Source organism: Ischnura elegans, chromosome 4 (genome assembly GCF_921293095.1).
Source record: "Ischnura elegans chromosome 4, ioIscEleg1.1, whole genome shotgun sequence".
Classification (NCBI taxonomy): Eukaryota; Metazoa; Arthropoda; class Insecta; order Odonata; family Coenagrionidae; genus Ischnura; species Ischnura elegans.
In genome coordinates this window covers 56,218,479-56,271,504 of record NC_060249.1, presented here as the reverse complement: position 1 = coordinate 56,271,504, position 53,026 = coordinate 56,218,479, and the positions used below count along the sequence as shown (strand labels likewise).

Sequence of the window (53,026 nt, the reverse complement as noted above, 5' to 3'; positions counted from 1 at the left end):
TCCTGGCTTCCCACCAAGCAGATCTAGGTTCAAATACTGGCCATGGCGGAGATTTTACATAGACTGCCTGATCCCTGCTTGAGTGCATTGTGGAGGGAACTTCAAGTCAGATGGGGCATTAACTCAAGGTCCCCATGATGCCTTTAATTTCGAGCAGGCTAATGCCATTGCCAGGCCTCTCCACCCTTTACTCCTGACCCTTCCTTCCTGGTGCAAATAATCTCAGTTGTTGATTGCCTCCTCCAAATAGCATACCATGAGCAGTAAACAAACTAGCTTTTTATCCAGCCGATGGAAATGACACGCAAATGCTCACTCACTCTCCTACTTATGGTTCTTCCTTTGTTAAGTGAGTTTTATCTCTTCCTGTTTTCTTTTTCATTGCGATTTGAGTGAGCATTTGTGTCGGATTTCCATTCTGAGGATGAAAAGCTTAGTAGTTTGAGGTTCAACCTTCTTGTAAATGGAGAGAAAATGGTTGAGATAATAAAACCAGGAATAAACTGAGTATCTCACTCACAAGTGACAACAAATGTATTGTACTCGCTCATTATTTTGTCAATGTCAAGAAGCTATGTTAAAATGTAGAAGATCAAAAAATCTTGGGTATCTTTATACATATTAGCCATTTCAGAACTGCTCGCTACAGTTCAATGCCCATTATCAGATTATGAATTAGTTTCCTCTTGGAATGTAGCCTGAGAAATAATATACTTCACAGACAAGGCACTTATGCTGTAAATGCATGAGGCAGAGTGGTGGTGGAGAATGGGTCATGTCATAGGCGGATTTAGGGGCATGCCCCCCCCCCCTGATGCTTTAAGATTATTAATATGTTTATCTTTACATTAATTACGTATTATGAAGCCTTAATCCTTTACTATCATAATAATAACTTTCATATTACGATAAAGAGAATATTTAATACTGCAGTGATTGTAGTGCGTTGTTTTTAATCTCAAATATGAAAAGATAGTTTGCCTGTCAGAACCTTGTGCCCCCCTTCCCCCGAAAAAAAGTCAGCAAAGTGCAGTTAGTCTACTGATCCAAGTAAAAGTCTGTTAAACTAGTTCAGCATTACAATGGGATGTTTGAAGCGTATAAGGTTATAGTAGGAGATAGTAAAAAACCCTACTGAAACCACTAGACATTTTTAGCACGTGAGGGGAATACTGAAAATTACATTTCCAAATTTCGAGACGGCTTCAAAACCTTTCACTCTCCTGGCCCGGGATTTGATTAGAGCACATCTAATTAATTATGACTCATTGCCTCTTCCTCTAACACATTTTTTACTCTCCCGTAATGATAAGTTCGCAGCTTCACTGGCTGTTGCGGGCTGTTGGCTACGATTGAACAGTAACTTAACTTCGGCTTTATAGGTCTAATCCGAGACGTCTAATAACGTTGCATATCGTCATATTAAATATCACAGAGGTTCGGCTAGGGAATAACGCCCTCCCAATTGGTCTTCGATACAGGGGATCTTCAATAAAGGACGGAGTATTTACTACCTTGAACAGCATAGTGACGGAATAATGAAATGTTGCACAAAATTGAAGAATTTAACCGAAATGTAACTACTTAGAACGCGGAATGACATGATGCGCGTCATCAACACTAAGGCGCCGAAATCGTAGCAAGAGAACTTCGAAACTTCACAAAAAAACTGTAAATGATAGTTAGCTTAGATATCATGTTCTTCGCTTTACAGTGAGAATGGGTTTATTTAACAATTACGCGAATGAAATTCAAACCAACCTATACTAAAGGTACAACCTATACATGGCTACATTGAAGGACAAAATGGACAGCGTGATTAGTGTGATTTTGAAAGTATTGAGGAAATTCGTTTTGAAATTAACAAAATAATAATTAAAGAGCTCTAAATGTTGCCAATGTCTACAAAAATTTCTCTACACAAGGATTTACATCGTCAAAAGTAAATAAAACCGATATCTACCACATTGCGCATCACATGCATCATTTCTTCATCAAGCAATTTCTGACGTCAGAGTGGTTCCTTGAATATCGAAAGCTTCGTGTTCCGACATTTTATGTATCCAGTTATCTCTGCAAACACTATTGTGTATCAGAGTAATGGGTACTCCTAAACTGGATAATCAAGTTATACCTGGGTTAAAAGCAGGCGCAAAACCATATGGTAAAGTAGTTTTAACGCTGAAGAATTGCCTATTGCCAGAAGAGAAGTTGTCACCAACGCCGTCTCAACTGGACGGTTTGGATCAAGGAACCGAAACAGATTTAAGAATATTGGGCTGCGAGCTCATACAAACAGCAGGAATTCTCCTCAAGTTACCTCAGGTATGTTACGTTTTTCATTTTTTGCGTTCTTGTTATTGAATTTTGGGTAATATGTTGTGGCACGCGTATTACATGATAATTGTTACTATCGTTACTATTGCACATTGCTTGCATTCAAGGTTGCAATGGCTACTGGCCAAGTACTTTTTCAACGATTTTATTATTCTAAGTCTTTTGTAAGACACCCAATGGAACCAACGGCAATGGGATGTGTATGTTTAGCATCTAAAATCGAAGAAGCACCAAGAAGAATTAGGGATGTGATAAACGTGTTTTATCATATAAAGCAAGTGAAGAATGGAAAGTAAGTATTATTGTGATATATTTTTAAACGGCCCTGTTTTTGCAGCCTAATATTGAGAGTATTTTCAAGTTCATTGCAGAAATTTGTTTGTAACTTGCATCGTGTAGTAGTTCAGGCATTCCATGGAACATAGTGACTTAAGTGTTGAGGTTGGATTTTTGGCTGATTGCCCTAATTATTTCAATTTTGAATTTTACCTGGTGAATTAAACTTTCTAAAACTTTGTTCATATATACGGTATGGTAGAGTTTGATTAAATCACCCAAGTAAAAAGACAAAATGAAATGGGTCTTTTTTACATTTTGAATTATTTATTATATGTTTTGCTGTTTTATTATTCGTATTTCAGCATTTTGTACTGTCATAGTATAAGTATTTATTGCCGCAATTATCTCCATTTTGATTTAATTTCTTGAAGGATTGTATAAGTTACTTGATATTGCCATTTATTATATGTAATGTAAGTTGTGTCTGATTTTACTCCCAATGTAATTGAAGTAATCATGAGGAGTAGAGTCCTATTCACGGGGTTATTAGTGTCTATCAATTTGATGTTAATTTGCTAACTTAAGTATGTTTGTGAGTGAGTGTGAGCGTGAGCATTTCTTGTCTACGTGGGTTAGCAACCAAGCCTTTGCCGCTCTTGCACAGAGGTGACACGGTGCTCAGATGTGTTTTCAATTGCTCTCCACAGATCTCGTCCGGTCGGTGGTGAATGAGTCAAAAAACTCCTCCTTCCACAATTTCTCCCTCTGTGGTGAAGCCAGCCCTCTCTGCTTCTCACATGAGTGAGCCGGCGAGCTCAATCCAAAAGGTTAAACATGTATACACTCATGTGGGCCCCTGCGGTATGCCCGCAAGACACCAGTCGGATGGCATACAAGTTGCCCAATTTAAGAGAAAAATGAAAGAAATTGAGAGAGAAAACAGTTTAAGTTTTCAAGCGACATGCTCATTTTCCCCTGCCTTTGATGAATGCACAATATTTGTGTAATGCCATTGTCTTAATGAGCTAGAATTCTGCTTTACAGGTTTTTACTAGATGCTTGTATTGGAATTGGGAGTACTCTCATCATGATCTGATGATGGTGTAAAGGTAAAGTTATGACTATTTGATCTCCAGGGCTGGAATGCCTACTGAATTGGATGGAAGATTGGTTTGCACTTATTCATTAAGGGTTTGGTACTGATCATCATGCAGTAGGTGATCTTGTTGAAATTATGTATAAGAAGAAGTTTAGTTATTACATTCATTTGCATTGATCAAATGCTTAATTCATTAATGTATCTATTCAGTTGCATTTTTTCATTGATTACTGAGTTAACGCTGAAATCTTGCATAGAGTGTAAAGGAGGTACTCATGAGTGATCAGTGGGATGGATACTTGAAATAGCATTTATTACAATTCAAAATCAATGATTTTGATTATATTTATGATTCACGTGGATTTATGTTAATGGTTTTATTTCTCATGGATTTTATTAGTTTGAAGGTTGTATCACAGTTGGCAATGAAGAAGAAAGTTTTCAATTAACCTATGCACTCTGGTTCAGTTGTTTCCAATCCTGTGCAATATTGACTGACTTGAGTTCTTCATGGAACTACTTAGGTTGTTTGTTAAAAATTGTAAGTCTACTGAAGACTACATTCATAAGTTCCACGTGTGCATATCATTTGTGTCAAAATTTATCAGGTGAAGAATTAACTAACAAGTCAGTTCCTATGTTTCATAGAATGCCTTAACTTAATTCCAAGTATGTCACAAACTTTTTTTTGCAAATGTTTCTTTCAAATTGTTTTTCATCAATCCTCTTTATGTGAAGAATTACCCACGTGTAACTATGAATTTTCCTTGAAAAGAATTTGGAGTAATCATTGTGTTTAATTACATTTTAATTTTGTACCTTTTTTAATTCTGTCTGGGCTTTGACTTTTAAGTTTACCAAGGCTTGTAACTTGTATTCATTGTCAATTACTTGAAATCATTGTATTGACACTTATTTAAAATTTTATGCTGATATTTTTTTAAAATTTACTTTTGTGTAATGATTTTTTAACCGTAATCTTCAAATGCATTTTTGTTGTTTTCGGTACCGTCAAGCTTTAATGTATGGAGAACTTGCCCTTTAAGCAAAAATTATGTTCATTATGGGATATGTAATAAGTTCTGGAAATAGTTACATGTGGGAAGAGAAATTAGGAATGTGGTCCAAGAAAGAGCCATTCCCAGTTTCCATGATCCTGAATTTTAGGTCTTCATTTTCTTAGCATATAGATCGACATGTGGTTCCTTTGTCTGATATGTTTCAGGACCATTCAGCCTATGATTCTGGATCAAAACTACATTGCATTAAAAACACAGGTGATTAAAGCTGAGCGAAGAGTTCTGAAAGAATTGGGATTTTGTGTCCATGTGAAGCACCCTCATAAGGTACTGTATTTATGCATGTTTTCTGTATCTTTATTCCTATATCTTAGCATACATTGCTTTTTGACTCTGGAATCACTTGCTTATCTCGAGTCTGTTAACATTTTAGTTCACATTTATGTTCTTTTGTTGAGGTTAATATTTTCATTATTAAGGGAAGTCCCTTCTATTTGAGGATAATGTGAAAATTTTCCTGTGTATTGTATCTTTGGGTGTTAAATGGAGTCAATCCTGATAGCCAAAGTGCTATTTATTTTGATTTGAACGTGTTTATTGCAAATATTTTTCTTTGAGCTTAGATAGGCATATTGTAGGGATGGGTCTGTAGTATATTGAGGAATTGGACTAACTTTACTTCCAATTTATAAGCGTTAATGAGTGGGTCACCATAGTGAATGAAGCTTATTGTATAATGTTGTGTGCTCACCAAAGTATCTCCTACTGAAAAAAGAACCATAATTGACATTCTTGGGTGCAGTACACGAAGAGAACTTAAACATAGATCAATGATGATAACATACTATGGTGAATATCAACCTAAATGCCGTTGCTTATTCGTTGAAGTTTGTAATAAAGTTCATTTTGTAACCACTGAGACCAGGACTGAGGTTTGTAATTTCGTTATAATGAAAATTTTGTAATAATGAGAACTTCATAATAACTGTGTTCATATTAACGAGAGTCTAATGTATTGGTCTCAAGGATCGATGAACTTGCTAAAGACTTTGATTGTCTTATTCCATTGGAAATTGTCCATATAAATATGGTAAATAGCCGAATTAGTTGAGCCAGTTCTTCTGGCTAAAATAATTTTTTCTCTGCAGATACTTGTGACCATGGTTAAGTACCGTATATGCCTGAATATAGTCCCCCCCTTTTTTTCCAAAAATGTCTGTGGTAAAAGTAAAGGAGGGGGCTATATTCAAACGCATTTTTTTAACTTTTCCCCAAACTGAAGCCCCAAAATTAGGGGGGGGACAATATTCAGAGAAATATGGTATTCTTGGTGGCAGTCATTTTATCATATATTAGGTGTTGATTTGTTGTAAAATGGGGGAAGGGCTACCTTTTCAGCAGAATTTGTTAAGGTAGTCTTTAAGGTGGTTATCATTAGTTAGTGTGGTTGAATAATGATGAATAGGGTACATATAGACGTATTTTCCCTAAATGAGGGTCTTTGTTCAAATACCGACTGGCAGAGAATTTTCATAGACTGGACAACCTCTGTTTGAGTGCTTCAGGGAGGGCACTTCAAGTACAGATCCTGCTTCCAGTGATATAAATTAGCTCACTTATATTTACCTTACTTGAGATGGTGGTGGAATCATCTACATATGAAATAATATTTTGGAGGAAGCTTATGCCTGATGATGAGTTCAAAGTTAGGATTGAGATTCACAGAAAATTGAATTAACATCTGCTGTTCAATGAAGACTTCGGTAGTGTTAAAATTATCAAGCTACACATTATGTTGTATAGTTAGTTAAGTAAACTTATGTTGAAACATTTTTCTGGATAAAATGTTTACTGTACGTTTACCAGGAATAATTGCCCTACCTGAGTTTTTGTGTGTTTCTTGTCATCCATATACATGCTCAGTTCTTTTTCTTTCCTTTCCTTCCTAAAGACCCTCTCTCTCATTTTCTGTACACATTGCTGTACACCTTTTGGTTTTCTCAAATTCCAACTTTGGCAACTTATCCCAACGTGCAATGGCAAACACATCATTCTTCTTTTCTATCCATTTACCTTGTCCTCATGCTTGGATTAATTGCCATCAGTCTTTTTTTATGTTAAACCTTGTTAGAAATGTTGATTGTTCATTTCCTATTTAGCTAGGATCTGCAACCCTTTCACAAATTTGAATTTTAATTGTCACAACCATTCGAGTCCAGAATTAATTGTATTTTTGGGATATTTTAAATGGATTTCATGAGTGTGTACATATTCTGCCATTGTAGAAGCAATGATCGAATATTTTTGGACTTTGGCCAATGCTATATTATGTTGTGGTTTTCATTTCATTTATACTGAGTTAAAATCATGATCATCTTCTCTTTTTTTTTTTAGATAATTGTCATGTATCTGCAAGTACTTAGCTTTGAAAAGCACCAGGCACTAATGCAACTAGCATGGTGAGTATTTTTGGTGGACTACTCATTAAAATTATGCTATCAAGTCTGTTCTCACTGTCACAGTTGTGATCCTTGCATGGATGTTTCTGTAGATGATGAAGTAGTAAGGTTTCGTTTGGACTCCTTGCTTGCATGTCAACATCAAAATATTTGAGTGTATTTTTATCATGGATGCAAGAGCTGGCATTGGAAAAATATTGATTTCTAAATAATTCATTGAATCTTAACAAAAATTTAATGCATTTTAGCTTTTAGAATTTTCATTTGGAGAATGGTAAACTTTTTATTATTAGTTCTTTCCTCACGTTTACATATTCTGTTATCAGGTTATCTGTTTGCAAAAAATTTTTGACAAATTATATCGTATGATAAGAGGTGGTTGCTACAGTATATCATGGCCTAACTATGGCAATCAGCAAATGTCATACGGTTAAGCTTGTTGAAAAGTTCTATGATAGACGCCTTCGACAAAATGTCTGTAGCTGGGATTTAATTCAAGGAAAGCATATGCTTGGTGATACAGCAATTTGAAAAGGACATTAAGGTTGGCTATGAAGTGCTGCAAGTCTTAATTGTTACATTAATTCCAGCTTAGGTTATTATTGTAAAAAATTTAAGTAGGAATGCAAGAGTGAGACACATTAGTTTTCCTGATAGAAAATGATCATAATAATAATGATTTTAGAGGTGAAATTGGTACAAAAGCTGGGCAGAACTTATAACATGGCACAAAGGTTGTTCTGTTCATTGTGTAGCAGTTACCATGCTTTTATTATGAACTTGGGGATAACAAACTTGTCTACGTAATGACTAATGGCTGGAGTTAGGGATAATCTTGTGGGTTCTTTGTTCCCATTGGTTGTCCCAATTTGGTCATTGGCTTTTATTTTCAGTGTTGTAGTTCTAATATTTGTTGTTACATTTTACCAGCTATTATTCTTCTGCTCTGCAATTCATACTTAATAGTTGTTACAACCAAGAAGGATTACTTCAGAGATAACTTTGATTGGTTGGGCGAGGATCATTTCATTTTAGTAGGTCAGGTATGTTAAATGTGGAATGATGATAGCTTGCTATGCTGAGGTATTAGTTGTAATTCTGTGGGGGACTTCCAGTACAACAGGCTGCCATTTAATTCCCATGGATTAAGTGATAAATTTTGGTGAGGACTTGAAAATTTGCATTTGACTCTTGGTTTGGGGGGTCATTTTATCAAGGTCATGGCTGCAATGGAAGCTGATTTTGTTGGACCATTTCTCTCCTACAGAAACAGCTGCCATGAGGTGACTACGCTCCCACCATCCAATGGAATGGAAGTGACAGCTGCCGGAGATGATGCAATACCTTCAGTAAACTTTTTTAATGCCTCATCAAATTTTAAATCATTTAAGAGATTAACCTGTGAAATTTCTCAAAAGAGGTTCTCTGTCTTCGTGGCATGGTTAATGATGAAATGGTACCTTAGGCTCATCTAATTCCCCGGGGAATATCAGATTTATATTTTGCTGTGGTGACACTTCATCTCCCATTGAATCTCATCTAATTGCTCGTAATTAATAGTGCAAGTGGAAAATGTATCGGCTGGCAGTAGTGAATACCCATTTTTAGGATTCAAGAAATGTTCTTTATCTCCAGTAAGACTGGTTTGCCGAGTCTTATTTTAATGGAGGATTTTTTTGAAAATTTGGAGTGGTATTTACATGCCAGCACATCAGTCATTTCGGAGGTGACAATGTGAGAATTCCTCATGAGTGCGGAAAATGGATTACTTGTTGAATTTTTTAATGGTACATCGAATTAAAAATTATTTGGGCTACAATTAGGTTATTTTATCAATTCTAATCAAGTAGTAACTGGTAAAATCTAGCCCTATGAATGTTTTCCTCTGTATGTTGGTATTGAAATATAAGGTAGTTGCACTTTCCCATAAGTAATGCACAGGACACGTTTTGGCTCACAGAGCAATCATCTGGTACAAAACCAGTAGCGTCTTGAACCAGAGGATGGCTCTGTGAGTCAAACTGTGTTGTACGCATTAAAGAATTGTGAAGAAGAGCAACTACCTCTGATTTCAATTTGTTTAACTTTCATTATATCACGCCTGAATCGGTTGAACTTAGTTTGTCGGTATAGTAATGCCAGGTATCCTTACTTTTCACATGTTCTGCCGATATAATTGCTTAATTTTCTCAATTCACATCATTATTGAGTGCATAATCATTCAAATTTCTGGACGGTTCTTTCAAGCAAATGTATTTATTTCTACCTTTTCAAATGTTTTAGTTGATTATGATTATAGCTTGCGTAATTCCATAAATCATATCTCTTATGCACTAGTATAATCCGTTTTTGGGTTTACTACTGGGTGGAGTGAATTGCACAAACTGATTACACTGGGGCCTATCAATGATGTATATCATCTGGGCATTTTAACATACGATCGAATGAAGGCGCTAGTTTAAGAGCCTCCTTGGTTGAGGCAGGGTGGGATGTGGAACTCCAAAGAGGTTTTCAATATTATGATAATTTATTTTTATTCATATTTTTAATGAAAACCTGTGTTCACATGAAAAAATAACACATTTTTATGTTTTTAATTGAAGCTGTATAATGAAAAAGAAATTCGTTTCTGCACCATATCGAAAAAAATGATGCACTATGTATGATGATGGATGAAGTTCAGGGAAATGCTTCTATTCAGCCTCAAGTCAATAATGCAAAGAACCTTTGTATAGCCTTTTTGAGCTGTACACTAAAAATTTATTTTCTCAGCAAAACAGTGCACATCTCGTGAAGTATTTCTCAAATTCATCTACCACATGGTTTTATTGTTCTTCGCTGTCACCATCACCTGGATTGGAAAGCTAAAATTGTTGTCTGTCATTTTCCAGAATGAGTATCACTACAGTAATCACTTTTCCCTCTTTGAAAAGTTAAGTTAAAGCATGGTACTGATTACCATCATTAATAAAAGCTCAAGTTCTGTGAAATGGGGCCCTGATCATGTGGCTCTGATGTTGTTATGAGACAGATATAACTGCAATCTGAAATACAACCAACTCAAAAGTAGTTATGTTAGATTTTACAATTTCCTGGCGAACAACATGTATAAACTCTTCTCGGGATACAGCGTGGGTAAGATTATGTAAGAGTGCCGACGTTTTGGGTACCGACTCGTCACACATTCTCACGGCTACTGGCATAATATTTGAAGTGACCGTTGAAGCTCAGCATTAGGAGGGGCAGGATTGGTCGAGTCCTGAATGTTGTCGCGGAGGACTGTGGACCATCGCAGACTTAGCTTTGGCAAGCATAATTCTTTTAAGAGCTAAGTTTAATATTCCAAGAGCTGCTGATCGAATATCCGGTGTGTCTGTTGACTTTTTGTATTCTCAAGTCTTATTTCAATAGCCTTTTTAGTTAAACGATCCCAGAATTTATTTGAATGCCATAAAACTCTGGTGTCATCCCACCTTATTTTATGGTCCTCATCCAGGCTATGCTCAACGTAGCATCTAACGACGTGCTATGCTGACATCGGTGCTCTTACATAATCTTACCCGCATGGTATCCGAAGAAGAGTTTATACAAAAGCAGTTGTTTACAAGTATGCAAGTTTGCCTTGATCTTAGCTATTCATTAAAGATATAAGTATTCTGAACAAAAATTGGAAGCAATGTGTATTGGTTGCTAAAGATTTTCCTTCACTGTGCCAGATTTTTCTGTGAAATTATATGGTGTTAAATGATATGCATGTGAAAAAAGTAGAGAAAGCATTGCACTGGACCCAAAGTGAAATCTTATCGGGAAAATAACATGAACAAATTGCTCAACTTTTTGATTTACTCTTAGAGCTTGCACTCCAATATTATGGGTAATTTGTTCTTTTTTGCCAAATAAAATTAGAGATGCTTGCTTATGTGGAATAGCAGTGATACACTGATGTGTGGCTCTCTAAGTTGACACAGTTCATAACTACACTTTGTGATCTTACTTGTAATAAAGTTTGATGTGAGCTTCATAAAACTTACATATCTTGAGTATTGTAGACACTCACTCGCTTTGTAGTGTGCTCAATTGGAAATGGATATACTTTCTTATGAGTTTTGAAAATTTCGAATTATGTTTGTTTGCCATTTCATCTTTCTCAGCCTACAATCTGTTTGCAATAATAATTATTTATTTTTTTGTCTGAAGATCTTACAGCAGAAGATATAAGACACATCGTGAAAAAATACAATAGTTTAATAATAATTGTATGTTCACAGAGTAATAAAGATTTTAATGATTAGTTGGAGTATCGGTATTTGTTAACAAAATAATATATCTTGTCCTGAAGAAAAGATTTTAATGTCTTTTTAAATGACACCATAAAGTGAATTGCTTTCAAATGCCTAGGAAGTTTATGATAAATTCCCAATGAGGCCCAACTTTGATCTTTTAGTCCTAATTGAATAATAGTGTAGGTTATTACTATTTCTAGTTTCATACATATTTGTGAACACCACAATTTAGTATAAACATATCAAGGTTATGAGGTAAAAAATAAAAATTGATAATAAATATATACACGGGAGGGGGGGGAGAGAGAATATTCAGTGCTTTAAAAATAGGCTTGGAGGGAGCATCAAAAGCTTTTTTTGCTATAATTGTAAGCGCTTGTTTTTGTAAAGTTGGACGCATGAGAGGATGAGCCCCAAAAAAATCATATAATATGACGTGTAAATAGAAAAACCATAATACAAAGTAAATAGAATAGTCTACAGAGTTCCTGACGTGTCTGAGAGATAGCAGATTGAGCTTAGTTTATTGGCTAAGATCTCAATATTCATCTAATAGGACATATCACTACCAGTATTTACCAAGAAATTTGCAATATGCAAGTGCGTCATTTATTTTGTACTTCGTTTATAGAGATATGATGTTCCTTGGGTTTTGTGCTATTCCTTGTCATCCTTCTCTATCTGTCATAAATATATTTGCTACTTCCTATTCCTCCTTGCTTAGCTGTTAGCCATATGCTGTTCTAAAGGATGATTTTATGAGGATGGAAAGAAAGATGCCTTTTTGATGATGCAGAGTAATGAGCAGAAGTAAACAACTGTGTTTCAGCATAAAATCAATTCAGTTACTGTTCTAATTGGCTGCTAGTGAATTCCAAAAATATAATATTTTAATGCTTACTGATGTAGATAATAATACTCAATTTCCTCTCTCAAATTCATAGTTGAATTGTCTGATCTTCTGCTTGGATTAGTGGTGTTAGCCCAGTTCTCAGCTTGCAAACATGCTGCTCAGGACCAATCAACCAATTAGGACCGTTGAGGGTATATGCCGTCTGACTTTACACCACAATTATTTTTAAAATGATATTTGGATTAATGCAAATATTCATAAGGGTGCATGTAAACAAGGGTTGTTACAATAGTCTCATGATCTCTTGCTTTCCCAGCTGAATTCTTGCCTTCTGGGTTATGTGGTGCTTATGAACAATGTTTTTCATTACGAATTGGAACAAATGAAAATGTGAACATATGAAACTATACTTAATATAATTTTAATTTTTATGAGCCGGGAAATTTTATTAACAAATGCTGGGATTTGTGCATCTGATTCTATGTTTACAATCATTAAGTTCCTCGATTCTTGGTGTTGGTAGGTAAGGCGTCAAAAAATTTTAATCGTGCTTTCATATTTATGTAATAATGCTTTTTTTGTTGTTATTTAAACGTATATAAAAGCTACGTAATGTAATCATTGCAATGGGTTAAGGGGCGGATTAAGTTTGAATTTGTTATTCAATTGTCATTATTGATCCAGTCATTTATTTTGAGGGCAACATTGAATAGTTTTTTAATACCCGTATTCTTTTATTTTATTTTTTGTAATGATTTAATTGTAATCATGATTTTTGATTACTTAAATTCATATGCTTTAATTATATAAATAATATTATAAAATGTAAATATATTTTCTGTATTTGGTAATGGTGTAACAGCCGAAACCAGTATTAGAAAATTTTTATAAATATTTGGTGGAAATAACAAAGTGTCTGTTATTGATAATCAGTTTTTTACAAAAAATTCTGTGCTGCATTCATGAATTGATTCATTGTGTGAAGGGAGGATGATTTTTAAAAATTTCTGCGTTTGAAACAAATTAAGATAAAAGTATATTCCTATTTAGAAACTTAATTTAATTTTTAGTAGCCATTTTTCGTTTTCTGCTTATGTTGGTAATTATTGTTTTTAATTTGGTGATCCTGAAATCCATAAAGCTTCAACTGAAATGTTTGTGCAAGCAGATTGAACTTCATTTGTGGGAAATAGCTGTTTAGGTTGTTCCTTTTTAGTATAGTAAGCTAAGTAGTATCAATGTGATTTAAAAAATTTATTCACCTGTAAAACAGAGGCATCATTCTCACTCATCCCATAATTATGCTCAACTTATTTTCTCTGTATTTTATATTTCTGTTAATACTCTTCCTTTTGCAATTCCTCATTCACCTGATGCCGGTATGTATATATTGCAGCAAATGAGCTATGGAAACTTATTCTTTTGAAGGTTCTTGTCAATAATTCTCATATCTTGTTTTGAAAACATTTGTTCCCATTAGCCTGAAAATTTGCTTGGGTCATGAAGTACCTCTCTTTGAATGGAAGTGTAGCTATGACATCATCTAATGAGAATTTGAGTTCCTCTTACGGTTACGCCCAGAAATCAATTGGTGCCCTGCTGGGTTAGAGATCCTGTGAAGTTATGTCAATTAATAAAATTCATTCTTGACCATGCTAGGATACCCATCAAATAACTTGGGTTTTCTTTTTGGATCATATGAGTTCACTTGTATTTTCTTATTTATTTGAAGGTTCAAGACTAAGGAAAGGTAGGTCAATGCCAATTTTATGAATATAAGAAGTAAGCTACTAGTGGAAGGTCATGATAGGCTTGGTGGGATGTGTTAAAATTTGCCTATGTGGTATGTTGGATGGCACTCTTCGCCTTAATAAGTATTGGATATTAAGTTGGTAATTAAAATAAAAATTCCATCCTGTGTTTGCTTTTGAAATATTAATTATAGGTATTTGCGCAAGAAGTTATTATTGTATTCTATGCCAGCTCTTGTGTGTCAGGTTAAAAATTACCAGGCTCCTGTTAAATATCATCTGTGTGTTTTAGTAACCCTGTCTTATCTTTTTCTTTTATTTGTGTAGCTAATTATGTAGCATTAAATATCCCTATATTTTTCTTCAAATACAGGAATTACATGAATGACTCCCTTCGCACTGATGTCTTCGTGCGCTACCAACCAGAAACTGTGGCATGTGCTTGTATATACTTAACTGCGCGTCGCTTGAGGATCTCTCTTCCTAAGAATCCCCCATGGTATGCTGTATTTAGAGTGAAAGAATCGGATATACAAGATGTCTGCAAAGCTATTCTTCGCCTGTACAAGAGGCCAAAGGTGATTCTCACTATTAAAATTCTGTTTTAGTACTTACGGTCATCTGGGTTGCATCTGTGGAAACTTCATAAAAGGAGTTAAATGAAAAATGTATCAAAGAATTCTTATTTGATTTTTGGTGGTTTTTATGATGACCTTTAATCCTTAATTAATAGTGATGAGTGTAAAGAGTCAGCTCAACACGTGGGAAAATTTGCTATTTATAATTCCATCCTTAGTTTTTAAATGAGAGTAAACATTTAAATTAGCCCATAATGTTTGCCCTCCTGAAACTATTTCATGGTTTATGTTTGGATTGTTTAAGAGTTTGTCTTCTTGAAGTATGAAAGTCAAATATTTTTCATTCTTGTGAATAGCCTAATGCAGAGGAGCTTGAACGGCGAGTGGAGGAGCTCATGAAACAATACCAAGAAGCCCGTGTTAAAGCAAGAACAGCTGGAACAGCCACTCCTGGAGGTGGTGAAAGTCCAGCTTCATCTTCTAGAGCATCTTCCCCTGTGCCCTCAGCTCCCGGACCAATAGCTGTGACAACAGTAACCACCTCTACGTCATCAACCAATCATAATAGCCTCCCTCCACCTGCTGTTACATTGACAACTATCCCCAGTGGTAATTCATCTTCTATTTTGACCAAGTCTTCAACTTCATCGTCTCGAAGTAATAGCCATTATGGAACCCATGAGGGTAGCCATCACAGTAGTCACCGTCATCGTCGGAGTAGGCGCAGCTCGGCTTCCCCTAGTAAAAAGAGTAGCAGTCGAGGTGAATCTCCCCAACGCTGGGCCAGTTACTCTAGGTTAGTAAAGCTGCTTATTTGAAGTTAAAGTATTACTTAGATATACATACTTCTTAGATTTAAAGTTTTTGCTTTTCCCTTTTTTATTTCATTTTAGTTATTACTATTAATTCTTAAATTAGGTGTATATAAATTAACAGACTTGTTAGCACATGCCTTGATAGCAATTTTACCTCTTTTAAGCATGTTAGTGATGGTCAAATTACCTTAAAAAGTAAAATTATTAACTATATTCTCCAGTTTTATGTCCCCAGAAACAATATTTACCAAGAAAAATTTGTGGAAGGGATCTAATGCTCATACAACATTGTATTTGATATTCAGCTAGTCTTCAAAGCAAAAAATAACTTATGAGTGCCATGAAACTTCCCCATCAAACTTCGGGGTTTGATTAATGCAAGCATAGTGCATTTTGCAAATCTTCCTTGGAGGAAGCTTTTGTTTGTAGGCAAGAGGGGGTTATGTTTCTAGGATGAAGAGTTAAGCGATTCTGTCATGCATTTTCCCTGAAATTTTATCTGTGAACTTTATATAGGAACAGCTATCCATCTCTCTGCAGTATTAAGGGCATAATCCTCGAGCACTCTGGAAAAAAAATAGAGCTGGTTCCATCTGTTAAGTTTGTTTTATGTCTAGGTTGCTGATAGTAAGAGGTCCGTTGAAGTGGTTTTATTCTTTGCCTTTAGCGCTTCGTGCTTTCAAATAATCATACGTGTCTATGGATGTCTTTAATTGAATCACGCAGTTGATGGCACGGCACCGTTGACGACTGCCATGGTCACCACGGCACCCATTTCAATCCGGCCCGGCAGTGCGCTGTCTACGGCGTGAAATACAGGCAGTGCTACATTGAGGCTGCTTTATGACAAAAAGACTTTTTGGCGGCCGCCATTCACGTCACAATGCCGTGAAATACAGGCAGTGCTACATTGAGGCTGCTTTCTGACAAAAAGACTTTTTGGTGGCCGCCGTTCACGTCACAATGCCGTGAAATTCAGGCCCCTTTCAGACGAAACGACTCTCTGCCACGTTGTGGGCTGTGCCATGAATGGTGGCCCGTTCCCAGCCAGCGGCTGTGTTTAAGTCAATAGAATTGTTACATTAGACTCTCGCTCAAGGTTTTCCTGCAACAAGTTATCCAATAACGCTGTCTAATGCGTCGCGATGAGTCACCGGAATTACTGCTCATCATTGACGTGTGCCGGGTGCGAGAGCTTGTATTTCTGCTCTTCCGCAGCCGGGTTAAATTTCTTTCAGCACTTTCTAATTCATAATACCTAATTCTTCAGGTGAGAAAGCGCCTAATTCTGAATATTTCATGATTGATACATGGGAATCGAAGAGAGAGGCTGTGATAAATTTAAAGGCAATTTCTGGTGGAAAAATCATTACAGTGCACGATATTACGCGGATGCGTTATGCGCGAGACTAAATAAGGCAATTGACCTTGGAATCGTAATGAGATAGAGCAAGTGAATGTCAGCGGCGTTAAATAATGGATTATGATGCAATAGATGTGAATTTTTCACTAATTCACCTAAAATTGCAAAAAAGCAAAATTGCGTTTTTATTTACCGATTTCGTGTTATTTCACGATATCGTGAATTTTACAGATCTCTAGTGATAAGGCAAGTTTCACTCTCATCCCTCATAATTTTTATTTATTTGTTCCTAAAAGAGCAGTATGTTAACAGGTAAAGAATACATTTTTATGTTGACCTACCGGCAGCACAAAGCATAGTTAATATTGTAGAAATAAATCCTTGTACATTTGAATTATTCCACAGAAATATTTTCGTGACTATGTAACAACTACTGAAAAAAAGTCATCACGAAACTTAAGGGATAATATTATTAATACAGGCAAGATCTCGTGTGGTCTAATTTAAAATAATTGAAACGGCACTGTATGCATGTCACATATCAGAAATTGGAATTTCTTTGTAGTGATGATGACTTATAATCTAGTGAATTGCGTTTATTGTCCACTGGATTTGTAATTCCTTGAAAATAATTTTTGAAGTCTGAAAATATGAAATTTACTCAGAATGTCTAATGTTAATTTTTTCCTCATCCACCTTCTCAAATCCATAAAATTTATATTTGATTATTTCATTCTCAACTTGTCATTCTTTTGATATCTAGTAATTGCTAAATTCAGGTTACTTAGTAATTTGACGTAACTTATTTTTTTGTTATGTTAAACTGTGCTCAATCATTTTTTTTATCATTTCTGCAGATATATATTCCAATGAGTACAAATTATTTTGACCGTCTGGTTAATTGCTAAGGTAGTTTGGAAGAGTTAGGGAATTACAATTTGTGCTTTCAAGGATAAAACCTTCTTGTCATTCTGTACAGTACTTACAAACCTACTTACAAACGTTCGACTTTTAATTCAGAGGTACAAATATTTAAAGAATTGAAGCATGCCCGAAATTTCAGATTTGGTGCCTTTTAGGTGGGCCGACACAATGTAGTGTGGTGTAGGGGAACTCACTTTTGAGCACAGTCTGAAAGAAGTATCAATTAAACTGTGGTGAAGTATGAAAATGTTAAGTGTTTTGCTGGTTTTTCCTCCCTGCTGGCTGTGAAAGTTAATCTGCTCCAGCTGCGTTGCACTCACAACGAGATCAGTTAGTCACCATCGTGAGTTAAAGGAAAATTGTGTGGCAGTGTTGTGTACTGCAGGATAACTGCGCTTTTCGTTGCCTTGGTTTTTCAACTTATGAGCAAGGTCTCAGAATGCATCTTGTTTGAATGTTGAGGGCTTACTGTATTGCAAACCATTATGCTGTGAATTTTCAATTCTCCTGCCCTAGCAAATTCATCATTAAGGTACTTAACTGTGCCCTTTAAAGTCATTCATATGATGCTTGGAAAGTATAGGGTACACTGGATGGTTACAGGCTTCCATTGTGATGATGCAGTTATTTCAAAGGCAAGCATTTCTTTTAATCACAGTGTAACAGTTCGTATGGTCCAATTTGATATTTTTGTTACTTATTTATTGTCAACAACACACATTTAAGATATCTAAATGAATCATTGATTTGCCGTCAAGCTCTGTAATTTCGTGAAAGCTTTTGGACTCTGTATTCTTAGTACCTGTAGTGTGTAGTGGTTCATTTAAATTCTGGAATGATAGGTTAGCTATGCATATAAGCGTTGTACCTTTCCGATTTACTCATCCTGGTAATATTCTCACCATGATAGTGTATGTTTTCAAGACATAAATACCTAAACTGTTTTGTTACCTTCTCTACTCTACCTGCTTTAACAATAGTATGAGCAAAATGTATACTTCATTGGTCTCTTCCAACAAAAGAAGAAAAATGATTATGATTAAAATATGTTGAAAGGGCATATGAGTAATGTCAAATGAAGCACTTTCTCATGGTTGGTAAACTGCAGGCTAAGGCTTCGGAAAATAAGCTAATTCTACATCATGTTTACATTAGTTAGGATAATTTTTCTCTTAAAAATGTAAATAGCAATAGATCTCACAATTGTAATGTAAATGGGATGAAATGAAAACCTACCTTCAAGGTCACTTATAATAACACCTTAAAATTCTATGTTAATTAGGACCTATTAAAGTGAGATATTTATTGCAAGGCTACTTACCTCCACGAACTCACAATGATACTCAAAATAAATTGATACTCAAAATGCTATATGAATTACAAGCTATTAAATTGGTACTTGTAGTTTTCCATGCCCACATGCTGGTATGAATTGCGGTTGATTTCCAGAGAGATGCCCTTGCAAAAACTTGTAGAGTCCCTATCTTTTTCTCAATGAATGAAATCTATGAGTCACTGTGTGAAAAATCCACAGAGAAAAAAATCATATGCCTTGACCAGGATTCCAACTCAGATCCCTCGATTTCTGGTTGAGTGCTTTATCCAGTTAAGCTAACTAGGCATCATTCCTCTGTGTGGATATTTGTGGACATAACTGGACAAGATGCTAGTCCCGGTATACTTAATATCTATGGGTCACTATCATCTTTTCAATTAAAAAAAAATACAATCATCTTTTCATATTCATTATTTCAGTATAGATTGTTTGTTTTTATGTTGCTTAGTTTCTATACATTTTTTTGCTCATAACTTATTATTTTTTCTCATTATTCTAGCCTTTAAAGTATTCATGTTATTTATTTTTAAGCAGCAAGAACAACCACAATAACTCATCATCTGTTGATCGACATGTTGGTCGGGAAAGGAGTAGAAGCAACTCTTTGAGTCGAAGTCCACCCCCAACTCTTCCTCCTCCACCAGTGCCAGCCTCATCTGTTACTTCTGAGAATTCATCCTCTTCAAGACGAAGGAGAAACAAATCATCACGGAAATCTAGGCGCTCTAGTTCAGGTTCTCCATCAGCCTCAGGTCAAACTAGGTCAAGGTCTCGATCTCGGGAAAGATCAAGAAAGAAGACATCATCGAGGTCCAAGTCTTCGCGTAGAAGTTATTCCAGAAGTGTTTCACCTCAACCATTGAGCTCCCAAACATCAGCATTATCTTCGCAGAATTCAGGGTTGACATCCCAAGCTCAGCTGTCAAATATTAGTTCCATACGGCAGAGCGGTGGCAGAACTAGAGAAAGGTTAGTATAACTGAATAGATTTTAAAGCAAATTGTTATATCTGTTTGACAAATCGGGCTGAGTAACTGGTAGTAATGCATTTTATAGTTTGAAAAGGTCGTTAAAATTGTAATAATGAATAATATCTGGTACAGTTGTCCAACAATAGTGGACCAGTGCTCTTCGGGTGAGCATGGATTCTTTCGCTGCTGGTGGGGGAGTGGGAGTATCAAGAGTGAGAGAATGATTGTATTTGACATTGCCAAATGTGGGTAATGCCATTAATTGCTATGGTAAACACATGGGCCACGAGTATTTCAGGCCTGGCACTGTGAAAATGTATGCGGTTACTCATTTATTAAGGATTATCCTGAATGACTAAGATTGTTTTCATCATTTAGCTCTTGGGGCTAGCTACAGAGCCATGCTAATCTACTGACTCCGTACTTAATATTTACCTATTATCTCAGTAAAGAAAATAGGGGTGCATATAAAATTTTTGTACAAGAAAGAAAGAGCGATGTGGCAGTCCACTATGTTTACGCCTTTATGTAAGATTTTACTTTTTGTAAATATCGCGGAAAACATCGAAGGAGTGTGAGCTAATGCATGGATAATCTGCAACATGGATAAACAGCTTATTGGAGGTGTACTGTATTTTTTAATAGTGAGAATTTAATGCAAAAGTATTTTCTACATGTATGATTGAAATTATTCTTTCCATTATTTTTCTGATTGACGTCTTGTAAAAGGTTGTTAGTAGGTCTTTATTTGAGCTGCACTAGAGTTCAAGTAATGTTCAATATCAAGTGATGTGACTAATGATAATGGTGATGAGAATAAACTTAAGCAGTTCATGACCTATTTTTAGTGCAACCTCTCCCCTTTTCTTCATTATCAGTAGTAGGTTTTTTTGACCCTATATTATGATGAATGATTACCCATTTAGTTCCATGCCATGTAATCTTGCAGCCCTGATGATTGCCCAATTATGATGTTTAACAATTTATATTAATTTTTACGAATTACAGTAGACTCTCGATAATACGAACAACGTTATTACGAAGTTCTCGTTATTAAGAATCAAATCATTGGTCCCGACGAAAAGGCCTATCCATGCTATAGGAAAATGAACATTATTACGAAATTTTCGTTTTTACGAAATTACGAACATCAGTCCCAGTCCCGGCAGTTACAAAACCAACTTTATTACGAAGTTCCAAGCATTAGCAATGGCATTTAGGTGGATATTCACTGCGCTAAGTTTTAATAATCATGCCACATTTAAGTTCTTGTGTACTGTGACCAAGAGCATCAATTATGGTTCTTTCTTCACCATACACGCAACATCATAATAAGCTTCATTCCTGGGGAATCATGGTGACAGACTCATTACAGCTTGTAAATTCGATGTACAGATAGTCCTCTTCCTATGCACATTCGATATACGAACTTCCAGAGATACCATCATTCAATTTCAAATTTCGAATTTGGCACCTTTTGATTTGGTCGTTGCTACGCGGTGCGGCTAGAGGAACTCGCACTCTGGGCATACTCTGAACAACATATCATTGAATCCGGTGTGAAGTTAGGGACTGTTCAGCATTTCGCCCGTTCTTCCTTAAAGCGGAGAGGGATTTTTTCGGCTCCAGTTGCGTTGCACGCCCAGCTACTGTCTGTAAAAAAACCAAGATACCAGAGTTTGAGGAGCTCTAGCGTCTAAACTAACAATAGTCAAATCATCCCTAAAGGCAAACTTTTTAAAGCAACCAGTGAATGATTGCTGCTAAGGTACTATGCTGCTAGGTTCATACTGTGCTAATGAACTGCTAGGGTACTGTGCGTCACGATGCGCTATGTGGCAACTGCGCACGGCTTCTGGAGACTTCGCCCTGCCTCGCCAGGCAGGGAAAAGGCGACAACCAGAGCTAAAAACAAAAATAAATATCAAAAGATGTAGTATATACTGCTAACATTTAACATATATGATCTACGTATATGCATTACTAACATACTACGGAAGACAACAGTACGAATCAATTTTCAATTGACCCACTGGCTTCGAAGTTAGCAAAGGTTTGCGTTGTTTACCAGAACTCCGTTAATTTTAGTGGTATAAACAATTTGTTTTCTACAAACTGCTAATAATAGATGTGGCTTCTTTATATCAAAATTACAAGTTATAGGAACACCGCGGGAATACCAAGCGCTCAAAGTTGGACAATTTGATTTTACACACGAAAAACTGGTACTTTTTTGAGAAAATATAAAGTACAGGAAATACTATTGAGCCGGAGATATTTTAAAGTACATACTACAACGTAGAAATAAATTTTCTTTCGTATTCTTTTTGTTGCACTGAAATTGATTGCTTCGTTTAGATGCTAGAGCTCCTCAAACTCTGGTACATATCTTGCTTTTTTTACAGACAGTAGATCAGTTCGTCACAATCGTGAGTTAGCGCACAATTGTTATGCAGTGTTGCATTCTGCAGGATAACCGTACTACTCGATTCCTTGCTTACAGTCCAGCCGGCGAGAGTTGTCCAATGACGGCACAATAGGAGGGGCGGATAATCCTGCGCCAGTATGGTTTACAGCCAATCGCTGTCCCCCAAACGCACTTCACACCATCGCCTAGTAATGCAATGTTGTCAAATGCATAAAGAGCACCGAAATAAGCCTGATCCACCAAAACAAGCCCTTTCTTCGAATCACCAAAACGAGATTCTTTCTCTGGGTCCTTCACGCTTGTCGTCCCTTCCGGCTCCTTTTGTCATGGAGCACTTTGAAGGCGTTTCCCTTTCTTACCTGGCAACGCATCCCCGACCTAGACCATTCTGCCTGTCATTGGACAAATCTCAGCGGCGTAGGTTTATCAACTTAGGAACAAGGAATTGGAACGCATCAAGTTCGTGTATCGGACTTACTTTAATTGGGAAGATATCAACCCTCGATTACGTGATGCCGCATTCTTCTGTTGAGAAACTGAAACGAATTTTCCTGTTCATATATATTTCCGCGTAATTTAATTGTGTTTATCATATGCGGTTTTTCTGGACAATTCCTTAAAGAAATGTTCATACGAACTTTGATATTACGAACCTCCGGTTTTTCGGTCCCGTGAACTTCGTCATAAGTCTACTGTACTTATATTATTACTTGTAAATGGATTTTGTTTCCCTAAAAGTTAACTTAAATACATATTTCTTCAATATATCTCATCTGGAATTAGTGCCATTGTGATTTATCAAGCTCATCTTGGACATAAATGATTGGATGATTCATTGCATGATCTCTTGTAATCTTAAGGTAGTTATTCAAAAACAGTGTTTTCAGAAATTCCTTTAAGTGCATGAACCCAGCTTGTTTTTGTATAATCGATGAATGTCCATGAAATTGCTTCTTCAGGACTGTTTCCTTAAAATGAGGGATTTTTTTAGGTAATATTTGAATATAAAATCATTCATTTTTAACTTATTTTATAATCTTTTGAACTTTTGCTTTTTGTTTCAGGAGTGAAAAGGTGCGGTACAGGTCAAGGTCCAGATCACATGAGCGTGATCGAAGTAGAGATGAACGCTTCTATGACCATTATGACAAGAGTTTGTCTTCAGCTATTGGTGGAGTTAAACTTAGTAGCACAGCCAAACATCATCACCGTGATGTAGATGATGATTACCTTTCATCGTCTTTGAGATCTACTTCTAATAGTGGCCGGTCATCAGCTAAGGACTCAAGGAGATGAGATTGGAGGGAGTGGGCTTCTACTATGCAACCCACAGAAAAACTTTGGTGATGAGTTAAGTGACAAAGGACATTGAAATGACTGAAGTGTGCAGTGGAACACTCTTTTTTTTACTATCGTAAATGAAGTTTATATAATAAGCAGAAAATAAAAGTATAAATGTTTTTTTCTTTGTTTATTCATTGATGTCATTGGTTTTCTTGTGAATCACCTTTTGTTCCTTTGACCATTTTAGATTGCAATCGTAGCTTGAGAATTACATGCCAAAATTATTTATTGATGTCTTCAGAAGCTGTATTTTAATCTTCACAACAAAGTGGCAACTTTTTGGCTGCATTCATTCTTTAAAAAATCTTGAGTATCAAGTCCAAAACCAATTGGTGACGACTTTTGTGGTGTCATCCAAACCCTTTGGAATGTGCACCTGAATGCGTCACTCATTGCTCCATACCTGAATCTACCTTTCCTGTAAAAATATTATTTAGGGGAAATCTTTTGCCTTGACTGGGATTAAAATCTGGATCTCTCAAATTTCCACCTAGTTTTTTTACCACTCAAACTGTCAAGGCATCTTCTCTGGGTTTGAATACATATATCCAGGCAGCTGAATTATCCTCTTCACAATAGGGTGGTTTCCTATTTATTTCTTTATTGCCTAAATTGAAAGATTATTACTCCTAGAGTACGTATTTCACACTTATAGATTTTAAAATGACAATATCATTTTTGCGATTTCATGAAAAGTGAAAATTTTCAAGTGCGCGAAAACGCGACGGCTAATTATGAATGCTGGGAAAAGCCCGTGTGACGACATTCTGGTTCCAGCTGCTGCGGTGTGAGGTGACCTTGGGGTGAGGATGTGTGCGCCACTGCGATGCAGACTGCTAGCAGGTAGCGCTTGGCTTAAATAAGGATTATTAATACCTTATAAAAAGAAGGAAACTTTATTACCATAGGCAGTTTTAATAGGTGATCATTAAGAGATATTCCCCTGAGCTCTGTGCCTAATGCATGTATTGGTACTCTCAGACGATGTAAAACTCCTATCTACTCGTGTAGAAACTAGGTACCTGTGACGTCACTTGGAGTGGCATTGCATGGGTGCCAATCTGGCCTTTTTCAAATGCAGTTAAAATTGACATTACCATTTGTCTAAACTGGGACTTCTGAAACCAAATAATTAGTATATAATGAATAAACTAACGGTGGGTAACGAATCGCAATCAATGCCTTTCGTTAACTTTTACGAAGGAAACTACCATATTTTCGTGTGTCAGGTTTTACAGGGGCACAAATATGGTAGTTTTGAATAATTTGACCAGTGCGCAAAATTTTTGTGTGTGCCTCATTGACTTCAAACACTCATATCTTGGAAAATACTTGCAATGGGTCTTTTATGTTTTCGATTTTTCTTGACTAAGGTTAAAACTAACAATAGGGAAAAAATTATCAAAATCTGAGATGGTGGGTGTGGAACCCTGGTTGACATGGAATGACCCTGCAACGAACATGCGCTTGTGGGTGACTCTGAAAAAGGTACGTAGCTGGCTAGTCAATGGTGAATGCCCTAGTGTTTGAAGTTGTGCCGATAGTGGAAGAACTAGCTTAAACATGCTGCCTTCTGGCTTTATGTCTGGTAGCATTATCCATCTTGTTCTCCAAAGCCAATAAAACTTAGCAAGGGAAGATGGCTTGATAGTTTAAAACCCTTTATCTCTGGAAATATCTGTAATTGAAGTGTTTTTTAGACAGTAAGGATGGGTGCCCAAAGGTGCAATTCCCTCTTAAAGCAACAACTCCCGTATCCCCCCAAGACTATGTAGTTGTTGGACATTTTCTATAGCCCCCCAAAGAGTACTGAATGTTCTTCGAAATTCTTATGTCGTAATTTGTGCCATATATATCTCCTGTAAGTGGTCTTGACATTGGAAAAAGAAGCAGTGGAGATTATTATTCAAATTCTGGTTAAGATAAGTTTACATGAAGCATTTTGCAAATCGCCCTATCATTCTACTTGATTGAGCTTCTCTTGTTAATGTGCAATTCTTGGGATGGGGTAATGTAAATTGCAAGAAGAAACATGTAATATATTATGTAACTCTATGATACTCTCTGCTTGTGTGCGATATGGCCCAAAGGACCAAATAATGTGTGCCTAGTATGGCATTACTTCGTTAAATCTTCGAGATTGTGCACGAAAGCCCCAGACACAGGGAACTCCAATCGTCGGTAACAAGCTGGTTCAGGGAAAGACTCCACAAACAAGAAATCAGCACTCAAGAAACAATTGTCACAAATACACGAGTTATTTTCAATCAATATCTATTAGAAGTAGAAATATTCAAAATCAGAATTATTACAGAAAACAGCGATGATAACTAATGATCCCATAGGAAACATTACCAAAACTAAGTACAATCTGTATAAGTTTGCAGAAACCACCAATCTCAGCCAAGCCATCTGTCCACCGCGAATGCCCGAGCAAAAGAGGGCTTGCATACTCCAAAACGTGTCAGGGTGGAGGGGTAATAGGGTGATGTGCAAATCTGCCGAGGAGGCGCCCCTGTTGACTGGCACCACTGCAAAACGTCCGTCATCCAAGCTGGGGTTGGAGGGGGAGAACCGCGTACTGCCGGAATATTTCCTTTCAATCTTCTGGGTTGGAGACATAACCAAGTGGGGTGATTGCTGGTAGAGGCAAGTCAATGGAATTCATGGAGGGGAGAGACATAGTGGGGCGAGGTGTTGGAGGGAGAGAGAATTGTGATAGGACAAGTGGCGTACTTCTCACTCCAAACTGCATACTTATGCCTCAGCTCCCATTTTCCCTTGATTGCCAAGGAGTAGGTATTCCTCCACCATACTACCTATATAAGTCTTGCTCTCCAGGTGGGCTGGCGTCGGAGGGCTAGCGTCATAGGGCAGCATCATAGGACAGCGTTCGTAGGACAGAGTTCGGAGACCAGAGTTCCGAGACTTACAATTAGAGTCTCCGAGCCTTTGAGTCAAAGGGCCTTCGTGCAAAAATCCTTTGCACGAAAAACCTCAGCGCGAAAAGTCCTTAGAGGGAGAGGTTCTATGGATAAGTTCGGAGGAATTTCTGCGGGGGTACACTAAAAAATGCCACACCATGAGGGCCATGCATATACCCCTGCCAATGCGGCTTTATTTCCTGTGCAAATTCCAAGGAAGTGCATGCCAAAACTCCACGTCCCCAGGCTACTGCCTTTCAACAAACACTGATAAGAATTAAATTGACATCCACGTCAAAGGCAAAGTAATGCCACTGCCCGAGAGTCCCTCACTCAAAAGGATGTGAGTGAATTCCCCATAGTGGAGACAACCGGAAAAAGGGGTTCAGCTGAAATGGCCAAAGTTTGAGAGCCAGCCGACAGGGAGGAGAAAAATGATGCAACAATTACTCTTCATAAGCAATATCATACCCAAGAACCCTGTCATACCTATTAGAAAAGGAAATTTTCCACTTTTTTAGGCAACAACACCCAAAAACCACAGGCAAAGTATTGTGCGAGGATTTTTTATGTTACTCCATGAAAACTCTTCCTTTGTATTCCATTGGAAATCTCTTCAACAACTTGGTCATAAGGTAGGAAGAAGTTAGGGGGAAGGAGGCTCCCTTAGGAAGGGTATGGAAGGTGGATGGGGGTGAGAGAGAGGCCGAAGGGTTCGTCGTGTCATTATCCTAGAAATTTTGGAGTGGGAGGTTTAAAAGAGGGGAGTGGGAGTCATACAAAAAGTCGTCAACAAAGTTGTCATTGGAACGTACATGCTGCAAAATTACGCCACTGATTTTTAGTAATTTACCACCTAAGTTTTTTTTGTTTTTGTAACTACTACACATTGTACATTACAAAGCACAGCAAACCACACTTTGTTAGCACAATGAAGTGTGGGCCAAAGCAATTTTTGGGCATTATTATTCTTGCCATTTCATGAACCAAAAACATTTTTCCATAACTAAATGGATAAATATTAACAAGAATTCTTGAGCCATAACTTAAACCGCTTGAACTTTCCCTCCAATTTCCGCTGTTTCTACAGTCACTTTCATTATCGCGATTGTGTTTTGTCGCCATCCAATCTCTTTGCGCTCTTCATCTGCCATTTCTTTAGACGAGCGACCACGTCGTGTTGTTGGAGGATTTTTGGAATTGTAGTACATTAATCATGCCTCCTGTAAGTTTTATAATTTATTCTTAAATATCATTATCTAGTGGTGTATTTAGTGGTGTTAATATGTTGTGCGTTGTATACTTCATTGACTGTTGAATTATCGGAGTGCCTGGAATAGAATACGGGAAAGCATGTTCTTGTAATGCGTTATTATCGTTTAAAACTGAGTGAATTATGAAAATAATTTACTGAATAAAATTTTAGCACATTTATTATAGGTCTAATTTGTTTTCAAGTGGATTTTTTGTACGATGCTAATGATTTAAAGGGATTGCACATAGGCTATTACTGTGTCAACTTTGTGATTTTTGTTCTCATTATTTCGGTGTAGCAGTTAGCGGCTAAGAAGCCTATCCCGAAGAAGAATGCTAAAGTTCACATTCGAGGGAAGGGCCAAAAGAAGAAGAAGGTCCAGCACAAGTTCACTGTAGATTGCAGTCATCCAGTGGAGGACAATATTATGGAAGTTTCTAATTTTGTAAGTTGATAAAAGTGGTCTATATTCTTCATTGTCCGGTTAGATATTCAAACATTTGCCGTGAGAGTACTCTTTAAGTCTTCTTTTTCATAATTTTGTCTGGCTCAGGCGTTTACTGAAGTCCTTTTCTAGATCGCCGGGTGCATGAGATTAACTTGATCCTATTTCGAGTCACTATCCACGTGAGTGCATACAAATTCCAGACTATGGGTACCTACCATCCCATATTCTAGTGTATACCCTGCTGATGCTGGCTTAAGTCATCAGGAGGCAAGATTTTACGGTGTAAACGCTATTGTAAGCATTCAAGTTGGCACCCTACCTGCCCGTAAATCCTCGGAAGTAACACTTCTGATGTGAGGACTTCTTCCTACTCGTCCATTCGCAATTTGCGGAGAATAGGCAATTTACTCACAAAATATATGTATACCTTAGATATTCTTTCTTTGACACTTAATCGTCAATTTTTCATTTCCATCGTTGTTGGTAATGAAGTGATTGTCTTTCACATGTTTCATGCTGTCATTTTCCTAATTGGAGCGCCTGCAGGTTGAGAGCTTTTACCATGTTAGAAAATATTCGCATAAAAAAAACTCGATCTCGAGGAAAATTGTTTATTTTAAGCTAGATTGTCGATGGAAATTAATTTTGCAATCCTAGGTGTATTTTTTGGCGAGACAGAAAATAGTCAAGTTTCTTGACTAAAAGTGGAAGCTGTAACTTTGTTGACATTTAACTTCATTACCTTTTCGTAAAATACGATTTCCTTTTCATTAATAAGATTTATGGTCTTTTTAATAGCTTGAAAAAGTTGTAAAATTAAAGTATGATCTCGTAGTTTCCTAGTGAAATATATCTTGAATTTGGGCTATCCACTGAGTGAAGGTCTCCATTGAAACCGATGTTTCAGAAACTGAGTCTGTTTTCATCCTCAGGGTGAATGATGTGACAAACATATAACCAGAATAAAAAAGCAGAGGGTGAATGTCTGGTGGCTGCTATTGGTCCAATTTTCTGGCATTTTTCTTTTCTCTTTCCTCATTGATCCACTTCTAAATCTGCTTTCAGGCAGTATTTAAGTTGTAGCCGTTGTCTCAATTGATATTTTTCTTTTACATCCTTATATTGGTGACTTTCTTTTATGAGTCTTTCTCAGTAATAGTGTGGTTCAGAATTCTGGCTATGTCCCAATGGATGGCATGATTTTTTTTATTATACTGTGCTCAGCCACAGCAGATTTTTCCAACCGACTGAACTTGAAATGCCTTCTATATTCCTTGATGCACAATGGTCCTGCTGGTTTTGCCTACATAATAATGGCCATAATTGCATAGAAAGCTATAAACTCTTGGCATTTGGAACCCACAGGAATCTTTTGCCTCTACAAGGTGGTTCCTCAGGGTCTCAAATGGCCGGAAATAGGTTTCAATCCCATGTCTGTGAAGGATTCTGGTGATTATGCTGGAGACGGTGAAAACATGGCAGTCCAGAACTTGTTATTGGTTTTGGACTCACCTCTTCCTTTCTTTCACGAGAGTTGGAGGCCATTTTTAGGGCCATAACAATGTACTTTTCGATAGAGCCATTTTGGTGGAAAGTCTTTCATATTCTTCAGCTCTTGTGGAAGACTCTTTGTCAGATATCGTTCTCGCATGATGAATTGAGGTTGGCAGGACTGCTTTCCTCAAGTGTTCTAAGGAGACAAAGAAGTGTGAAGTGCTATAGTGATTTTAATGGCATTTAAGAGATTGTCCATAACTTTGCCATTTTAGCATGAGCTAAATTGGTAGGCTCCACCAATGTGTTCAAGCGTTACTATTGGCAGCTAATATCAAGCAAATTTTCAGCATTGGTAAATTTTACTAATGATGGGGTTGGGGTTTTATTGCTCTATATTGATGTTATCTTGCATGTGTTCTTTACAGGAGAAATATCTTCAAGAGAGGATAAAGGTCAATGGTAAAACTGGAAATCTTGGGAATTCAGTGACGTTGGAACGGAATAAGAGCAAGGTTACAGTCAATGCTGATATTCCATTCTCCAAGAGGTAGGTCTATATATAATGCATCAATGTCATTATGGAACCTAGATGTTGCATTTTGGAATACTCTCTCATGAAATCCTCTACTAATGACTATGGATGTGGAGTTACTGTCAGCTGTTTTTAATTCAGTGAGCAATTGATATTGAATTCTTGGTAAGATCCACTGCTACCAAAGCAAGGCAGGGGTTAATTGAACTTCCAGAAAGTGGGGTGTACAATCACTTCCTTCTGCTTCCCCTTTGACACAGTTACCAAATTAATCGGTAAATTGACATTCCAACCTATTACCCTCCTCATGAATGGTGATATGAATAGGACTATCAATCTAAATGAGAACTGTGAGATCTTAATGAGAACATTCTGAAGAAAAATTTGTTCCTTTGGTTTTCAGAAAGAAAGTGTTATTGGTGCAGGAATTGCAATAAGAAACAGAGGTTATTGTAAATGAAGAAATTCCTTAGCGTTATCGCCCATGCCCAGAATATTTTTATTTCAAATTAACGATAAAAAGTTAGTTTCATCATGATTATCTTTAAATATACCTTCCCATACCTACTCATGGTATGGTACTCATGCAGTGCAGTGAACCTATGTATAGGTTCACTGCACTGCATCTACATACTACCCCGCAAGCCACCTAAAAAGGCATGTGACAGGGGGTGTTAGGACACCAGCCATTCATTCATATAAAGGAAGTGCTCGAACAAGGTTTTGATTAGCATATATTAGCCCTTTATGGTTTGGGGGGGGGGAAAAAACGAATTTCCATATCTGTCAATTGGGCAAAAATATTTCTTTAATTTATCGCTTCTGTTGGACCTGGAAATATAGTGGGGCTCTAATATGATGTTTTCCATGTGGCTCCCAAAGATATCCTTTCTCGATCGTTCAAGCAATCCAAGCCTAGCACACAGCGTCCGAGTCTCTAGTGGCTGTCAGGCTATTGTGCTTAACATCTGGGTAACACTGTATGCCCACTGCAGTTTTTGCTGAATCACGTAGCTTTCCTTCATATTTTATTCAGTTCACGGTTCTAGTCTCTCTGCACCGGATCCCATATGCTCGCTGCATATTCAAGGTGTGGTTTGACGATTGTGAAATACAGTGGAACCTCGTTAAAGCGAGTACGGGCTATAGCGACACCCCCGCTATAACGAGAGATAGCCGATGCACCGTCAATTGACCCTATAATAAGCGTGTTAAAAAATTCGTTTTTACGAGACCCTTTTGGCGTTGGCTCTCGCCATAGCGAGGGTTCCACCGCCGGAAGACTTTCATCAAGACTCCTTAACCTCTGTAATTGCTAGCGATCTGTTAGAAATGAAGTTAATGGAGTGCTCAGTCTTAAATTTATGTGGTAAACTGTCGTTCGATAAATATAATGATTGACGAAACAATGCTTTGCACGATTTTTATTCAGTGCGGTGCTTATAAATTGTTTGAATAGTCAGTCGTTATTTGAGTAAGGAAATTTAGTGATGCAAAAAAACATCGCCTTTCGTCTGGATTTATGCTTACGTTTATCGGATAGATGTTTATCTGTCGCCGCACCACTCCTGTTCCTGTATATCTGTTCGCAACAGGTATATTGACTATTATTTTGCTCCACCTCCGTTAAAGCAACAATTCGCTATAGCGAGTGTTTATTAGTGTACCGTGGGGTGTCGTTATATCGAGGTTGCACTGTAGCCCATTTCTTTTACTTTCTCATCTGAAAATCTTCCCACAGTATGCTTAACAAATCCTAACTTCTTTAGGGCTATTCCTCAAATATTCCTAATGTGTGTTCCCCATGAGAGGTTTCGAAGTTATTGTAACTCCCAGGTACTTCATGTGTTGCCTATACGTTAATACCATTCACTGCACAAACATGGTTATAGTTGGATGAACTCTGCAAAAATGTACTGCCATGCATTTGTACACTAATGGCTACACTCAGCATAAATGCTTTTGTGAGGAATCAAATTTTATATTCTTGAGGGTAGGGCAAGTGGAAAAAGCCTTGTGATATGTAGTACAATTACTCTTATGATTCAATTATGAGTACACTTACCTTATGAGTACATTTAACTTACTATTAATACTTTATTTTCCTCGATGAGGTATTTACTAAAAATATTACCCAGGTTGGGTTGACAGGTGTAAAAGACACGATAAAAAACATAACACAAATTAAAATTTTTGGTGGCACTGCCAATTACTCAACTCTTGTTCCCAACTCTGAGGAAAGTTGTACGAGGGTGGTTTTATAAGTCCGTGACTTTTTGAATGAAATTATTTTTCTTGGCAAAAAAGTGTTTTATTTCAGTACATAACTCCTTCTCCCAATACATTTCGTTTCATGGTTTTTCCATTTTTTAAATTTCTTCTAAATTATAGCATTAACCAAGGCCCTCAGAGTAGGCGTTTGTTTCAATGATAACATCTTGGTTCAACCCAAATATCTTACTGCCTAGCCATTTTTTCATATTTGGAGATGGAAAGTAGCCACAGGGGCATAAATCTGGAGAATATGCCGGGTGGGTTAGCAGTTCATGGCCTAATTTATGTATTTTTGCCATGGTGACTAAACAGGTGTGCACCCGTGCATTGTCTTGACAGCACAGTTCTTTTTTCTCCTTCTAATGTGGTCGTTTTTCCTTCAAATCAAACTGAATCTGTCCAAAAGCTTTTAATAATATTTGCAGGTGATTGTTTTACCCCTTTGAAGGTAATATAAGTGAATGGCACTGTGTGCATCCTGAAATCTGTGGCCATGGCCATGTCGGTAGACAGATCTACCTTAGGCTCTTAAAGTGTACGTTCACCCTCAGAAACCAATGGTCTTGATTGTTCTTTGGTCTCTGCTGTATTGCATTGGCTTATACTTCGCCCATGTTTACGAAACAGCAATAAAACTAGTTCGGATTGCATCTGAACATCGCCAAACACTTCTTGGAAGTGTTCATATGGTGGTGCTTATGCTCAATGTGGACAATCGTGGCACCCATTGTGCGGATTGCTTTTTCATTTCCAAATATTCGTGTAAAATGTGACGGAAGCACTCATTTGTAATGCCTACAGAATCAGTTATTTAACGAACATTCATTCTTTAAATTTCCATGATCAATCCATGGATTTAATCGATAATTTCTAGAGTCACGACCTCTTTTGGGTGTCCTAATCGTTCGACTTTACTTGTGCTGTTACGATCACAATGGAATTCATTAAGCCACTTCTTTAATAATGGAATTGATGGTACAGTTTCCATTGTATTTATCAAGCCTTTCTTTGGTTTTGGCGACAGTTTTTATGCTCCAAAAATGTTTAGTTAGTGCACGAAATTCACTTTTTTTACTTTATTGTTAAAATTTGCAAGGTTGTCTGCTTTAAATGGCTGTCAAACACAAAATAAACATCTTAACTAGCTCAAAATTTTACAGCTGTTTACTAGTAAATAGTACCTTAGCAAAGCAAATTGCTTATCCAGCAACCCTCAGAGTACTACTGAAAATTTTAATTTGTGTGATCTTTTTTCTGTCTTGTATACTATCTTACCTAGCATGGATTATGTTTGTGGTAACTTTCTATAAATGTATAAATGCTATAGTTAGAGCTTCAACTTTATTTTGTAAAGTTCTAACATAAAAATATTTGCAATATTATATATTTTACCATTTTTGGACACCCATTTGAACGGGGACCTAACTCAGTTTATTCCAATAAAAAATTTGTAATAACAGTCATATTTACAAAGTGCTTATGTTTTTGGTTTTATGAACTGCTTTGTGTTTTTAACATATTTCAATATTATTCATTCTTATTGACATGTCCTCAGTCAAAGCAACCAAGAAATAGTTATTTCATCTTTGCATAATTACCCATTAATGGCTATTTTTTGATGTGTGTATAGAAATAAAGTTTCCGAGAACTAAAAGACTAAATTCAATTTAAGGAGAATGGCCCATGCACTCACTGGAGAATGTATTTATTGTTTGCATACATAAAAATATTGAATTTCTAACAAATTGAGATATAAAGACGTACAGTACTCAAAATCTCACCATGAATGACTTCATTGTGTGTTTCCGAAAAACCTGGTGAGTTTCTAAAACCACTGCAGTTTGTTTTGAAGAGAATGAAATTTGTCTCGTTTGGTCCATCGAAATGGTCCCAAAGTAGAAGACTTATGTGAAGTGCTATTGAAAAATACTCTGTGCAAATAGCGACTCGTTCACAGTTTCCAGCCAGTAGCTGTGGGTATTTGCACACATTGGATGCCATGGAAGTAAACAAGATTGAACTTGCAATCAGTCAATAGATGTAACCAATCATTCAGATATGAACTTCTCACTGTTATGAATGCTAAGTAGAATGAAACTTCATTTTATTCCGCCATTGAAGGTATGCAATCTTGGTGTAAAAGAGTCGAAAACATGCGTAACTTTGACATGCTTAAAAACAAAAAGTATAAAAAATACTACTTTTTTATTTTTAAGCAGAACATTTAAACAACCCACTGAGAAATTTTAAAGAAAATAAAAGGTGGCCTTTTTTAGTAATAAATTGTTAAGTAATGACTAATTTTTATTGTTTAAACAAGTCCTATTCGTTAATTATTGCTTCAAATGACTTGCAAGTTATGCCACATTGTGCATAAATGAATTTTCTTCAAAATTAAACAATAACCACTGCTTTACGGGCCACAGTTCCTTAGTAATCAGCATTTATGAGATTTTTCATTTTTTACTAGAGGCCTGACTCTGCAATGTTCAAAGGATGGTAACTTTATAATGGTTCAGTTCTGAGCTGAGATAAAGTCATCATTATTCATCATAAGGATACTGCTTTCACATCTATAAATTTGAGAGAAATCGGTGATGATCACCTGACATGATTTTGCACTATCTGCCTGATTTGAGATGAAATCCCCCCGTAATCATAATTTACTAACCAATTTATTATGAATGGCCTAGGTCTCTTCAAACGTAGTTTGGATCCCATTTCAATTTTGCTGCAGTTTATTAATTTTTTATTCCTGGTATTTTAGGTACCTTAAATACCTGACTAAGAAGTACCTGAAGAAGAACAATCTCAGGGATTGGCTGCGAGTTGTTGCCAGTGGCGAACATACATACGAGCTGAGATACTTCCAGGTATGTACTTGAATATTGCTGGGTGGCCTTATTTCCTAGAAGTCTGTTGGTGTTTGTAAATTCAAGTTTTAAGCACATGTCAAAATGTAAGTTAGTGTGAATTGAGTCTAATGGGAGTTTTTCTTTTTCTCAGATCAACAACCAGGAAGACGAAGAGGAAGACAGTGATTGAACTAATGGTTTATAGATGATCCATTACATTCAATAAAACATCGTTTATCTATAATATTGTTGTCAGTTTTTACTATTTTAATATATGTGTGTGATAATTTAATTCCTAATTCAATTCAAAAACTGTCCCATAGATTTTTACACGTTACTATTTGTTTAAGGATTGCCGTAGAATCATTCCATTAACTCCCTTTAAGCTTTTGACTACGTATTAGTTACCAGCCACCCATTTTTTAAAGCTTAACTGAAGGGTATTTCACTTAGTGAAGTCAGTGGTTAGGTAGTCAAAGTTCTCTCTACCCCTTTTGTGTTACTCATGTTATGTCGAAGAAAACTGGAAATACTGTATGAGTTTTTGATGAACCCTCAGAACTGCCTTTGAGTGGTATCGGGCTGCCTGGAGCAAAATCATGAGCCCTCTTCTCTGGCAAAGTTATAGTGTGTACTAACTCGAGGGTGTCTCATAGAAGACTTCATTACGTCCGGTAGGGTTATGTTTTTCTGCCGTCACCCCTGTAGATTTTATTCTTTGTCGTAGCGATGGATTCTCTGTCTGAGTGTGTGTTGTCCAGGCTTGACACCTAAATTTATGTCCAGGGTGCTGCATCCCTAACTAACCAGTACATTTCTCCAATGTTCTGTTTCTGCTCTGTTTCAGTCTTGAAGGGCTTTCCTCTTCATTTGTAGTCCCCCGGAGCACCCTCTACCTTACTCTTTTCTATTTGTTGCATTAGAGGCCTTCAGAAATGTGATACTGCAGGTAATAAAATGATTTATTGAATACCTTACTTCACCTTCTGCAGAAGACTTCCATTCTAAATGGCAAGCATTGGTATTAGTGCAGTAGCTCAGGAGCGAAAGTGCTTTAACATGGAATTAAATCTTCTTGGCATAAACTAGGCATACCACTAATCACCTCTGTGGCCAACAATCTTGATTACGCAGCCTTTTGTTGCTTAGCACCACCTACCATTGCCACAGGCACTGTGTACCTGAAATTCATAGCACTTCTGCCACCCTTATAAGTGGTTCTTTAGTAGTGATGACAAATTTTACTATACATTGTGAGCTTTGATGTGCCACTTATTAAATGTAACTCCACAGAGCAGTTGATGTATTGTGGGGGGAGAAAGGAAAATAGGAGGGATGATTTGCTAGAAGTAGAGAATAGGGGAAGGCTGGGAACAGCTGGTGTGAATAGTTAGCCTTGAGCATGCAGTTGGGGCCTCTTTTTTTTAGGTGGGCTGATATATGAGCTTATACCTATGCCATCGCTGAAATCTAATTCACTGCAATTTAAATTTAAAATGTGACTATAAGATAAAATTACTTCATTTTTTTAGTGTTACAATACACTACTATCATTACCAATGTAATACTACTATAAAACCTTCACATTTCTCATGTACCCCAGGAAGAATGTTGCACTTAGAGGGTGATAGCAAAAATTAAGTGCATAACACCTCACGGGCTTGATAGCATCTATGCATGAATTTTGGTGGTGTAAAATTTATCTTAACTTGTCCTTGACATGATATTTTGAGTAATCTTATTAAATACTTGACAATTAATTGGAGATTAAGAGATTTTCGAAGTCGGGCATTATGATATTTTGAGTAATCTTATTAAATACTTGACAATTAATTGGAGATTAAGAGATTTTCGAAGCCGGGCATTAGTGTTGTATGTTATGTCATGAGGTATGCTCGAAAGGGTATCGTTAGAATTTGTTTACGTTTTTTCTTAGCCTTCTTTAGCTTTTGGGGTTGTTGACTGTCGACTTTATCAGCTGGCTTCTCGTAATGCACCCCTCATGCTTTGCCTCCCATCTGCTGCTCTCCATGGCATTTTGCTCTAAAAAGTGCACTTTCAGAGCTGGCTGTTAGTGTCGTATGTTATGTCAGGAGGTATGATCGTAAATGCTATCATCAGCATTTTTGTCCGTTTTTGCGTCGCCCTCTGCAGCTTTCAGGGCTTGTTGACTGTCGACTGGCTGGCTTCTCATAATACACATACCCCTCACGCTTTGCCTCCCTCTGCAGGATAGTAACCCAGCCAGCAGTGAACACAACATAGTGGAGAGGGATGAGTAGTCGCCCGCCAACTACAACAGCTGAAGTCAAGCTGGGCAACTAAAAGGGGTATCTCGTTACACGTTTTTTCTCGCCGTGGAGGTACAAGCCTCAAATTTCACCGATTTTTATCCTTAGGAACTCGAAGATGGCATCTTCGGAGCCGGCTCTCTGAATCGTATGCTATATTCTGAGGTTTTCTCGTAAATGGAAATATTGCCTCTGCATGAATGCAAAATATATATTTTGCATTCATATAGCTTGATTAAAAATCTATATAAGTGAACAAATGAAGCAATCATTATTAATTTAAACACATGTGTTTCTGTTATTGTTGGAGTGTAATCATGATTGAGATGCATCTTGTCACAGCATACTTATTCTTAAGTTTCTTCCTCGTGGAGAAAGTAATGATAAATTACTTTAATATATTATATAAAATAGTTTAATAAACCACACAGAGGTAAATCTTTGGACAATGTCATCGAGTATTTTCGTAAATATTTACAGGCACATGGCAAAATTAAAATAAGCCAGCTTAACTTGACAGGTTAACCATGAACCTGTTTTGAATCAAGAGCCTTCAAGCAATGATAAAAGTAATTATGCATATGGTAATGAGTTCATACCTTAGTACACATAGTGCTATGCATATTTAACACTAGGGAGAGGACAATAATTTTGAGAGATAAAGATGAGAATGTGATGATCAAGATTCATCAATAACCTTTTAAGTTACACTTATCTAAACATCTTATTCAAATAGTTTTTTACACAAAAATTTGTCAATTTTCCACAACAGAAATTATGGAGTTCATTTTTAAATCCTGCATCAAAAAAATTCTTGATGAAAGTAATGCAGTCATTCAACTTCATCAAAAAGTTCTTAACTCTAGATACAAAAGTAATAATTCTTTATTTTCAAAATGAAGCAAAGGAATGAATAAGTTTCATGGCTCAAATCATTGTGATACATGGGTCAGCACACTCAAAAAGTGAATGGTTTGGTCCACTGCGACGAGCAACTTGAGAGGCTGTTTCTCCACTGTTATTAAGAATAGATGGGTCCAGATTAGGATTCAATAAAAGTAATATTAGTGTATCTCTTGCATTGCTGCTTGATGAGGCCAAATGTAAAGGAGTAAGACCTGTGAATGGATGGTATAAAATATTAATCACTAGAAGGCATTAATTCAATGAATAAGATATCGATGGTTAAGTTCTAACAATACGTATCTCCAAAATAGCAAATTTTCAGGAGAGCGAATAAAATATTAATATGTAGACTGAAATTAAAAACCAAAAGTTCATAAAACTGAAAAAGAAGCATTCATTTGCAAACAAAGAGTTGTTTTTTGCTTGTATTCTATTTTTTTTAAGATTATTATATTTTAAGATACCTGTCTAAAACCGGCCGAATTTGATATACATATGTGTTGTTAGAACTTAGCTATTGATATGTACTTTTGGAGGGGTTGTTCGCAACCAACTACAAAACCAAAATAAACCCATCAACTAGTGCTTAAAATATTTTTGACTTCTAAAAGCAGGGCAATTCCAAATTTGTGCACACACTACTATTAGTGTCAAAAATATATAATTATACTATTATATTACACTACACTGTCGACTGCGTATTAGTGAACATTGCCATAGGATGATAATGGTGGGTATTTCAAAGATCATTTTTGAAAAATATTTGTTGCTCAATGTACCACAATTATGTACATATATGTAAAATGACATTAGAATACTAATGTACAGTTCCAGTTCAATATACTTCTCTTGAGCGGTTTGAATTCCTTTGTATATTTTCATGGTTTATATCATTGTGATACATCAATAAATGGCTAATCAAAATCAAATGGTGGAGCTATGTAAACCACAATGATTTTTCAATCATGCTAAATTTATCTTTTTTCAGAAATATTGCCTGAATGTTTGAACTTGAGCAATAATCATACTTTATAAGTAATTTAACTTAATGGTGTAAGAATGGGAAAAATGATAAAGAGCAATTACAGGAGAACACGGCATGCCATAAAAAGCTCAAAAGAGGAGAGCTAGAGAATTTTGAATGATAAATATTAGCGGTGATGCTGAATAAACCAACCATGTATGGGAAAAAAGAAAGCTTCCTTAAATATAGTATGGAACTGGATGGAAGATATGATGCCATAAGGCCACCTAATAATACCATGAGCCTCAGTACATATCCCAATCATAGGATTGTTGACTTACGATGATGACATACTTCTTGAAATCCCTTCGTACATTTTCAGTAGAGTTCATGTCTTGGGCAAGGCAAAACCTAGCTGATTGGCACAATGGAACATGAAAGATAAGAAAGTACCAGGGTACCTGTCAAAGCCCTACCCAACCCTGCGATCAGTCCATGAGAGTACATACTGCAAATATTTTTATGGAGCTGGAAGAGACTAGATGCTTAATTCATCCCCAGGTCTCTTGTTGCTATTAAATTTCAATCTTAAAACTGAAGCTCTCATTTCAACTACACTTTCCTCTTCAACTGGGAGTATTTTGGTAACTTTGTACTTGGAAAAAAAACACATTTTGGACAATAGCAATTACCAATTTCATTCACTGGTAGATGACCTTTATCACTGACAGAATATGTGTTTGAATAGATGATCATTAATGATATTCAAAGAGGTAGTTCACCGGGTAGAAATTTATTCTCATGTCCACTTCGTCCATTTGATTATGAACATTGGGACCATGGTCACAAAACTTGATTATTTTTGACCTACAGACAAAAAAATTTACTCCAGTCAAAATCAAATACATACCACCATTGGTGACAGCATTTACATCTGCTCCATGATCCAGCAGCAAAGATGCGCAGTGGGTAAAATTCCAGTTGCATGCTGAGTGTAGGGGCTGCCATCCATCCTTGGTAGTGGCTTTGAGATCAGCTCCTTTTTCTAGCAGGTACTGTTGACAAAATTTTTGTCATTTTCATTCTTTCAAAACATAAAAATCACAATAATTATAGAAAGAAAACAATCACCCATCTTGACAATGATATGTGCTTTACAATGGTAAGTGATGAAAATTTTTACCAAACGTCTAAGCCACTAATTTCCCGCTGCTACTCCTCTTTTCCTGAATTCTACATGGTAAAATAAAATTTCATCCACAATGAAAGGATTTATTATACTTGGTGTCAAACGAATTTCACTCACAGCAATTTTTAGAATAAACTTTTGTATGCATAAAACGAATTATTAAATCTGCTCATTATTCATGGAATATTAGAAGTCAACCACCAACTGTTTGAATCCAGGATAAACATGACACTATCAGTGGCGTAGCCAGGGAGGTTTGGGGGGTCCGGACCCCCCCCTCCAAATATAAAAACACAATCATTTTCCTTCATAAAAGAAAACAAAATATTGAAAAATCATGAATTTAAAAATATTTCTTTAACAAATGAAGTTTTTTCGATTATGAAAAGTGTTAAGATTAGTTTAAAACCTATTGCTGAGTGCCCTGTTTTTAAAAAATTTCCCCCTCCTGGTTTTGGATCCCCCCACCCAAAGGAAATTCCTGGCTACGCCACTGGACACTATATGCCATTTCAAAGAATATAAAACTTCACTACTCATTTATCTGAAATTACGGCTTATAACTTTAGAAAAAGACTATGAACAAGCAAAATTCACCGAGAAATATTGCTGGTAACATTTTTTGTGCTTTTTTACAAATGGAATAGTTTTTTTTACGAGCAGGACATGTCGAATAATGAATATCAAGGATTCTTTCCTTCCACAATTTTCAAAATTAAATTTAATATTCCAATATGATTAAAGTGAATTAATAATGTAATTCTTATCTCTTCATGATACATAAAAATAAAAAAAAGCAAAATAATAATGATAGAATCATGAAAATTCCAGAAAATATCCTCAGTGTAATGAGTAGACACCTTGAGCACTTAAAGGATGGAGGGGGGTCATTTTTGACAACTCTTGATTTCCACATTTTACCATTTCTGCATGAATCAGCTCAGGAAGTGATGACTATCACCAATTACAGTACTATAATTTCCATCCATCAAATTGAAATAAAAATTTGACTTAAGCTAAATTACATTATGCATTTTATAATAAAAGGACAGGAAGAAATAATTTTTGACCCCTCATCATTAGAGAACAAAATATCAAAGTAACATGATATTATCCTGTGTTAGCTATCCTTGAAGAGTTTGCTGAATTAACCTTTGCCAATGAAAATTTTATTGCAGTGAAGTTAATAAAATGGTGTCTGCAACAAGTATTTTGATGGGTTCATGCTGAATGCTTTCTTACGCATAAAGAGTAGATACCATGAAATTATCTACAGTAGTATGAGAGTGAATGAATATCTGATGGTAATAATGGTGATTAAGAAGGTAGAGAAGGGGGCACCTTTTCTTTCTCATACCAATGGTATTTATAATCTGCAACACAAAAAACAGTAATCTTCAGAAGAAGTATTCTATGCTCTGATATAGTCTTCAAACGCAAGATAGAAGCACATCTCTCTCAAGTGTCTTTCCAATAAAGATATTTCCAAAAAACCCTGAAAAGACAAGGCAACATAGGTACCTATTATTCGATGATACCTATTTCGAAAAGGCTACGAGAAGTATGCCATAGAAAGAGCCATAGAAAATGCTAGCCATAGATGTTCATTCCCTATTAATGATGTCTTAAGGAAACTCACCAAGATTGAGGTACTATTATGAATAAATAAAAAATATTTTGCACATTATTTCCTTGTAAGGTTGATGGTCTCTTAATGCTTGTTTTTTTCAAAGAAGGAGAAGAGACAATGGTACCATAAAATCAGGATTTTCTCTTAAATTTGGAGTCTTGTTACAAGACATATTTATAGAAAGACTTTGATATATGATTCGATACGCCGGCCTAATGAAGCAAATAGAATGAGCAAATAGTCTTTCGTTTGAATTGAGGAAAACATTCACATAAAGCTAACAGATATGCTTCATTTCTGAACCCAATATTCGAGTTATGAACTACTACTTCAAAGTCAATACCCCTGGTGATAAATTCAGTTAAAACAATAAAAGGTATACAGACAACACAGATAAAATATCAAAGTTAATATCGATGAAAACAAGATATATAAGATCAATACATTCCTGTACTTAGGTACGGAGGTTCTAAGGCCAAAGGATGTGCATCTCTCCGACTACACAGCGGAAAAGTTAATAAATCCTTTTAGCAATAGGTGACACACTTCACTGGGGATAGTTTTTTATTCCATTAAATCTGGATAATAAAAGTTACTTTCGTAAAAATATTGAAGTTCCGAATTATCAATCAGGCCTCCACCGTTGTCCAGCCACATATGCAAAATCACTCATTTAAAAGGGATACAATGGTTTCAGAAGAAGACAATCGATTTCTCCGTACCCTAAGGAAACATTCCATCCCTTTTATAATATCTCTGCTCTATGAGAACATACTGAACGACATCAGCTACGCTATGATGATATTACCTCAACTACATCTTCATGGCCGTTGTAGCAGGCGCGGTGTAACGGTGTGTAGCCATCCTTATCACGCTCTTTGAGTAAAGATGAACCCTCCAGCTGTATTAACTTTTTAACAAGGTCCAAATTTCCGTGCTCCGATGCCCACAGTATTTCCTTCTTTGCATTTTCTAAAAAGAGTTACTGCCCATTAATTATAATGAATGATCATATAAGATACCATGAAGAACAGTTTCCTTCGGTCTTTTATTACCGTGTGGATTAGGCTCTTCATCAATTCCCACTGTGTCATCGTCCCATCCACTCACGTACATTCCAGATAAATTTGAGGATTCCTCAGGAATCCTGGCACCTTCATTAGGAAAAGAATCATTTTCCTCCTCGTCCGACATAGCATGAAAGTTGAAACAGCTACAAAACGATGGCTAAAAGGAGAGGAATCAAGAAAAACCGTAACCGACCGTCTGACAGAATTCACAATTGAAAATCAAATCAAATAACCTAACAGTTGAAGTCTGATTCCGTATACATTAGACCATAAGCAACTAGACCCGCCGCGGCGGGTCTAGTTGCGCGCCGTGCGGCCGGAACGCTGTGGCCAACAACGCAAAGAGGGGAAGTGAGGGAGATGAGGAAGCGTGACGTCACGGTTAGGAACGCAGATGATAAGCGTTTTTTGCGGAAAAGGCCATATTTTTCGCATGAATTTGTTTAGTTATATTTCAAACATTGAATTGATTTCAAAGTCTCAACACTTACCGTATAAGCGCTTACGATATTTTAACGCTCATCCGCTGCAAAGTCGTTGAAAAGTGAAGATATTGGGCACGCAAAATGATTTTAGACATAAAAATATAATTTTGCGATGAACTAATGCATCATGTAGCCTTGAATGTGCGCAAAAGGTTGCATAAAGCAAGATAAAACGAGAAGCGATCGTATTAAATACATTGATTAAGAATGTCATTTGTAAACACGTAACACGAGAACATTAAACGTTACGAAATATTTACCTAAGGTGACCAAATTTTAACATTCGTGGAGCGGGACACCATTGACCGAGGGGGAGGGGGTTATTGATTAAAAATATGGTATTTATTTTAATTTATTAATTTTTATATTTATTTCTTACAAGAAAATATACTACGGAAAAGTAGTATTTTAATACATATTTTTTAATATTACACAATTACAATTTATAAATATGATGCATTAAAAATTAAGTTTAGAATTATTTTTTTCTTTGGCATACTTCTTATATTTCAGTGATTTTTTTCTTAATTTCTTTTTCGGAAAAGGTCATGATATTTTTCACATGAATGTTTTTTAGTTATATTTCAAACATTGGATTGATTTCAAAGTCTCAACACTTGATAGTGATTTTTCTGATGCACACACTTCATTTACAATAGAAAAAACGCGTTCAATCGCAGCATTAGCTTGTGGTAAGGGCAAAGAATATTTCTAAATTTTAGGGCATTAATGTATGAAATATGCTTAATTTGAAAATGATGAATATATTTATAACCGTTAGTACTCTATCAAGATTTGTGTTGAAGCCCAAGATTTAACCCTTTTCTAACCAATATATTTTTTAAAATAATGATACCTCATTAAAAAGATCATTTTCGGAAATATTATTACATGAGAAATTTTGTGTACAATGATCGAATGATTTTTGAACATCATTCCAATTAAGTTCACGTTTTAAAGTTATCCAATTAAAATGTTCAATATAATTTTAATATAGCGTCCACTCTTCTAAATAATATATGTAGTTACTTTAGAAATTCTTAACGTGATTCATGATATCTGCACGACTTATTGCACCCTGTTATTCGAGCTCACTTATACTCTTACCGATGGTTAACGGAAGAAAATTACTCTCTAACCGCTTTTGATACAGAAATTTAAAATTTTTAACTTCATTCACTACTTCGTTTACCAAAATTTTATCACCTTCAATAACTTCAATAGCATTTTGAAAAAGAGGTGATGGACTCTAGCTAATTTGAGGATTCTTTTTCAAAACTCTCTTCTAACATTCTACGACAAACGTAAACCTGAGATAGAAAGTAGGATTTCATAGTGTGGTATAATTTCAAAATTTTATCTACATCTGACGAAAGAGGTAACTAGCGCGTTTTACAGTAACCAAGTATTTTCTGATACTCGACTTCCGCAGTTTCACAAAATTTTTTCAGCATTTGAACACGCACGGTGTAATGTAAAAATAAAATATATTTTAATAACAACATTTTCCGCATCTGCGGGAAACAAATCAGCAGCTGTTTAAACGGCGTTATGGATCATGTGCGCTGCAAAACCATTTTGATAACTTGTGATGTACAGGCTCGGAAGGAATGATAATAAAAAATAGCATGGAAAGACATCTCTCTGCCAATGCTTGTTTCTTTTCTTCGTCTCAATAAGTTGTTTTCTCTAAAAATTTCTGTATTTTGGAGGAATATGCAGCAGTATTTAAATATTTTTTATGTTCTTGCTCCTCCAAGTGCTTCGAAATATCATTCCTACTGCCGTGCAAAATAGAAAATTATCCGTAACATTTCACACATTTGACAAAGTAATCGCTTCTGGATTTTTTTAATAAAATGAGATTCACTTCTTAGATGATCTTTGAATTCGCATCCTCTTTTCTTACGCGTTATGACAAAAATCTGAAAAATTAAATTTACACTCATTACACAATACTCATTACACAAATGAAAGTATTACATGCACACCTGTACTTTCCATGGATTACATAAGTTAACACCATGTCCATCTTTGAGACATACGCGTAAATAGAGTATTCAGGACAGTTAACCTCCACCTCCCTCATATGATTGCCAGTAACCATTTCCAGCACTATGAGGTAATCCGTGCTCAAATAGAATAGATCTCCTGAATATTCGAAATCTGGCTGATAAAACTCCAAATGAATTCTTAATCACGGTCTATCAACCCGAACAAGGAATAGCAATAAAATAGAGATTTCTTAAACTTCCAAGCGATTTTTTGGATCTACAATATGATTTCGAGAGGCATTTTTAGCGATATTAAGAGTAGAAATATTTTCGGAGGAAAAGACATAGTCATTGGGCTAGACGAAAATTGTCATGTACTAGCCAATTACAGTAACAACGAAAGAACATAGGTTGATGAACAGTGAAAATGGAATACGAAAAATAACTACTAGTTTAATGTCAGATAACAGAGCAGCTTTTATCTCAAAGTAAACGACAGCGCAAGCCCAGCCCTGGTTCCTATCTTCAGCCCAGCAAGGTTCCTATCTTCAGCCCTGAAGATGGGAACCAATTTGGTTTTCGAAACGCTGACAGCCATGTCAACAATTACCCAGTGGGAAACCCGAGTAGCCTTCCAAGACGCTGTGCGCCGGAAAAATACCAGAGAATACTACCAAAAATGGAGACAGGATTGGTTCCACATTCAGCGAGGATTGGTCTAATCGATGAAATATGAGCTGATGGTAATAACTTCAAAATCCTCTCCAGCTGTCGAGTCATGAACGAGGCTCTTATTGATGAGACGATCGTTCCGTAAAGATGTAAATAATTAATTGGCCAGCGAAGAGTCAGCGATGCGCTTAACGGGGTGAAAACGTGGAATCCGGAGAATGGGGATGAGAAATGGTTGCAGGCATTTGAGATGTATGAGAGAGAATGGAAAATGTGTAATGAACGGAGAGAAAGAGGGGCGATACATAGGAGGACGATAATAATGTCTATAATAATGACGATAGGTGAAATTAAAAACTAAAATTTATTCCATTATATCCAATCAATTGAATGAAATTCAGTGATACTTTTCCTCTAAAATTTAAGACATGGGAGCAAATTATTCTCTTATGGTTGAGCGGGCTCTGATTCATGACGATAGTTGTAAAAAAAAGCCTTCCCAATTACAAATGCTAACTTGAAGTATTTCTCTCATAGCCGGCTATTTTCAATGATAAATATTCGATAGTCATTTCACCTGTTCGTTCTTTATTGCGAGAATTACACCTGTTCTTAGTTTTGTCCTAAAATTATAATCGCTGATGATACTCCATATACAATTATGAGAAAAAAGAGCCTTTATTAACGAGCGTGTTTAAGCATCACTCTGATCCACAGCATCCTCTGGGAGAATGGAACAAAATGTCTCCTGTCAGCTTATTTTTTCACACCTACGAATGTCTTATCTTTCACATCCTTATTTACCTGTTCCATATCTTTTGTTCAAGGCCTTCCTCTTCCGTTCTTGCCATCCAATTGTCACTCCACGATTATCTTTATCAGGCCATCACATCACAAGATATGGCCGGCTAGGTTGTTGCATCTTCTTATCAAGGGGTTCACTTCTCTCCCACCCTTCTTAGAATTTCGTCATGACTAACTCGGTAGATCCGTTTGGTCCTCATCATTCTTCTATGGCATCCCATATCGAAGGCCTCTACTTTTGATTTCTCCGCTGTTGTCCATGCCTCACTCCCGCGGAAAAACGTTCTCCAAATATAAGTTCTCATAAATTGTTTCCTTACTTCTATGTTTAAATTTCCCGCTGTAAGTTGATCTTTCTTTGGGTGGAATATTCTCTTCGCCTGGGGTATTCTGCGGATAATTTCTTTCTTGTCTCTCCTGTCGCTAGAAATCGTGCTTCTCAAATGACAGAATCCATCCAATTGATGCAAATGTTCAGGAAATATGGATAATCACTTTTTCCGCTGCTCTAAGGGATAGCTCCTATGGTAGGTTTACAGGAATCGTGAAAATGCTTAACTCACTCGCCATTTCCTGGATCTAGGATCACTTATGTTGTTCATTTTCCATAATTTTTGCTGCCTCTTCATTACACGGCAACTAATATTCCCCTAAATTTTGAACCTAAAGTTACGATCGCTCTTTGCAATCTTTGTGCTCTGGTGGGCTGATGAATTTTTGAGGGGCAGAAAAAAGGCACGTGTAGCCCGTGATGCTAAAAGCAATAAGGTTCAGGCACTAGAGAAATAACAAAAATATCACCTCAGATATTTATTATTAGCAATAATCGCGGCAATTTCTCGAATAGGTCAGATAAAAAGATAAAAAAATTCAGGATTAACAAAAAATTCTTTTCAAATTTGGCATGCCACCGTCGCACTCAAAGAATCTAGTGATGAACGATGTTTTCCCAGAAAAATGTTCAATCAATCATTCACAATGTGAAAATGATTTGGAGGGACTCAATGGAAAGTGAAAACGGATGCTAGTATAGGAAATTAGGGTGAGAATAGCGGTCTCGGAGGTTCCCTTTCGAACTCCCATTGTGTTGCCCTCAAATGAGAATTGAGGCATGAAAGCTGGAAATGGAAACTGTGAGAGGGAAAACTTGACGAACGAAGAGAAAAAGCTACAATAAGCATACCACGTTAGGTTAAAGACTATCACAATATGCACAGTAAATGACGGAATTAAGGGTTGTACGGTAGTATAGAGCGTACGATATTTATCTAAGGCTAGATAGCGACCCATTGCAGGAGATAGGGCGTACAGAATTTTACAAATAAAAATAATAAACACTCCATATAATTGGTCAAAAGTATTGAGAAAAATGGGATCGGATTTGTGTGGTGGTTAGGGTGTTGGGTTCCCACTTCTTGGGACCGGGTTCAAATTCTGGCGGTGGCAGAGATTTTTCAGAGACAAACTGATTCCTACTTGAGTACTATGAGGTCGGCACTTCAAGTGCAGCATTTCGTCCGTCGGATGGGACGTTAAGCTTAGCCCCTAAGTGCCCTTCGTATAGAGCAGGCTAATGCCAACGCCGGCTTTCTATCCTCTCTTCTATCTTTACCCTTCCCTATGGCGAAAATGACATTGGCTGTCGCTCGCCTCCTCCAAATACATACCATTATGGAAAAAAACTGTAAAATCTCCTGAAGAAAATTCCTTTCATTCCTTTCAACAATAAATCATGAGAAAAATAGAAAGAGGAATATTGGTCGATAGAAGGATTTATGAAAAATAAAAACTACTCCCTAGTCGGCAATGAAATTCATAAATCTTAATTCGAATAATTTATGCGTGGCAATTAAAACGAGTTTACTGAATTAGAGAGTGGAATAGAATAAAAATATTCAATAACAAAGACATTTACAGGAATACATGCGGTACGACACACTGTTCCTCGGAGAAAAGAGGTAAACCTTATGAGACATCATTAATATGATAAGTTCTTCTATTTACTTTTAATACAAAACTACTCCACCACCTAACCACAAAAACAGAAATGACTCCTTTATGCACTGGCTGACGATTTGACATATTTTTGAGAATTTTGTACTTCAGAAACTTTTAGCTCGATAATATTTTTCTTAATCCGGGAGAGTTTTGGTAAATTAAATATTAGAAGCTAAAAATTTAAAGCCATTAAAAACATAATTACTACCAAAAATAAGGTTTTCCTTTTCTTATTCGTTACTTTTATCGGCTATATGAAGTGAGATAGAAAATCCTCGTAGATAAGGAAAGAAATCCTTAAAAATATACATCGCTGGCCGCCCGTTCCCCCTCATTTTATTTGGCTGCTCGGTAATGCTGCCCGTAATATCATTGAGAAATAGAAGGAACTTCTTTAAAAAGTCAATAATTGCTGAAATTGCTTGGTGAACCATACACTTGAGGAATGCTCACAAGCTGCATGAGTGTCTAGAACTGTTATGATTCACTTTGTCAAAAAATTACGAACGCAGCGAGTAAAAGGATGGTACTATCAACAGAGTTGTGCATGCATGAAAAAATACACCTGAAGATAAACAGGGAGCACTCAGCATTGGGATAAGGTCTACAATTTTCTTGGGCTCATAGAATCCTCTGCCGATAATTATTAAGAGGACGTATTACTGCTGCTCGACAGGTCGCATTTTCCCTTGATTTATTGACGGATTACTTGTTTAAAACTAAGGTTCTCATCTTTACCGTATCTCATTACAGTGTCGTGCATCTTTTACGATACTTTCAGGATATACACGTAGATCATTGTTTACAATGACCAGTATCTCAGATATGAAAATTTTACCTCAGTGCTTGTACTTGAGTCACGGATGATTCCTACAAGAGTCATTATTAAGCAACCTGAACTCTCAGGTTGAAAGCGTAAGTTTTGAAAATGTGATGAGTTAGGATGTTGATACAAAATACTACGCGTCGTCATAGAACCTTATCAGTCATGTCATCAATGTCCGCATTCCTACGTTGAGCGATTTTTTAAAAGTAAAAATGAACTATTTACAGAAAATTTTGAGCACCTCCTCAAGTAGTGACTCAGTTAAACTCTCGGAGCACAGAGGAAGACGAAGGAAGCAGCACTTTGGGTACACCTATCGAGTCCGGCATTTTTATTGAAAAAACACGTAATTTAATCACTCTTATCTCTCTCGAACAAGCCTTTGGTCGTGCATTGGCTATTTTGTAACTAGGCCGTCCCCCTGTACCGTTGACAGCTCCGAGGTACCAAAGCCCAGTTGTAGCTACGCCACTGCTTACCAGAGATGATAGCACTTGGCCAATTTGGTGATTATATGCAATGTTATCTGGTATAGGAGAGTTATATAAAAATAGTGAACAATTTTAAGATAGCGATACGGCCAAGCATAAGCAAATTCGCCAAGGTAGTCGAAGGCGAGGTGTCAAGACATATTTAAGCTATCAAGGTAAGTACACATCATTTCAATAGAGTTGTTTCCCATTTCTTTTTTATTGCTTAAATCGAAAAATTATTACTCCTGAAGTACGTACTTCACGCTTTTAGATTTTTCAATGGCGATATCTATTTTTCGCGATTAATTGAAAAGTGAAAAATTTCAAGAGCGCGAAAACGCAACGGCTAAGTATGAATGCTGGGAAAAGCCTGCGTGACGTCGTTATGGTTCCGGCTGCCGCTGTGTGAGGACACATTGATGTAAAGCCATGAGCGCCGCTACGATTCAGGTTGCTAGCAGGTAGCGCTGGCTTAAATAAGGATTATTAATACCTTGTAAAAAGAAGGAAACTTTCCGACCATAGGCAGTTTTAATAGGTGATTATTAAGAGATGTTTCCCTGAACTCTGTGCCCCATGCATGTATTGGTAATCTCAGAAGATGTAAAACTCCTATCTACTCGTATAGAAACTAGGTCCCTGTGTCGTCACATGGAGTGGCATCGCACGGGCGCCAATCCGGCCTTTTTCAAATGAGGTTAAAATTGACCATTAACATTCGTTTAAACTGGGATTTCTAGAACCAAATAGTTTATATATTACGAATACACTAATGGTGGGTAACGAATCGTAATCAATGCCTTACGTTTTATTTGATGAAGGACTACCCTATTCTGTTAGGATTTACCATAAAAATTTCAAGCCATTTGAAGTTCTAGTCATTTTTATATACAGGATGGCTGCGAATTATTCTTTTACTATTGCATAATCATTGGAAGCCATGAATGGAATAAATTAAAGAATGAAATGTCAAAACACGTGTCACAAATTTATACAAGACGGTCGACAAATAAGTTTCAATTTTCTTATTGAGTATCCAGTTCAACCGATCCCCCGATGCCTGACACAGATAAACTCATAAAGCCTGGAATTAGAGCAGAAATTTATACTTAAACTTCCTTGTCGTGGAGGTTAGCTTTATAATTATATTTCCTCAGAAGAAGAGCGAAAATTTTGGGCAGGATGACAGTGAGCCAATCTATGGACATCAAGGCTTTCGATGGGTATTCCCTTCCAGCGATTTTAAGGTATAGTGATTACTACGGGCGGTGTTAATGTCCGCAGTTTTCGAAGCGAACTTTTTTCTCCACCCGACCCAAAAAAAAGTGACCAAACCACAAATTTCATCCACCGATTTCAGCGGGCTGAGATATCCTCCCCGGAAATTAGGCTGATTCCTGAAATGGAATCGTATCTGACACCGTTTTGAACTGCTACACTTCTTCGAGACCTCGCATGCTACCGACTGAAAAATCGTATGATAGCTCAATCCACTACGCATACAAAAACAGTTAAATTATGTACGCATACATACATTATCCTAGAGTGAAGAAAGCAAGATACATACCAAGGAGGCTCAATCGTACCGATGAAACTAATTTCCACGAAGTAAAATTCATAAAGGCCGTTTTACACGGGGCACGTCATTGCGCAATCTGACGTATGCACGAAGGCATTGTCAAAATTGCGTCTTTCAAAGCGATGAATTGCTAATACGCATGCCAGAATGCATGGATGCGAGATGGCAAAGTAGCACTACTCTATGGTAAAGTAGACCCTACTCTAGCCCCCACTATGATGGTAAAGTAGCCCCTACTCTACGTCCGAGCTTGCATTCTCGCAATTAAAATAAAAAAATCAGAGCCAACCAGCGCAATGACGTGCCCCGTATAAAACGGCCTTAAGAGACTATTGTATTCTACATCGTATTACGTGATTGAAAAAATGCTGGATTCTTTAGTGCGTATTGTACCTGTTAAAAATATGAGCACGTTTTTTACAGCACAAGGTAGAAATGAAAACAAATGTCTTAAGCGTTCTGCGTCATTGTAATTGGTTCATGGTAACGCATTCGTTGAGATTGGTATCCTAGTACGGTTG

General features: G+C 36.6%; 3 protein-coding genes across 5 annotated transcripts; 2 read left to right on the top strand and 1 right to left on the bottom strand.

Moving 5' to 3' along the window:
- Window positions 1–2,004: 2,004 nt before the first annotated feature.
- On the top strand, window positions 2,005–23,956 carry LOC124157532 (cyclin-L1). 2 transcript variants are annotated; one of them, XM_046532343.1, is made up of 8 exons: window positions 2,005–2,325; window positions 2,445–2,629; window positions 4,941–5,061; window positions 7,129–7,193; window positions 14,454–14,658; window positions 15,015–15,454; window positions 19,631–20,065; window positions 23,560–23,956. In XM_046532343.1, exons 1-8 carry the CDS (start codon window positions 2,101–2,103, stop codon window positions 23,789–23,791), a joined length of 1,908 nt encoding a protein of 635 aa, XP_046388299.1. In that variant the 5' UTR covers window positions 2,005–2,100; the 3' UTR covers window positions 23,792–23,956. The 2 variants fall into 2 exon arrangements, with proteins under 2 accessions (XP_046388299.1, XP_046388298.1); XM_046532342.1 differs by having other exon boundaries at window positions 19,628–20,065.
- Window positions 23,957–27,836: 3,880 nt separating this feature from the next.
- LOC124157531 (60S ribosomal protein L22-like) lies at window positions 27,837–35,868 on the top strand. 2 transcript variants are annotated; one of them, XM_046532340.1, is made up of 5 exons: window positions 27,837–27,988; window positions 28,317–28,463; window positions 30,389–30,510; window positions 35,537–35,642; window positions 35,776–35,868. In XM_046532340.1, exons 1-5 carry the CDS (start codon window positions 27,980–27,982, stop codon window positions 35,812–35,814), a joined length of 423 nt encoding a protein of 140 aa, XP_046388296.1. In that variant the 5' UTR covers window positions 27,837–27,979; the 3' UTR covers window positions 35,815–35,868. The 2 variants fall into 2 exon arrangements, with proteins under 2 accessions (XP_046388296.1, XP_046388297.1); XM_046532341.1 differs by having other exon boundaries at window positions 27,874–27,988; window positions 28,320–28,463.
- A 2,446-nt stretch (window positions 35,869–38,314) lies between these two features.
- On the bottom strand, window positions 38,315–43,921 carry LOC124157530 (ankyrin repeat domain-containing protein 49-like). The gene is made up of 4 exons (XM_046532339.1): window positions 43,660–43,921; window positions 43,413–43,576; window positions 40,696–40,840; window positions 38,315–39,033 (listed from the first exon to the last, which is right to left on the bottom strand). The coding sequence occupies exons 1-4, from the start codon at window positions 43,796–43,798 to the stop codon at window positions 38,843–38,845; spliced, it is 639 nt and encodes a 212-aa protein (XP_046388295.1). The 5' UTR covers window positions 43,799–43,921; the 3' UTR covers window positions 38,315–38,842.
- Window positions 43,922–53,026: the final 9,105 nt, after the last annotated feature.

Bases quoted from the DNA above. Each gene is read 5' to 3' on its own strand.
- LOC124157532 (XM_046532342.1), top strand. From the start codon at position 2,101: ATGGGTACTCCTAAACTGGATAATCAAGTTATACCTGGGTTAAAAGCA. The intron at 2,326-2,444 runs GTATGTTACGTT...CTTGCATTCAAG, and splicing joins TTCTCCTCAAGTTACCTCAG to GTTGCAATGGCTACTGGCCA. The intron at 7,194-14,453 runs GTGAGTATTTTT...CTTCAAATACAG, and splicing joins GCACTAATGCAACTAGCATG to GAATTACATGAATGACTCCC.
- LOC124157531 (XM_046532340.1), top strand. The intron at 30,511-35,536 runs GTAGGTCTATAT...CTGGTATTTTAG, and splicing joins GATATTCCATTCTCCAAGAG to GTACCTTAAATACCTGACTA. The intron at 35,643-35,775 runs GTATGTACTTGA...TCTTTTTCTCAG, and splicing joins ACGAGCTGAGATACTTCCAG to ATCAACAACCAGGAAGACGA.
- LOC124157530 (XM_046532339.1), bottom strand. From the start codon at position 43,798: ATGTCGGACGAGGAGGAAAATGATTCTTTTCCTAATGAAGGTGCCAGG. The intron at 40,841-43,412 runs GTAATATCATCA...TTTTGTCAACAG, and splicing joins GCCATGAAGATGTAGTTGAG to TACCTGCTAGAAAAAGGAGC. The intron at 39,034-40,695 runs GTATGTATTTGA...ATCCATTCACAG, and splicing joins AAATGCTGTCACCAATGGTG to GTCTTACTCCTTTACATTTG.